Raw genomic sequence first — 72089 nt, 5'->3', positions numbered from 1 at the left:
CCATAATTTATACTGATGGTCCAGCCCAGCCTGCTATTGTGACCAAACACCAATATTCAGCAGTCTGTACCACAGTAAATGGTGTTATGAAGGATGGACAATCGGATCCACCAAAAACATTTACACAGTCCTTAGGGGATTGTACTGCACAACTGGCTGAACTGAAAACTTTAATTCTAGCACTAAAAAATAAGGATCCGAAATTCTCCACACTCATAGTGTGAGATTCTTACTATTGTTTCCAGTCTTTTAATGAAAATGTATATTGCTGGTGCCTGAATGGATTTAGAGACTTAAAAGGGAATACTTTTAAGCACAGACTGCTTTGGGGAAAGGTGACACAACTCAAAGACAGTTTGCACGGACTCTTGTCATAGAGATATTGCGTCGCCAGTGTGTTGGAATACGCATTGTAGGGAATTAATTGGCCGATGAAGCAGATAAATCTGCAGATAAAACTGCAACTGTCACTGTGACTACTTGTTCACATATGAGGGTGGGTGAAGATATTTTGCCTGCTGTCACTGCTTCACGCAACAGCACCCTTTTACCTAAACAAATACCAAGCAAAATATTCCTATAATTTGAGTGCCAAAACATTCCTTTAGCTAGCATTCCTGGGGTGGTTAATTGTACGATACCCAACAGAGACCACAGGCTACAACAATACAATCTGTCCTTGGTTTTGAGATTTGCCAACAAATGAAAAGCTCCACCATTGCGTGCCCACTGCAGACACCCCTCTTAGTTTCAAACAAAATGCTGGTATATTTAGATTTATTCTACTTGCTGTAGACTCTTGTTTCAGATTCCTGATGCTCACACTGTTGTTACAGTTTTGTGAGTCTTCATCAGGACATATGCAGTGGCTGCATTCCACTTGGACCAGGGTCCTGCTTGCAGAGATTCTATGGGAACCCTGGGTGTTGCTGTGCCATTATTCCTTTCCATATCTTCATGAGGGAAGTTTGATTGTGGAGAGGAAGAACTGTGGCTTAAACTACTCCTAAGAGCTAGAGTATTAGGTTTACGTCATAGTTGGATCCATTACTTGCATGCAGTCCAGGGAGCACTAAATAATCTCTCTAGAGGATCTTTTGGTGACCAGACCCCCTATTTGATTATCTTTGGCATTTATGTTACAGATCTCGACAACCCTGGCACATTGGTGGCAGATACACCTGTTTTTACCTAAATTAACGTTTCTCTGCCTTACAAGAACTACAAGACATCCTCAATGAGCGCTCAAATGAACATTTTAAATGTTCTTCCACTGAAGGATTGAAGGAGCAACCAGCACCTTCAGCTGGATTCAGAAAGTTGGGGATCTTGTTCGAGAGAAGATTGCAGTGAAGAAGGAGTTTGGCCCATCATATTGTGCACTAGTGCCAGTCCTCAGCACTCAAGGTATTAGAACCATGATTTTGACACTGCTTGCTGGTAGTAAGGACAAAATATTTGTCTCAAATGATCAAGCAAAATTGCATGGTGTGGCCCATTAGACATAGTAAGCCACGAGGACTCCTGGGTAGTTTCGTAACTCCTCTCACTACCCTACAAGAAATGCCTCTACAAGTATTAAATAATACCAATAATGTTTGTTTATTCCTGTTACCACTGCAAATGCAGGGAGTAAATCAAATTTAAGTCGACAATTTTCTAGTAATACTCAAAGCAACAGAGTTGTTTATGATAAACCACCTTTGCACCAATTGAGGCCCCTGTTTTCACACAGACTGCTTCTGGTTATTTTGTTAATGTTGATTACGTTTTTGCTGATTCTCCACATATGTCACTACATGGTATATGTGTTTTTTTTTGGCTTGTTGAAACACACTTATCTGATCCCTCGATGGTCTTACATGTGGATTGCCATTTTATTGCTTTTCCTGTTTTTGTGTTTTAAATTTGTGACAGTTGTCGTCTTCCTAATAAATGGACATTACTTCCAAGAGTTGATGGAATTGTTTGGGATAAGGTCCCATATAGTAGTTTAGTTTCCAAAGAAACACTGCAGACTCGTTTTATGATATTTAAGGTCGTAATAGATGATGTGATAACACCACTACTTTTTGCTGATGGATCAGATGTAAAAACAGTTACGTCAATGATATCTGAGCTTCAATATTATACTGTATTTGAAAGTGAGGATACGTACATGAATTCTTATAATAATTATGCTGCAATGTTTTGTGACCGTCACTATGCCCAGCACTATTTACATAGAGCTAGAACTTGAAGTGCAGTTTTCAATTATACTCAATCGGAACATTGCCTGACTCCACCAGTGGGCAGCCCCAAAACATATTTGGACAAATTTGCATATTTTCCTGGCCACAGCACCTTAGATCCAGTGTGTCAGGGAACAAAGGCAGGACTGAGTGATTCTAGAGGTAACACTTAGCAAGAAAATATAGCAAGATAATACTAAGGTACTCAAAGTGTAACTGAGGCTGCTATAAAACAGAGTACAAGTGTTAAACAAGAAAAAAGTATGATCAAAGCAAGTGGTGTACTGGTATATGAACAAGAGTTCTCCTGGTAGCTCAGAGAAAGCCCTCTGGAATGTCAGCAGCAGATTTCTCTTAACAGTTATACAGCAAAGGCATAGTGGGACCTTCTGTATAGAGACTGCTCACTGCAAGGTGGACCAAGACTGACAGCAAAACTGAAACATGTAAGATTTCAAAGAACCTGGGCTCAACAACAGAAGTCTTACCGTTACCTAATTGGAAGGGATATGAAGCCAGAGGTCACACTGCAAACTAATAGGGACTGCAACGGACAGTGGGACGAATTTGGAATTGAACAGAAAATCAGAGTGGAACAATAACCAGAATACAGGGTAGAAAAGAGAGCAATCAGACAAAAAGAAAAGCAGGGCAAGGAGTCATGAACAAAGCATCTGAGGAAAAGAACAGGAATATGGGAATCTTTGGCAGGCTGTACCCAACAGCCACTGGAACAAGTAATACCCGATTGGTACTGGGAACTGAAACTAAGATTCGGAGCAAAGATCTTGAGGATGTACCCAACAGGCACAGGAGCAAGTAATGCCCTGCTGGTACATGGGAACTAGAATAAGGACTCAGAACAAGGAATTGTAGAATGTACCCAACAGGCACAGGACAAGTCATGCCTTGCTGGTACATGAGATAAACCCAGATTCATAACAAGGAAATAAATGGAACTGATGCCAGTTCAGCAAATACACTGGTAGAAGCCCAAAAGGAAAAACAGAAATCAGGATATCAGGCTAGAAAGGAAGGTGAGACTGAGAAACAAGGAAATCACATAAACACAAGGCTGCTGAGGGCAACTACGGGAATGAAGGATACTGCAAAAGCAGTAGCAGGAATCACAAACTCCTTTTAGGGTTTTAGGGATTCAGGAGTGCCACCAACTGGAGAGAAAAGCAGGGCAATCCAGCAATAGCAGTTGAAACACAAGTTCTGAAAGCAGAAGCTATGCTTAAATCCCTTCTCACATCCACACAGGGTAAATGGAATTCAGAACAGATGTGAGAAGGCTGCAGCACAGTGCAAATGAGAGGAGTGAAAGTCCCTCGTCCAGCTGTCTGCCTGAGGGAATGCACAGAGGTTCCAAACTCGTGTACAAAGGGAAGTTTTCTCCCTTGACTGTGAATTCTCTACCTCCTTCACTGCTGGATCCTAGGACTGCCATGGAGAACTGGAGGGAAGAACCCCCAGACTCCCACTCCGGACCAGTGGGTCTCTCCAAGGGCCAGTAAGGCTTGCCCCCTTACTCTCACTGAGGACCAGTTAGAGGAAGCTCTGGATTTTGTTTGCACTCACCAACCAACCCAAAAAGGAGAACTGGCACAGGGAACCAGGAGGACCAGCATTTGGAGGACTGCACTGCTTTGGAGGTAAGCATCTGGTGGATAAAGCTCACCACCAGGAGCAAAATGAGCCTCGGATCCTCCAAATCAGCTATGCTGTTTAGTTGATCACTTGTTCCCGGGGGTGAACCAGGGCCCGGGCAAAAGCGCAAAGGGGCTGTGTGCTTTTTTCCTCAGTTGAGGAGAGGGTGTGCATGGGGTCCCCTACCTATTCCTCTAATTCACCTGGGGACCCCATTCCCGGGGCAAATTACTAATCATGGGGCTGGGACCCCATCCCTGACCCCCAGTACTGTACTGGTGCTGGGAAGTGCTGTCACAATTTCTTAGAGTCTCAACAAGGGTGGAGCCCAGGGCCTCATCTTTGGGCCTTGATTGCTCAAAAGTGTGGGGGCAATGCCACTACACCCACCCACGTAGCCCAGTGCTCATGTCTGAGGGCAGTAGGAGGTGGCCACAAAAGGAGAGAGCAGACCCAAATGCAGGCTGCCGGCCCCCACGGCCGTACACGTTTGTGCTGCCAGTGCAGGGAACCATCGAGGGCAGACAAGGGTGAGCTTCCTGAGCTGCCCTCTACCAAGGACAGTCACTGGGGTGTTCTGGTGGGACTGGACACCCCCATGAAAAACGGAAAAGCACGCCTGAGGTGGCGTATGTGGAAAACCACAATGGAAACATCACAGCGGCTCTCCATGGCTCAATGAAAGAGCAGATACCTTCATTTTCACAGCACTACAGAGACTCATCCAATAATGCTTTGCAGGGCCTTTCATCTAAATAGTATTTTTGCCCTTATCTCCCCCTTTGGTCGACCTAGTATGTTGAGACCATCACCAAATTGCTCAGCATGACGTGCTCCTGCTCCTCGGGTTATCTTCTGGCTCCTCAATCTAAGTTGGGAAGGAGAGCAAATCATCACCTTCTCCGCTTTTACATACATTTTTCAAGCTCTTCCTTGGTTGGAACTTTTGCTTTACATCACGGAGTAGTGTACCCTCCAGGGGCTCTGTGTATGGTGATATTTTAGAAGGCCTAAAAATGTGGAATTCACTCTTCATGTGGTTATGTTCTCTAGGGGCTGATTGTATGGGTACACCACAATGCTTTTTCACCATGCTATTTTAATGTGATGCCCTTTAGTGGTTGTTTTGATCACTATAGTTAAATTTTAAATATATAAAAGAATGCACAGACACAAAGTTTATTTCTGATGAACGTTTTTATTGGGTTTTCATGATTATTGTATATGTTTTATTGATACATTATTATCACTATTATAACAATGACTCATGCCCAAGTAGTATCTTGTAATTACAGAATGACTGTTGAAACTCACTTGGTCTGTTTTAGTGACCTATCTAGGGGGCCACCAATGATTGCACAATGCCATCTATGGAACGATCCGTCTGCCAATGCTTGTTAGTAGATTATAGTGTCATATTTAATAATGTGTGCATAATAAGTGTACTTCTCCTTTTTCTAAGGAAAAAGTACTGACTGGACATTCATTTATTCAGTGTTATTATTGTGTGCCAGTTGTTGATGATTATTAGCCCACTCTACCTCCCTTAAGTAAGCCTCAGGCTGCTCTGCCATGCTACCCTGTGAGTATCAAGCACAAAATGGGGTGTGTGGTTCCCGTGAGGACAATTGAGGGACTAATACTTGTGCTGGCCACACAGCTAATAGCCCAATTTCTAACAGCTAGGATTTGGGCCTATAGTTACTGATGATATAGACGGACCCAGCCCTCATGTCTTGAAGTTCTATCATCCTAACAAGCAGTCCTACCTTTTACTGGGAACTGTATATCAATTTTACCATCACCGAGAATATTGACCCAGGAAGCTAGCATGTCTACTCTGACCCAAAAAGCTGTGAGGAATCCTCTAGGTATTTCCTCTTTGAAGCTCTGATTGGCTACTGGGGCAAACTGAAATTAGTAACTACACACATTTCCTCCAGACTATAAGATGAATTACATATAGAAACAGTCCATTGTGTTTTCCTGATTTTAGGCAACAAAGTTAATTTATCCTATTGCCTAGCTATTATTTCATAAATGTCGCTAAATACTATTGAAAAATACTGTGACATGGAGTTGAACAACTATAACCGTGCAAGCAAATGTTTCTAGAATCAGTTAATTGTGCCAATTGTACTGAATTCATTGTTCTAATTCTCAGAGACCACACAGACAGCCACTTATGAGCACTCTTTCAAATACTAGAAACAATAGGCACCAGACCTTTGGCATTGACCGATAGAAATTCAGAAACAGACCAATTGTTTCAGAAACATCATTGCACCAGCTGGCCCTTGATATCGTTCTTCAAAGTATGTCAACCATCAAGATCACATCTCAATTTCTTCTATTCATCAATAGCAACACATAAATGTACTACCTGGAGAATGATTTAGCCTTGCTTAAACATGAGATTTCTAGTAGGATGCATCACTGCAAATTATTAGATGAATTCCCCTTGTTCAGTCAGGAAAATGTTTTTGCATTCTCAGCAGTCTGGATCAGCGCATTTCAAGCCAGCACAATAGCAAGTGAATACAATCATCGTTAGATATTCAGTATAAGAGAATACGTTTCACTGTAGTGACATGACATTATAAAATGCGTATGGTTACTGAATTACAAAGGTACACTGTATCTGAAAATATCCATAACTGAGCTATCAAAACAGGGATGCACGGGAAATAACTTGCCTTAGAAACAACTCCTGTTTAACTGTATTTAAAGTAAATGAATTCACATAGGCTCAAAATCAAAGTTGAATTTTGACAGCACAAACAGTAGACAGTACATGTAGGTGTTTACACGTTTGTGTTCATTTGCACAGAATAGACTTCAAAGAATGAATGATTCCTCCTACCTTTAAAGGTTCCTTGCAAATAATATTGAGTAAAATAGTCAGATCATGGGTTTATACTGCCAGCCTTTTCACATGTATTTCGAAGTGAAGAGTAAATCTTTTACTGACATCCTAGTTCTATCAGTAAGGGGATCAATGTATAGGTGTTGAAGACTAGAGTGAAGTAGATCCATTGAGTGCCCCTTGAGCCTGCCCAGGGAAAGGGTGATTCCTCACAGCAAGCACAGGGCCACTTGGCACAGAATATTATTTGTGAAAAGGGAAAGGTGTTTCCTTTAAGGAGTCATTGGAAGGAGTTAAAACTCACAATGGGGGAACACGTCTTTTGACAATCTATGTACCTCTCAACTGAAGATGAAGGCTGCATTGGTGAAATCAACAAGGAGTAAAAAGGAAAGCAAGAAACAAGTACTGAGTCGAAAGTTCCACAAGGGACTTGAGGCCAGATGTATCAAAGTGTTTTGCGATCACAAACGGCACTCGCAAAAACTGCATTTTGGTATGTAACAAATCAAACTTGCTACCGAATTGCAAATTGGATTTGTGACTACATACCGATGCGGTATTAGGAAGGGGCATGTCAAGGGCGCCCCTTCCTAATACCAAATCGCAGAGGTAAGTCAAATTGGTGGTAACCCATTCACAAAGAGGAAGAGGTCTCCAAGGGACCCCTTCCCCTTTGTGAATGCATGCGAAAATATTTTGGTATGCTAAATTGCTTTGTGACCACAAATGCAGTCGCAAAGCAATTTGCAGTTACCACCAGTGTCACACTTGTGGTAACCCATTCACAAATTGCGACTCTCTAAATAAGAAATCGCAAATAAGGAATCCTTATTTGCGATTTCTTAGCACATGTATGAAGCAATCCCCAAATGCGATTTTGGCATTTAGGAATCGCTAATTACCACCAAGTTGAACTTGGTGGTAACCATGTGCAAAATTTAAAAATACATTTAAAATGCATTTTTAAATTGTACATGTAAAGCACACATGCCCTTTTGGCATGTGTGCACCTTACATGTCCCCCCAAAAAAAATTGGGGTGCAGCAGAGGGGGCCTTAGCCCCCCAGCAACCTGGGGTTTTACATTTCCAAAATTGCGATTTCTGGTTCAGAAATCGCAAATTTGGAAATGCAAAAAATTCACAGATATAGGCCAACAGGCCCATAGCTGCGAATGGGGCCGGTATCGCAATTTGCGATTCGGTAATAGCATTTGCGATTTTTAAGAAATCGGTATTACCGATTCGGAAATGTGATACATGGCACTTTGCGAGTCGGAAATAGCGATTTCTTAAAAATCGCTATTTCCGAATCGCAAAGGGCCGTGATGATACATATGCCCATAGTGAGGCCTAATTAGAGTTTAGTTCTAGGCCATTCATGTTTCCTTAGTTTTAGGTATTATTTCATGTTCCGAGTATCACTGAACTCTAGACTCAGCAGAGTGTTATTTTCATGATTCAAGTATCACTGAACTCTAAACTCAACAGTGTGTTATTTCATGTTCCAAGTATCCCTGAACTCTAGACTCAACAGTGTGTTATTTCATGTTCCAAGTATCACTGAACTCTAGACTCAACAGAGTGCTATTTCATGTTTCAAGTATCACTGAACTCTAGGCTCAACAGAGTGTTATTTCATGTTCCGAGTGTCATAGAACTCTGGACTCAATAGAGTATTATTTCAAGTTCCAAGTATCATTGAACCCTAGATTCTACAGAGAGTTTTTATTAATGTAAATGTGGTTTTGAATCTGATGATGTGTTGTTTAACCTTTTGCTTCCCACAGGTCTCCTTCCCAGCTGTCCCCTTCTTAATCCCCTCTTCCCCTCTTAAACTCTCTTAGCCTCTGTGATTTATCTATTAGAGTCTTGGAGCTGTTCAGTGGTGGACGTGTTGGGAACGTGCGCAGACCCTGAGGATCTGGTGACTCTGACAGAATAGTGAGCCCACAAATAATTATCCTCCTGGTTTGAGTATGTTCTCAACATGGCTGCGCTGGACGAGCTAGTCAAGGTTATTTCGCAGCTCCAAGCAGAGGTAGTGTCATCAAGGGATATAACAGCCAACTTAGCTGAGAGATTGAGTCAGTTGCAGGAAAGAGTGGGAAAGATTGAGCAGGGTCCTTTGGGTGCGGGTTGGCCTGGTCCTCCTCCTCAAGGTACAAGAGGTCACCCTCCAACTAACATTTCTCTCAACGTTCCCTCAGCCATTCCTCTGGCTCCTCCAGAACGGTTCTCAGGTGATCCTTTGAAAGCACAATCCTTTCTGATGCAAGTAGAATTGCACTTTACCTGTCGACCAAGTGTTTTCCCTGATGCCCAATCCAGGGTGGCTTTCTTGTTATCATACCTGACTGGGGACGCAGCCCCCTGGGAAATTCCTCTTGTGCGTAAAGACAGTTCCCTGCTGTACAACTGGAGAAATTTTGTTTGTGAGTTTGAACGAGTATTTGATCACAGAACTGTAACATTGTCGGCAGATCGAGAATTATTAGATTTACGACAAGGTAACCAGGATGTAGTGACATATTTAGACAACTTTAATCGGCTGGTAGCCGAGACATCCTGGCCGGAAGGAAAGCAAGGGGCCTTGTTCTACAAGGGACTCAAAGAGGAGTTAAAAGATATTCTAGCTCAAATACACCCGCAGCCTACAGACTGTCAAGACCTAATAAACCCCTTTTTGAGACTGGATCATCGTTTGGCAGAACGAAAGGGGACACGCAAACAAACTGAGAAATATTCCTGGCGTGTTCATGATAACAGAGAATCACAAGTTCAAGAAGAGAACCAGGAGGAACCAATGGAAATTGGAACTATCAGACGGTCCTTAACGACTGCCGAGAAAGACCTACGTCGGAAAAGGAGACAATGTTTGTATTGTGGCCAGGAAGGTCATTTTGTTAAAGAGTGTCCAGTAAAACCACAGAGCAGATTGGCTGTTGCCAAAAAGGTTGAGACAAAACTAAAGTCCCCAGAGTGCAAGGAAGGTCTAGTCTTGGGAGTCACCTCAGACCTTTCTCAGAAAGAGACACCACCGTTAAGAAAATCACGGTATTTGAAATAGGATCTAGAAATTCAAGTAGAAAGACACACCTACCTAAGAGAAGCTTTAGTGGACTCCGGTGCTACTGAGAATTTCATAGACACTCAATTGGTGGAAGCATGGGGGATCCCGTGTGAGAAAAAGAAAACACCGGGGTTAGTGGAGACCGCAAATGGCAAACTCCTGACTGCAAGTCCAGTGACTCTACAAACCCTGCCCTTGTCAATAACTTGTGATGGACAAACTTATGACACTAAACACGTCGAGTTAGCAACCTTTGATGTTATTCATGCTCCTCAGTATGGAATCATCCTCGGAATGCCCTGGTTGAGTCACCATAATCCTCAGATCGACTGGGAGGATTGAAAGATAATATTTCAGTCATCCCTTTGTAAGACAAGATGTCTTAGAACTTTGAATGTTCTCAATCTGAGGGTATCTCCGTTAGCTATAGTCGCTACCAAGGAAATGACATTGCCTTCACAAAGCGTATCGTGTACTGGTGTGGAGGGGGCAAGGAAGAACGGAGAGCCCTTCTTGCGGCCCCCAGAAGCCGAGAAAGCCTTTTCGATGTCAAAAGAAGTCTTTTCCAGTACTCCTATCCTGACTCATTCAGGGGCTGAAGGTATCATCGTCACAGAAAACTGTCTCAAGACATCCAGTGGTAAAGATCCTCAACAAGTTCACACAACCAAGGATACTGAAAAAGAAGACTTCTCCACAGTCCCAGACTTGACTCATCCTGATCTTGATCATCCAGTTACAAGAGAAACAGGTGCTCCCTATGGAACAAGTGGTGGCATTTTATCGCACCACAATAAAGACAGACAAAAGCATGTAGAACATCACAGCAAGAAACACTGTGAAGGACCTCAATATAAAACTGATGATAGAATGAGGCTTTCTACACGACAAATTGATTTCAAGAAAAGACACGTGTTTAGTCCTAAGTTCACCAGTCCTTACACCGTATTTCAACAAGGCAATCCAATAACCTATGAAATGCAGCTCTCTCAGAAAAATCATGGTCCTAAGAGAGATTCATGGAACTCCGCTTTTGACATTCATGCTCTACGATTAGTAAGGCGTTTTCATCACCTAAAACCAGACAAACCAGGCCCTAGAGCGTGCCTTTGGGAGGGTGGAGTACTGTCAACATCTGGGCAGTGCGCGCTCTACGGGCGACTGGAATGCAAAAACCCAGCACGTATGAGATGACGTAATTCATGCATTATGTTGAGATGCTGTTGTTTAACCTTTTGCATTGCAGAGTTTAATCCTGAAGACTTATATTTAAGGTGCTTGTAAATACTGTTCATTTGCAATGTATTTCTGCAGGCTTTCAGACTGTGTCAGGATGTGGTCCCCTTCCAGGGCCTTCTAGAAGCTTTCCCTGCAGCATGCCTGGGTGTGGTTTGTGGGATGGGCTAAGACTCTATATAAGGGAGCCAGCTCAGCTCCACGTGCTCACTATTCAGAGGTCCCAGAGCAGAGCAGCAGCAACTTCCTGAGCTCCTGTTCCAGCGGCCTACTTTGAAACTCCAGGCCTCGCCCTTTTTTCACTTTATTTGGTGATCCTAGATCAGGGCGGTAAGACGAAGGTCGGGCTGGACCCCCGTCTCCGTTATCCAAGACGCTCGAGTTCTTGGGCCTAATCTTTGCATGATAAGCGATTTGACTCTTGTGCGTGTGAATGTGCGCTTGGTTGTTTCATGGCATTTACATGTGGATACCCGAATCACCAAGATGCGCGATTCTTTTCTCGTGCTTAATTCATGTTATTGATTGTGCGCTACCATTCCTTGGCAGTTACATGGTGGCCTTCGAATCGGCAAGACACACAATTCGTTTTCTTGTGCTTTAACCCTTGATATTCATTGTGTGCAATCATATCTTGGCAGTTACATGGTGGTACTCGAATTGGCAAGACGCGCAATTCATTTCTTGTGTGTAATTGATGATATTCATTGTGCGCAACCATTTTCTGTCATTTACAAGGTTGCTTTTGAATCGGCAAGACGCGCAATTCTTTATTTGTGTACTAATCTAGATGTTCATTGTGCTCAACCATTTTCTGACATTTACAAGGTTGCATTCGAATCGACAAGACGCGCGATTCTTTATTCGTGTTCTAATCTAGATGTTCATTGTGCGCAACCATTTTCTGACATTTACAAGGTTGCATTCGAATCGGCAAGACGCGCGATTCTTTACTCGTGTACAAATCAAGATATTCATTGTGCGCAACCATTTTCTGACATTGACAAGGTTGCATTCGAATCGACAAGACGCGCGATTCTTTACTTGTGTACACATCTAGATATTCATTGCGCGCAACCATTTTCTGGCATTTACAAGGGTGCATTCAAATCGGCAAGACGCGCAATTTGTTTCCTGTGCTTAATTCTTGTGACTCATTGTGCGTGCTATCATTTCTTGGCATTCACATGGTGGCATTCCAATCAGCAAGACGCGCAATTCCTTTTCCTGTGCTTAATTCATGTTATTCATTGTGCGCAACTATTTCATGACATTTACAAAAACTCTTGTGGAAATCCACGATGTGCGCAATTTGTGTCCTGGCATTCTAAAGATCTAAAGTGCTACAATTCTGGATGTTATATTCTATGTGCATGTGAGGTATTCAGTACAATTCCTATTATTCTCCAAGGAATGTTTGGATAGCCTTTATCCTCATGTAATGAGGCATGTTTGTTCTGGGACATCGTTCTGGAAGGTTCTTGTATTCCTAGAACAGTGTGTTTTCAATCCATGAAAATTCCATATGAAATATTGTACTAACCATTTTTTATTCTTTTCCAGGTACCTAGATTTAGTGAGGCCTAATTAGAGTCTAGTTCTAGGCCATTCATGTTTCCTTAGTTTTAGGTATTATTTCATGTTCCGAGTATCACTGAACTCTAGACTCAACAGAGTGTTATTTTCATGATTCAAGTATCACTGAATTCTAGACTCAATAGTGTGTTATTTCATGTTCTGAGTATCACTGAACTCTAGACTCAACAGTGAGTTATTTCATGTTCCGAGTATCACTGAACTCTAGACTCAACAGAGTGTTATTTCATGTTTCAAGTATCACTGAACTCTAGGCTCACCAGAGTGTCATTTCATGTTTCCAGTGCCATAGAACTCTGGACTCAATAGAGTATTATTTCAAGTTCCAAGTATCATTGAACCCTAGATTCTACAGAGAGTTTTTATGAATCTAAAAGTGGTTTTGAATCTGATGTTGTGTTGTTTAACCTTTTGCTTCCCACAGGTCTCCTTCCCAGCTGTCCCCTTCCTAATCCCCTCTTCCCCTCTTGAACTCTCTTAGCCTCTGTGATTCATCTATCAGAGTCTTGGAGCTGTTCAGTGGTGGATGTGTTGGGAACGTGCGCAGACCCCGAGCATCTGGTGACTCTGACATTTAATAAACATGATAACTAAGAAAGTGGAAAGGGGCGAACCAACAGACCTAGTCCCAGTTCCCATGGGGAAAGATTTCCAACGGGGCACAAAGCATCAGTCACTCTTAATTGTTGTAGTTCTAATTTAGTAGGTAGGAAAGAACAGACTCTAGGAGGTAGTATAAGGTGCATGGCTCACGGGAAACAAGAAATTTTAGGGAGGTCCTCCCAGAACAATAAATTAGGAAAACAGTATGATCTGTATCTGTCGAATGTCCTGAAACTATCTGCAGGCAAAAGAGAAACCCAAGATTCACTTATAAAAATACAATTCATTGGATTAGGCAAACTAGGTGTTGCAGATCAGTGATAAGAGAGGACATAAGACACGCTATGAGAATTAAAGGCTCAGATTTGGGTCAGGAATGTATTGGGCTGAAATTATTCGATCAAGAGCTTGTGGATGGCCTCCTATCCCTTGAGCAAAGATTCAGGCCTTATATGATGTCACAAATAAGGGTTACACCATTGATCCCCCCAGGCCCCTACAGATTGTAGAAATGTGCCCCATATCGGAAGCCCCCCCCCCAGTCTTCAACTCATTCTAGTTTGAAATCCATTGGAGATACGTCTGACGTTGATTGACAGGAGGTGTTACAGCAAATCATTGGGGAAACGTACATTGCAAGCAGTAAAACGTTGGCCAACACCAAATCTGTTTGTCCTTTAGCGAATAGAGAGGAAGGTGTGAATTCAACCACAAAGTGCTTACAGATGAAATCAGGGACTTGGAAGTGACATCAGATGGAACCAAATCATGTAAGGGGGTAGGATTTGGAATTTACGATGGTGATCCAGTTAAGCTCCTTTCATGGAATGTGGCATGCCTGAGAATGAAGTTAAGTGATCCAGGGTGGTGTAATTTTATAGATCAGCATCATATTATTTTGATGCAGGAAATCTGGGCTCACTGGTGCTAAATAGAGTAGGATACTTGACTTTTCAAAAGTTAGCAGTCCCTTCACCTTTAGGACATGCCACAGGAGGTCTAGTAGTCTGGCTTAAGCAGGATCTATTCTTAAAAGTAAAAGTAATTCCCTGCAGGAGTATGGACATACTGGCTGTAGAACTCAAGATTGTGACCCGACCCAAAGGGGGATGAACCATATAGCTATTGTAAATGTCTACATTAGACCTGTCCCTCAAAGCGTTCAAATTTCGATGGTGGACCAAATTGTGGATATGCTAACCCAGCTCCCCAGGGACATGCAGGTTATAGTGGCAGGGGATTGTAACACCCAGCTGAGGCCTAATGAAGATCATCTATTAATGATTTATCCCTACGGTGAATCTTTGGGTAGATCAAGGCCAGTACAGGAAGAGATGTGTGGTAGACGGGGGTAGCAGCCTACCTCGAGAATGTAATCACTAGTATGGGGTTAAAAGAGGTAACTGGAAATACAAGATCAGATTCTCTGGCATTGCCTATGTTCAGGACGGGAGCTTACCTGAGTAACCTCCACTATATATTTTTAGACCAAAGGCTTTGGCCATCTCTCATTGACATGATAGTGGTCCCTAGAGTTGATAGTGACCATCAGGCCCTTTGTGTAACCTTCTCAGCATCCCTTTTAAAGACTGCAGCCTGGCTCCGTGGGTAGAGGGTAGTAACATCAAGGTATTAAATAATAGGAGGAATTTAAGGTGGGCAGAGGTGGCAAATGATATGAAGTTCCAGTCCACACTTTACCACAGGGTCATAGAGAGCCTGTCCCCGTTGGTGTTTACTCACTCTACAGTGATCAACTTCGTCCAACTGCATTGTGGTTTGATGGATAAACCAGGGGACAAAGAGGAGATAAAGGTTGCTAGGGGCCTCTATAAAGGAACTCTAAGAGATGCCAAAATTAGTTGGGAAAGAAAATAATGGGATGGCCTAACTGCTGCCCTCCATGATTGGGATTCCAAGTTATTCTGGAAGTTGGTAACAGATAGGAAAGATCCCCAGGCTTCCGAGAGTGAACCATCAATCCAGCCTGCGGGATGGGTGATCCATTTCAAAGGGCTCTATAGAGAAAGACGTAGTGAAAAGATATTAGTGACAGCTCCTAGGGATGTTGCTGGTAACCCATTACATAGTAAGTATAGCCCCTCTAGTCCTGACCTGGCAGGATTTACTCTGGACGAAACCTCCACAGCCTTGCAGTCCCTAAATAAGGGGAAGCACCGGGCCCTGATGGCATCCAGGGTGATTTGTATCTGTCACAACCTGAGGTCTGAATACCATATTTAAATACCCTAAGTAATGCCATTTTGAAGGGAGAAGGTATCCCCCCCACGTGGAGGGAAGCAACAATCATGCCAATCTATAAAAAAGGGGACAGTGACTCTCCAGGAGATTACAGACCAATCAGTTTACTTGGCATCAGCCAAAAGATTTTGCAAACAGATTCTGGCAAGGTTGCATTCATAGATTGTTGACCATCACATCCTTGCTGATTGGCAGGCTGGACTCCAAAAAGAGGTTAGCACAGTGGATCAAGTGTTTAGGTTTAAATAACTTTGTTGGAAGTACCTGACCCTAAAACATGACCATCTCTACTTTGCCTTCATTGACTAGAGGGCGGCTTTTGACTTGGTTCCACAAGAGTCTCTTTGGAGAGTTTTAAATGCCTATGGTATGGTTAGTGACCTCTTGGGGCTAATAAGATATATGCACAAGGGCACACACGCTAGAGTTAGGTGGTCAGTGGGAGGTGGTCTTACAGACCCAATCCCGATTGCAAGAGGGGTGAGACAGGAGTGTGTCTTGGCCCCTACTTTGTTTAGCCTTTATATTAACAGGGCAGTGGACCAGTTGGATCAGTGCAATCATGATGCTCCCAAATTAAAGGGAATACCAGCACCTATTCCTATATTCGCTGACGACATCTTGCTGATATCAAAACCCCAGATGGGACTGCAAAATGAATTTGATTATTTTGCAGTGTTTTGTAAAGTGAGGGGGTTAGAAATTAATCCAGAGAAGTCAAAATGTATGGCCCTAAATCCACATAAATCCTTTAGGGGCAAAATGGTTGTAGGGGGTGTCCCCATTGAGCAGGTTAGGGAATTTAATTATTTGGGTATAAGAATGTCCGACAATCTTTCTTGGACTTCACAACTAGAGAAAATCTCCATTACCTTACAGCAGCGGCCAATGGTTATTGGCAGGAGGATAAAGAACTCTTTGGGAGGGTCACTCTCTCTGGCACTCACGGTATATAAGGCTGCAGCAGTGACAGCTGCAAATTATGGTGCAGAGCTTTGGGGTCATTGTAATTCATATAGATTAACCCTGATTGAAAACAAGTTTCCTCGCTCCATGCTACATTTACCAGTCAGCACTCCACTCATTCCACTGAGATTTGACTTGGCCTTAAACCAAATACATTGTATAATTGTCTTAAAACCCCTTTTATATTGGGTGCATCTGTGGTCTTCGGAGCACTTGGGGCCGTATAGGATAGCCATGCTGGAGTTACTATCTTTTGACAAAGTGGCATCTATTCTGTGGCTTAATTATATTAAGGACCTGTGCCACTGGATCAAAATGTAGGAGCTATGGAGATGTCTGCAGAATATAAAAAGAGGTATGGCACTGCACGTAAAAAGGCTATACTGGGAGGCTGTATTAACCCAGATTTGGCAAGTACAGTTAACAGGCAGTAGAAAATAAAAAATGTTCATTATAAGTGCCTGCCTAAGTTTGAACACTACATGGATAATATATACTCAGCACAGGCAAAGAATATGTTCATTAAATTCAGATTAGGAATTCTGCCATTGAACTCTTTCACCTCTAGATGGGAAAAAGGCAGCTGTGTGAACAGTCCCTGCCCCTACTGCCCAATGGAAGTCGAGTCTTTGGCCCACTTCCTTTTTTTTGTCCAAGGTATTCAAAGCCTTGGAGGAAATGGATCATCCCGCTATGTTGGCTCCTTGAGATCAGGAACTATAGGGAGTCACTACATGTATTATCAAGCGACACTAGTGGAAAGGTAGTGTTTGCAGTCACCAGCATTCTGCTTTCTGCAATGTGCCTGGATTGTGATATCTAAGAGTTGCTCTTCCAATTTGTAGAACACAACCTTTGTATTATAGCCACTGGTTAGTATGCAGTAGTAATAGTGCTTAAGTCTGACCCATTTTTCAATAGGGTAGCCCTTAACCCATAGAATGAATATTATTACAAAGGAGGGTTTTATAAGGACTCGGCCTATGGGCGAATGGCCATTGTCTTTAAGAACTAAAGTATGAATTGCTGTGACAATGTCAATTCCAAATGGGTATTTCCTCACTTTTTGGTGATTTTACAATTGTAATTTATTAATGATTTTATGTATTGTGAAAATATTTGTAATAGATTATGTATTTTTTAGCCATTTGTAGGATGTTGCTTTTATGGCTTACAGCTGAAATAAAGCTGATGATGAGGATGATGGTTGAGTCATGTCAAAGGTTGAAAAATCATAGGTTGATTAAATTATAGAACTATGTTGTGATCTGATGTAATGGGTTCTGAGATTTGATGTATGTGAAAAAATGTCAAAACAATTGAGACAATGACATTTTGATGATCAATTCTGTAGAAATTAATTTGCAATAATGACATTATTCAAACCTCTCATGAATCTAATGAAAAGTGATATAGTGATTTCAAAGAGGAAGGGTGCGGAAGCACCTCCTGGGGGTACACCAGTTCATGTGAAGACCGATGAACGGTTCCGTACACATGTTTGGATTTATCAATGGTGCAAGATCACTGAGATGGAAAGTGCATTGAGCTTTGCTAGATGAGGTATGTTTAATCTAAGAATTCATGACAAATTATGAGAAAATCCTCAAGAAATAAAGCCCCCTCCTAGACCAACACAGTTTGAAGCACTTAGTGATTGGGGAAAAATGGCCCAAAATAAAGAAAGAGAGAGGTACCAAAAATGAACAAAAAAAACAATGAGAAATTATGCGGATGCAATTCCGAAAAGATGGAGAAAGAATATAGTTGAGGGTGTTATATTTAATCCTGTACTTACTAATGAAGAGAGTACAAAGGCCTAAAAAGAAAAAGATTAAAGGGGACAAAGAAACTCAAGATTAAATGAAATCTTAAACTGACTCAGATGATGATATTTTAGATGAGTTATTAGCTGTATGTCCGCCACCTTATGTAGGTCCTGTACCAAATGATGGGCTTCAGTTGGCTAATAATGTGACAATAGCTACGGCTTCAAAAGATCCTAATATTTAACCGGTTACTAGTCCAACACAAACAATACAGCCAATTTTATCTTAACCCGTGTTGACAATGCCGATTGTTCCACAGCCTGTTATTATACAACATGTAACTCAACAAGCAATTCCAAGTATTCCAGCACAAATGGGAACTTCTCAGACTTTAATGCTATTAGATGTTACCGCTTCTATGATTACCACTCCAGCACAAATGACTGAATTCGTCTCAACCTAATCAGTGTCTGCACAGGTTGTTTGCATACCAGCTACAGTTGTTCAAGAAGCTACTGGAGGTATTTCAGTAAATGGGTTTATCCCATTCCAAAATTCTCAGATTTTGGTTTTGAAATCCCCACAATCTATCCAAGCCCTACGAGAAGGGAGATGATTTGTCTTTACAACACAAACAGGACCAGGTGAAAGTAACATGTTAGACAGTGGGATAATTCCCCCTTGGTTTGAGCAAGCTGTCAGAAATTGTGTGAAAGTTGAGGATGCAGAAAGACTGAAGACCAGCTCAAGTCCAAATACTAGTCCAGTGTCAGAAAAAGAGAGACCATTAAATGTTCCAAGATTAAAAATTGAAGTGGAAAAAAAAAAATAGATGATGTTTAGATCTTGATCATGTGAATAATTGCCAAGATTTTTTTTAATGACCGCCATATAATGACCATGGCGGTGATTCTTCCCAGAGACAGCCAATGTACCACCCCAACCGCCAGTGAGGTATGACCACTGAACACAGCGGTCACCACCTACAGGCAGGCGTAAGACAAGGTTCTGCCCACCATATTATGACATAGAACACTGCCACGATTCGGGTGGTAACAAGGCCAACAAAAGCCTTGTGGAAACACATCATATAAAATGAGACACTCACCACCCGGGACACGGAGGAGTTCACTGCCGCCATGGAACCAGAACTGGAAGTCTTCCCAATGCTGTACTACGCCATGGCCGTCCTGGAGCATCAACGCCAATGAAGGTGACGATAGTGAGTACAGCTGCCTTGCACACAAGGGAGGGAGGGAGGGGAGAGTGACACACACATGCACAACACACACCATACACACACACCACACACCCAGAACCAGCTGCAGAGTTAAACAACAGTAACAGAACCCAGGAACAAAGAAAGCCAGGACACATACCTTTGTTCCAACCACTGTAATCCTGTTGGATGAAGAGCCCAAATCAAAATATATACATCAATGTATATTCACATGCAGGGCCAGTGGGCAGTTCAAAGTCTTTAATGCCCCTAGGGCAAAGATCCCAGCACCAACTTCACTCCTGACAACAACGGGACTCCTCTGTGCAGGGGTATCATGTTGGAAATAGACAGACACCTCAAGGGGCAACGGGTGGGGGGAACTTCTTTTTAGGAGGGGGTTCTTGGGCTTGAGTTTGGGAGAGGGCGGCTCTTTAACCTTCAGTTTTAGTGGCAGAGGAGCTAGTGTGGGGTCGGAGTGCCCCTTAGTGGCAGCTGGAGTCTTAGGGGGTGGAACAGAGCTAGACTTGGTGCTGGAGGTACTGGGGGTTGGCTTTGTCTTACAGGCAGGACAGGGTGAGGGGGAGGGAAGAGGTCAAGGCAGGAAAGGAAAAGCTTCTTAGAGCCAGCGGGGCAGGCAGTGGGAGGAGGAACGGGAGTGGAGGTAGAGGAAGTGTTTGTAGGAAGAGGAGGTGTGCTGGACATGGGTGCAGGTGCATGGACAATGTGTGTGTCTAAGGTGGATGGATATTGGGGGTCTGAGTGTGAGTGTTTCTGTGTCTTTGAAGGGGCAGACAGGGTGGGGAAGGTCAAAGAGGATATGTGGATAGGTGTTGTGGTGTCTGAAAGTGAGGTGGGTGTGCTGCATGAGGTGGTGATGGTGGTGACTGTGCATGTGGTGTGTGGGGTGCATGTCTGCTGGTCTGCTGTTGTGATGACTGTGGGCAAGGCTGTGCAGGTGGCAGGCTCTGGGACTGTTGATGCTGTGCATACAGATGTGAGTGCTGATGTGACTGTTGGGGAGGAGGAGGAGGGAGAGACAGTGGAGACAGTGGATGATGTTGTGTGTGCACCCAGGTGTAGGCTGTGTGTGTGCTTGTGGACTAAAATGTGCTGCCTGTGTTTGTCTGTGGAAGTCTTTTCTGTTGTTTTGGGTGCATGGTTGTCATGACGTGTGCGTGGGATGGGTTTGAGGAGAGGAGACTGCGACTGGGAATTTGATAGTTGGAGGGGGGACGGAAGAAACAGAGACACTGGCTGCCATCAGAGGAGAGGCCAGAGCCTGAATTGATCTCTGTAAGGCAGCCAAGCCACCGTGAATGCCCTCCAGGAAGGCATTGCATTGCTGCATCTGGGATGATAGCCCCTGGATGGCATTCACTATGGTTGACTGCCCTACAGAGATGGATCTCAGGAGGTTAATAGCCTCCTCACTGAGGGCAGCAGAGCTCACTGGGGCAGGGCCTCAGGTGCCTGGAGCAAAGGAGACTCCTACCTTCCTGGGTGAGCAGGCAGAGGCAACTCGGTGGGACTACTGCAAGGGTGGGGCTGATATAGGAGGTGGCGGTAGAACCTGTAGCTGGGATGATCCCAAAGGGGTCCACCAGCACCAGGGAGCTCCCATCGGAGGAGGAATCAGAGTCAGTAGTATCAGCGCCTGTCCCCCCGTGGTGCTCCCCTCACCCTCCATCCCACTGGTTCCCTCGGCATTGGTGGACTCTGCCTCCTTGATCCCATGGGCTGCAGCTCCCTCCCTCGTCAGTGCCCCTGCTCCTTTGCCAGATTATGCTAATGCACACATGGACAGGATGACAAAAGGAGAGGGGGAAAAAGAAAGGGAGCACAGGGTCAATCACAGCAACAACAGCACAGATGGAATACACATCACTCTCACACACTGTGACTAAAAATGGGCAGTGAGGACCACATTGGCATACCATTGGCTAGGCACCACAGCAGGTAGGAGTCAAACACTGCCATCTGCATACGAACTGGGACCAACTAAGCCATGTCTGACATGGTTAGCCAGCTACCTAGCTATCAAAAATATGCATTGCACCCAAAATACTAAGCTGGACAATGCAGCAATGTCTGAGCTGGCACTTTGAGGCATCCACTGACTAAAACCCTGCACCCAAATCCCATGCCAGGCAACAAAGATGGTTGTCACACGAACTGTACTCACCCCCTTGTGGCTGTTTTGATGCCCTCAAGCTCCCATCCAGCTCTGGGTAGGCCACCGCCAGTATGCAGGCCATCAGGGGTATCAGGTTCCGATGGGAACCACTCTCTTATTGGGAGGCCATCTCCAGCTGGGCCTCCACGGTCTTCCGGGCCCAGCATCTCAGGTCCTCCAACTGTGTCCTGACCCCCAGGGTCCACACGTCCTTGCCGATGGCAGGCCACAACCTGATGGGCGCTGACCTGCAGAGGAAACACAAACAGAGGGACACCATGAGCCGCAAAGTTCAGTCTGTCAAGCCTGGGTCACCTGTACCTCTAAATGTACACTGCCACCTGCCATGCCCCCAAAATGATACACTGCCAGCAAACACACACATCTACATGAAGCCATGTCGTATGCAACATACCCATCATGTACTCACCTGTTGGTCTGGAGGCCCATATAACGGCCCATACAGGGGTAGGACCCCATCCACGAGCCGCTCCAACTCCTCCGACGTGAAGGCTGGGGTCCTTTACCCTGTTGCATGGCCCCTAGCATGTTCCAGACACAGGTCACAGTATCATACGCAGTGGAGATGAAGTCCTGTGGAAAGTCAGGGATCAAGTGAAGTGATAGACAGAAAATGGCAATTATGTCCGCGGCGGTGAACACCGTCACCGCCGGAGTTGATCATCATTGTTTCCTATACTCCATAGAGCCCCATGTTAGCCAATGTGGATTGGTACGGTGGTGCAGACCGCCTTCCGCCATGACTCCTAACGCCAGTGGAGTGAGGTCACTTCCACCTGTCCCTGCATACAGGCCAGGCGGTTGCCATATTCTATGGCAAGTACACATGTACATATTTGATAGTGCATCATAGGTGTCGTATGTACACACCTAGACAATTCCAGTGTCCAACATACAAACATGTTCTGTGTACACTGACGCTGTGTGTCCATAGTTCCTGTTGTCACTCCCTTCTTACTTTTGGTTCACATAGGTACCAAGCACTGCAGATGAATAGGAGGAGGAGGCATGCACCCGTGTACAGATCCCTTGTGGACTTGGCTGCACTGAGGACAGGCATATCATACTCACCTATCATCTGGACAGGGACATGATCACAGAGCTATGTGCACAATTGCAGCCTGATCTGCTACCTGCTATCCGTTGCACCACAGTAATCCCACCTTTTGTGCAGGGACTATCAGTGCTCCATTTCCTGGCAACAGGCTCTTTCCAGGTGACAGTGGGCTTGGCTGCAGGAATGTCACAGACAATATTCTCTAGTGTGCTTACAAGGGTTTTGTCTGCATTGCTCAAACACATTTGCAGCTACATTGCAGTCCCCCAGGTAGATGAATTGCTCACTGTGAAGGCTGGATTCTATGCAATGGGACACATACCACATGTGTTTGGGGCCACTGACGGGACCCATATTGCCTTAGTCCCCCCACCCCCGGGCCAATGAACACATGTACAGGAATAGGAAGAGTTTCCACTCACTCAATGTCCAGATGATGTGGCTTGCTGACCAGTACATCTCCCACGTTACTGCCAAGTATCCTGGGTCAGTGCATGATGCCTTTGTCGTGAGGAATAGAGCATCCCACAGCTGATGGCACAACTACAGAGGCACAAAGTGAGGCTTATAGGTGAGCCTGAGTCCCCACTCAATGTATGTCAGCGTATACCTTCAGGAGTCATACTCCATGCCATTGTGCAAGGCTAATGTGTGTCCCTCACTTCTTGCAGGAGACTCCAGCTACCCAAACCTATCCCGGCTCTTGACCCCTATGAGGAATCCTAGAACAGGGGCTGGGAATAGGTACAATGATGCTCATGGGCATACGAGGAGGATTGTTGAAAGGACCTTCGGTCTCCTGAAGGCCAGGTTCAGGTGCCTATAAATAGAAAAAGTACACTGTTCCAACGCATGTATATGCAGGGTGGACAGAGTCAGTAGTTTCAGGAGAGCCCTCAAACATCCACTAGGATGCCAAGTTTCATCACTGGGCAATCTCCTCGTCAGACCGGTGCTGCAATGTCTGGCGGACCAGCCCAAAAGATTGTGTAGCAAATATAGTTAGGTCTGAAGTGAATACTGACTGTAAGAAAGAATGTAGGAGAGACAAGTGAGTTAAAATTGGCTCTGAGCCTTAAGCATCATAATTTAATGAAACAGGGAAAGGTTCAGGCCAAGATTAAAAAAGAAACAAGGGGAGTGAATGCATGGAATAATGTCCCACTGCACTCCATACAAAGGAAAAAGGTAGTGTACCTAGTCCTAACGTATTCTGGTCAATATGTTTTGTGTCTCTATGGTCAAAGAATGATCCCATGATGCTTCATCAGGACCGTAACAGCTACTTCTCCTATTTAAATATGCAGTAGTAAGTGCTGGGAAGTCACTTACTGAGTGATGACTATTCGTCAACGTCGATTGGTCAATCAGTCACCCTGCATGGAAGTGAAAACATAGACATTCATCAGAGTTTGAGTAGTGCAAAGGGTGATGCACGCATTAAAACCCTGGTCCAAGGTGTGGCACAGAACGGACATAACAAGAAAGGCTTACAATCCCATACTGGAGAATAGGCATCATAGGAATGCGCAAGCCTCAAACCAAAGAAGAATTAGTAGGTGTAAAAAAATAGTATGTAATGCATGGATAAAATACACATTGGCAGGTTAATTCTCAACAAGAAGAACAGTATGCACAAACAATAACTTAATTTAACTGGCAATTGTGTCTAAAACATACTGATACTTATAAAGCTGATAAAATAATATCATCATGACCCATCAAAAAGAGTTGATCACTGTTAAATCACTCTGTACAACAGATTGTTGATAATTGTGCAGATAAAGGGATTGAATTGAAGATGTCAGCAACTCATAAGAACAGGAAAAAGGTCGTCAGTGTCTCAGAAGTAGTGAAATTATCGAATGGACAGAAAGTATGTCAAGGACTTACTTAAATCTTCCACTGGTCCTTCAGTGAACCTGCCCTGAGCCGCGCGCCTGAAGACCATCACTCTGCGCGTCAGGGGACTTAAAATAGTCAGTAATCAAGGCGCAAAGGCTCGCGTCTGCACCGGAACCACTCAGTAATAGGACTAGTCCGATCCAGGTCATAAAGATCGAGGATGGACTAGTGTCGATTAAGGCAGCGTACATTTTACTAGTAGTGACGTCCTCCCAATGCGTCCACAAGTAAAAAAGTGGCGGCCATATTGGTAGTAGAGGACAATACCGGAGGTGGATCTTTAATAAAAAAACGTTGATGGCAGCCATATTAGGGGTAAAAATATTGAAATAAACCACAGAAAACTGGTGTGGTTGGTATATAGTGAACAAAAGGGAAGTATTCTGCCCTCATAGTAAACAATGAACATACCAGAAGTCCCTGCGAGCTTATAGGGGACAGGTAATAGTGAAAAAAACATATTACTACAAACTGATGCAAATAATAAAAGAGCATAAACTCATCAGTCAACATAGGAGAGGCATAATGTCAGTGGTAGTCAAGTCAGGTTCAGGTGCCTCCATCTGACAGGTGGTTCCCTATGTTACTCCCTTGAGAAGATATGCAAGACAGTTGTTGTGGGCTGCATGTTGCACAATTTGGCCCTTAGACGCCGTATGCCCTATCTGCAGGAGGAGTGGGGTGACCATGCACCTGTGGCAGCAGTGGACAGTGAGGACAGTGAGGAGGAGAAAGAGAAGGAGGACGTGGACAACAGGACACATATGATACTGCAATACTTCCACTGACACTCAGGAAAGACTGTTGAACTATATATTACACCTTTAAGTTTAGTGCTTTGTTGCTGTAGCATAATGCCAGTCATAACTTTGCATCCCACCTGACTGTCACCTATGCCTTCCCTTATTGCAGATGTTGGTGTGGTTTCAACAGTTTAACGCTGTGATATGTACAGACTGTGGAGACACATGTAGCATGGATCAACATTTTACTGGACATTTGTTCAGGATCATGCAGTTCAATACAGTACAATACATTGTACATTTCCTTCAGATAAAACAGTATTACTCAAGTTGTGTCCAAGGGTGTCCATTTGAAAATTTGGTAAACAATGCAAAGTGCAATGGAGTGGGGTGATGGTTGGGAATAGTCCAGTGTAGTAGGCCAGTCTATTTGTAGCACAGGTCCAGTGTCCAAGCGGCCATAGGAAGGGGAGCAATGGCAGTTCAAAGTGGACAAGGTGACACAGTGGAACACAAGGGGGACACTCAGCAGGAGTTTATTTCCTAGTGGTGATCTTGGTCTTGGAAACTGTCTCCGGTGTCTGTCTGGGTCGCAGGGAATGTTTGTGGGTCGTTCACCTTCTGAAGGGGGAGGGGTGCTGGTGGCCTGGGGCTCCTGTGGCAGGGCCTCCTGTCCACTAGCTGCAGCAGATGTGGAGGGCTGCTGGGTGGAGTGGCTTGTGGAAGTGGCCTGCTGGTGTGCTCTGTACTCCCTTCTGGTTTTGGCCATATCACCCAAAACCCCTACAATGGAGGCCATGTTGGCATTTATGCCCTACAACTGCAGCCACTGGTTCTCCTGCACGATGGTGATCACCTGACCCATCCTGTCCAGGGATTGTTGGTGTGCTCCCATGACATTTGTAAGTGCCTCCTGGGCAGTCGGTTCCTGGGGCCTGTCCTCCCTCTGGCACACAGCTGCCCTCCGAGTGTCCCTGGCCCTTGTGCCTGTGTTCCCTGAACGGTGTGCCCACTTCCACTGACACCAGGACCCTCATTGTCTTGCCTGTGTGGTATGGACTCAAGTCCCTGTACAGTTAGGCACACTACTGATTGACGTGTCCTGGGGACAGAGGTGTGGGGGCATTGGCTGGCTGCTGTGGTGTTAGATTCAGAGAGGGGTCCTGTTGTGGACTGGCTGTAGGATGGGATAGCCGCCTGACCAGTGGTCCCAGATGGGCCAGGGAGTTCATCCAGATCCAGAGCTCCTGAGTTGCTGTCATCACTGGGGGCATCTTCTGGTGGGGGACTGGGTAGCCGTGGCACCTCCTCACCACTGACATTGGCTGGGGCACCTGTGGGGATGTAAGTGATATGTTATGGTACATGTCAGTGACATATTTAATATTACTAGCTTTCCCTATGTGATTGCTGTTGTCCTCCCAACTTTGGTTGTATATGGTGATGGATTGTGGGATTGTTAGTTCTCTATGCTGTGCATGCATTGGTGGTGGGTGTGCATGCAGAGCTGGGAGGGATGTGCATGCATTGGGTATGGCATGCAGGGCTTGGCATTTATGTTTGTTAATTGGGGTGGTGCACTGTGTGGGAAGGAGTGGGGTGATGGGAGTCAGGGTGAGGGGTCGAGATGGCATGCAGTCATGGGGGTGATAGGTTGTAAATGTTGACTCACCATTGTCCAGTCCTCCGGCTACTCCAGTGAGTCGCTCAGGATGCAAGATTGCCAAGACTTGCTCCTCCCATGCTGTCACTTGTGGGGGAGGAGGTGGTGGTCCATCGCCAGTCCCCTGGATGGCGAGCTGGTGCCTTGCTGCAATGGGACACACCTTTCCCCGTAGGTCATTCCACCTCTTCTGAATGTCGTCCCTTGTGCGTGGATGTTGTCCCAGGGCATTCACCCTGTCCACGATCCTCCTCCATAGCTTCATCTTCCTGGCAATGGAGATCTGCTGTACCTGTGCTCCAAACAGCTGTCGCTCTACCCTGACTATTTCCTCCACCATGACCCTCAACTCCTCATCAGTGAACCGGGGGTGCATTTGTGGGGACATGGGTGTTGTGTGGAGTACTTTGTGCAGAGAGTGATGTGTGAAGTGGTGGGGTGTGTGGTGCATGAAGGATGCATGCATATTTTTGATCTGTGTGTGCAGTTCTCTCTGGGATTGGCGTGGCAAAGTGTGGGAGTCTTCTCATGTTTGCAAAGGATTGTGGGTGATGTGGGAGTATGTTTGAAGGTGCTGTTGGTGGGTGTGTGGGATGGGTGTATTTGTGTCAGGTGTGAGTTTTAAGCTCTGGCCACTGTTGTTTTGTACTTGGGTGGCCAAATCTGCTGCAGCGGTGTGCACCGCCAATGGTTTTACTGCCATTGAATGTCTCCTGTGGGGATTAGTGGGTCATTATTTTGAGGGTGTTGTTCTGGTGGCGTAATGGTCTAGGTGGTAGTACTGACATTTTATCTTGTTCAGTGGGTCTGGAGGGTTTGTGATTGTGGTGGTTTTCTGTGGACTTTGTGTGTGTGTGTCATAATCTGGTGGACGGATGTTCACCTCTACGGAGGTATGTTGGTGGCAGTCACTGCAGCGGTATTTTTACCGTCAATGTCATAATGAGGGCCATAATGTCTCTCCAAACAAATTGCAGTACTGACAAAAAGCCAATATTTGGGTCACATCATTGAAAAAGGAGCAAGAAAGGTGTCACAAGAGAGAATTCAAGCTTTTTTGCGAATGAATCCAACCAGAACACAAAGAGAAGTCAGGATGTTTTGGGGAATTGTTGGCTACTATAGAGAGTGGATGCCAAACTTTCCTTGGTGGCAAAACCTTTATTGACGTTGACACATAAAGATGTACCAGGTCCAATCCAATGGGAAAAGAAATTCATGAAAGCGTTCCTAGAGCTGAGAGAAAGTGTCTTTCATGCTGTGGCACTGGGAATACCAGAATATTCAATAGATTTCATTTTGTTTTGCAGTGAGAGGGAAGGATGCACTCTCAGTACTAACACAAGCACATGGGATGCCAAAAGATCAGTCACTTGTTCCTAGGTGACTCTTGATCCTGTGGCCGCTGCTTTGACTGGCAGACTGAAAGCAGTAGCTGCAGTGAGTGCAAGTTTTGACAGATGTAAAAACATAATGATGGGACATCCTTTAACAGTTATGATTCCTCTCTCTGTCAAACTTTTGCTTACAAGAACCAAGACTCAGCACATGACTAACACCACTCTAACAAAATATGTGCAACAGATTCTGGCAGGAAGTAACACTGTGCTGAAAACTTGAATCCCAGTGCAACTGTTACCCACTCCTGACAGAGATGAATTGGATGAGTTTGAGCATGATTGCCTTGATATCACAGACTTTTGCACCAAGCCTAGACCAGAAATAAAGGATGAGCCTTTACAAAATCCAGGTTATATCCTATTTGTGGATAGCTCATGCCTCAGAACAAATGAAGGATGTTTGAGAGAAGATTACACTGTTTGGACAATACAAGAAATAATAGAAATTTCATGGCTTCAAAGAATTTCTTCAGCTCAAGTTGCAGAATTGATTGCTTATCAGAGCCTGCAGCTTGACAGTACAGATGAGAGTGACTATACTTACTGATAGCCAGTATGGCTTTGGTGCTGTCCACGATTTAGGACAATTATGGTCACAGCGAAGTTCGATGACCGTGTCTGGTTCACCTATTAGGAATAGTGAACAGGTCAGAAAACAATTGTAAGCGCTACAACTCCATACTGAAATTGCTGCAGTTGAATGCGCCGCACGCAGGAGAGACAATAGTTATATCACAGTTTGCAGCAGATATGCTGATGAAGTGGCACACTATTGCGCAATTTGACCTGTATATTGAATGGAACATTCACAAATAAATCTCAAAACGAAAATAATTTCCCTATGATGCTGAATGTTGCAGCACTCTTGAGGTTAATTGAGACGAATGCAAGAAAGTGTATCTGAAACAGAAAAACAGGGATGAATCAGAGCAGGTTGTGGGAAAGATTAATATAGTGTTTGGGTTTCAGTGGATTGAGTACCACTACTACCAGACAGTCTATTATCTGCCATGACTAGACATTTTCACAGATCAACTCATTTAGGAAGAGATGCTATGGTACAAACCTTAAAGCAATACTGGTTTAATGGCAGATTTAGAGCAGAAGAATTTTGTCAACGATGTGTGACATGTCAACAAATTAATGTAGGCAACTGAACACATGTAACCGTGAGTCATATAGGGAAATCAGGTGGTCCTTTCAATCAGATGCAGATGAATTTTATCAACATGTCTATTTGTAATGGGCTGAGATATGTCCTGGTGACTGTGTGCATTTTTCAAGATGAGTGGAAGCTGAGCCAACAAGAAGAAATGATAGCCTCACTGTTGCAAAGTTACTGTTGAGGGACCTAGTACCTAAGTAATCAGCAACAGTCATTGAGTTTTCAGAATCAATCTTTCTTTCACCATCTGGAGTTGAAGACCGATGAAACCCAGGCCTGAAGCGTGAAGAGTCTCTGGTAAGGGACTTCCCAGGGCATTGGGCAGTCACTATGGTGGTCATTTTGAACGTGGCGGGAAAGCCTGCTCTGCCGGCGGTAATTACCGCTGACGGCATGGTGGTGCACGACCGCCATATAAAGATGACAGTAGTGAACTGGCTGCAAGGCAGCCAGTTCACTACTACCCACTGCCAGCCTTGAATCAACCGCAAAGCCAAAGGTAGCCACCTTCGACCTGGCAGTCTAGCATAGACTGCTGGTAGGATAATGATCCCATTTCCACCACGGATTTCCTGTTGGGATACCCCACCAGGTAATCCCTGGCGGAATGCATACTGGTGACAGGAATGCTAATTCCTGTCACCAGTATGTGACCCGCTTCCCTCCCCCCCCCCACTGCCACAACCTCCAAATACCCCCAAGCCCCTGGAACCCCCACCGCGCATCCCCCAAAATCCTAAACGCTACCCCTCTTCTCCCATATCCCTGTAGACCCTCCCAAACCCCTCCCACCATCCTCCACCTCTGTTTGGGCCCTCCAACCCCCAAATACACATGCACACATATATAGACATACACAAATACATTCATACACGCAGACACACATCCCCCTTCACAAACACACAAGCACACCCCCATGCACGTACTGACTCACTCATTCAACACACACGCCCCTCCCCCCTTCCCTCTCGGGCAGCACTTACCTGTTCCGTGGCGCTGCTCTAGGAGGGAATGGGCTCTGCCAGCATCACTGCATCTCCACACACTGGAACACCTTTGACTTCATCATTATAGGCATGGCAGTGTCTGGCTGACGTGAGGGTGGTGCAGCATCCACCCCCTCCACCGACTGCCAGCATGGTTCCTAGCGGCCCTCACTTCAATCAATGGCGGTGAGGCTGCCGGTGTCATTAAATGGCGGGGTGCCTACCGCCGCCACTGGTGGTCTTCCGTTGACCGTCAGCACGGTTGTCAGCAGTGTATCCCGCCATCCTCAAAATGACTGCCTTTGTGTCCTTTGGTAGACACTTGAAAAGGTTCAGCATCATATTTTCCTGACTGTAACTGTTGAGCGGTTACCAAATCTCATTTACGGAATGAGAGGTCTTTCACATGTCAGCATACATTGTAATGTTCTGTTTTTGAACCAAGTCCCTTATACTAACCATGTTTTTCACTACTATTTCTTTCTGTGATCCATTGGGGTATCTTGCCATTGCTTTCTCGAACATCAAAGTTGCAGGACTTTCACCTGTAGTGGAATAGGGTGTTGAGCGTAAGCTTGTAGAGTTCAGTACTGTTTTTAGACTGAGCTCCTTAACTGCTTTCTTTAGGGTACTTATAAAATGCTCAACAAGCCTGTGGGCATAAGGGTATGAACTTTTGATGCTTTCTGTTAAGGTGTTCCACAAATTCCTTACATTCTTTGTCATTGAAGGGTGGACCATTGTCGGATTTCACAATAGCTGGTAAGCCCCTTGTTGCAAAGATGCCACCACGTTTTTTTGATTACTCTCTCATGTGTCATGGATGAGAGATCTTTGACCAAAGGTAAACATGGCTATTCTACTACAATCACCATTAAATGATGTACATTGTCAAGTGGACCAAAGAAACCGAACGCTGTTCTCTCCCAGGCATGATTAGGAATTTCTACCATGTTGAGTGATTTTAGTTGATAGGCAGTTGAATATGTGAGAGGCTTTGGGTTCCTTTACAACTCTTTCATCTAGGTATGGAAACCACATGGAGAGTTCTCGTCGTAGCAACAATACCCAGATGTTCTCTATGAGCCACTTCTATCACTTTTTATTGTATACTCTCCAGATTCATGATTCTTGATCCTAGCACTATTACTCCTTCGTGATTTCTGGACAATTCATGTTTGACTTTCTTGTACTTTTGATATTCACCATCATTACTGAGAGGTTGAACTTCTTTGTTCCATGACTGATGTGTAATTATGTCTTTTAACTTTGGTAGGTCACTATCATGACTTGTAGCAGTGACAGTCTGGGCTAATGATACAGCAGCTAGTGTACTTGACTTAACAATAAAATTGATGTAGGCCTCAGCCTTTTTGGATTGAGTACCATGACCTTCAATAGACACTCTTGAAAAGTAGTCAACACGACTTTGATCCTTTCCTAGCCGATGCACAACTGTAAGCATAGTCCCCATTGTTCATTTCGAGAGGGCATCTTGGCTTTTGGGTTGCTGAAGATGGTCAGTAAAGCTTGATGATCAGTCACCAGCATAAAAAGCTTTCCATACAGGATTACATACAAATGTTCACAAGCCCATACTACAGCCAAACTTTCCTTTTTAGACAGTGAGTAAGCAAAATCTGTTTGAGACAAACCTTTACTAGCATAGGCCACAATATGTCATCTTGCATTTGGGCATCCACTATGCTGTGTAAGTATAGTGACTAACCCACTTGGCTAGTGTCAACCACATCTTGGTGGGGAAGTTTGGATTGAAATACGCCATTTATGAAGTATTTTCTATGGCATGTTTGATTCTCTTAAAACTCTTTTTGCATTTTTGAGATGATTTAAAGGAAGACATTTGTCTTTCCTTTCAGTGATCCATTACTCCTGTAATGGAGCACTGATAGCGGCAAAGTCCTTTATGTATCATGAACAATAGCTAGCCATTCCAAGACAATAATGCACTATTGACACATCTTGTGAGGTTCAGCATTTATTAAGGCTTGGACTTTTGCAGGGTCAGGTGCCATACCCTCATCAAAAAAGATATGGCCAAAGAATTTCAAAGCCAAACCTGCATCACGTAATTAACATACTTGTGTGAGGGCATTATTGTGCTTCTTCTGTGTAGCTCCAAAGACAAGTATATTTCTGCTACAGATAAATACATTCACAACAGGTTGCATGATGCATCGCATGATTTCTGTAAAAGTTCTGCAGCTGATGAAACACCAACACTAAGGTCCTCATTATGAATGTGGTGGTCTGAAGGCTACCACATTCGCGGTGGTGGTCTTACCGGCAGCGAAGTCTGACGTATTATGACTGCAGCAGTTTGGTGTCAGCAAAACCACCACAGCACCACCGAGCACCTCCGGCCCGGCGGCAGCGGTAAGACCACCGGTGGTATTATGCGTAGGCACACCAACAGGCTTTTCCTAGCGGTTGCAAAGCCACAAAATCCCTGGGGGTAATGCACCAAGTGACAGGAATCTCCATTCCTGTCACCGGCACACGCACCCCCACTCATCCGCACACCTTCATGCATGCACCCCCACTCATCAGCACACTCCCTGACATACAACTCCACTTGCTCGCACGCACCCAAATAAACACCCCTGCTCACATGTATCCCAATACACAAGGCTACTCACTCGCACCCCGACATACACCCTCCCCTCAGCTTCCATTCAGACACACTCATACATACACACACACACTCACGCACAGCCATACTGCTACACATACACACACACACCACACACATGCACACAAACACCCCTCTTTTGACGGTCCACCCTCCTGTCTGGGAGAGGTGGTCATCCAGGAGTGGATGGGTGTCTGCGTTTCCACTGCCAGTGCCACATCACTGTGCAGGAACCACCGTGCCATATCACGTCTGGTAATAAGGCAGGCGGAGCGCTTTTGGCGTGGCAGTCAGTCAGTCCGATGGTGTCGGATTTCCCTTAAATAGGCAGAAATCCTTAGGTGAGTCCTAATATGGAGGTCTTTGAACCACCAACACTGGCAGTCTTTGGGAGCTCGCGGCAACGGCGGTCTTTCCAAAAGACTGCCAAAGTCGTAATGAGGTCCTAAGTCTCTTGTATCTAAACAAACCAACATGTGTACCAAAGCCCATCATATATTTGCAGCTTTCTCCTAATTTTTAAAGGGTGATATCCTTTATTCAAATCAAGTTAAGAGAAGATTTTGGCACCATTCAATTGTGTGATTATGTCAGCATAGTGTGGCCCTGGATCTCATTTTCATTCAATCACTTTGTTCGACTGGCGCATGTCAATGCATGTGGGTACAGCTCCTTCATGGTCCTTTTTAGGCACTAATCTATGGTAGAAACCCATGGTGCTGGACCAGTGGAACGTTCAATAATATCATGCTTAAGTAATGATTCAGGTTCTTTTTCAACAAATTCTTGAAAATGAAATTCAACTCATCTATGTCTCTGAACAACAGGACGGAAATCCTCATTAATATGCAGTTTTCCTTTAACTTTAAAAACAAAGGAAATCAGCTTACTATTATGTGATGAATATTCATGTTGTAGTTCACTGAAATCAGTCCCATGTCAGCAACTGTGTTAAAACATAGCAAGCAGGCACTTGACACTGTATCTTGAAGCACATGGATTAGTACTTGTACATTTGTTTTCTTATGTTTCACTGTCACCATAAACAAACCTTTACTTTTCACATGTGTCAGCGCAGCCCAAATGTGCGCTTTGGTCTTTGACAACGTAAGCCACAGTAATGGCAACAGCTCATTGTACTTTTCTTCAGGCATTATATTAATAAAAGCACCACTATTGATGATGAAAGGTATTGAATTTACTCTCAATGTAATCTTTAAATAGTGTTTGTATGATTTTGTTATTTTGACAATCTAGCCTTTTCTTTGACTGACTTTTCTCCTCAAAATCAACCAGTCTGACATGTGCACATTTTCTTGAGGTAAGTATTGACATGGCAGAATCACTTTCTTCACTTTCACATATTATTGAGGCTGGACTTTGTTTAGTATCTATTTGCCTCAACTGATGTCACTGCTTGACTTTGTGGGTGCCCATTGAGCATTGCTTCTGAAAAGTTCTGGCAGACATTTTGTCTTCACGCCGTGAAGTGCTTACTTTTTTCTTCACCCTGCACATCATAACAAAATGGTTCTCTTTACCATAGCCTTTGCATATCTGAGCAACAGTGGGACACCTTCCTTTGTGTTGAAACGCAAAACCACACCCGAAGCACAGCTTCTTTTTGCATGTGTCCTTCAGTCTTGTGATTGGAATTCCTTTTCACACTCATGACTGACTCGCTTTACAGACCTCCAGCCTATATGTCTGCAGCTTTCTTCTCATCCTGTTCCTCAGCTCTGCCAGATATTAACACTTGCTCCAGACTAGGCCAAGATTTAAGAGGGCCTAGCGCCTCCTTGTGCCACATTAGCATAATTTTTTATATGCTAATGTGGCCCAGCAAGGCAAAAATCGCTGCGCCAGATTTACAAAGTGGCACAATGCGTGCATTGCATTACTTTGTGACCCCCTTGCACCACATTAGGCTTGCTCCAGGCATAATGTATGCAAGGGGGACGTTCCTCATGGGGGGCGGGGAATCAATGGCGCAAATACATTTTATTTGCTGCATTTTTTGCGACATTTTTAACGCCTGCTCTGAGCAGGCGTTAAAAGGGGGCACATCGTCATTGATATTGGACCCCTATGTACTGTTCAGGGTTAGCTCCATAATTTTGGTGCTAACCCTGAACAGTAAATCAATAGCATAAAAAATGTTGACGGTATTACCCCCTACCCTGCACCATTGTGTGCCGTATTTAGGGGGGTGCAAGAAAAGTGTTGCTGCACTGGGTGCAGCACCACTTTTCCTAAATCTGCCCCTAAGAGTTTCTCTCAGCTTTCATCACCTGAATGAATTGGACAATCATCCTTCGATCACCCTAAGCTTCATGGCTTTTTCATCATTAAATTAATTAAACCTACAGTGTTTGATGAGCGTGTGAAGTCTTTCCATGAATTCATCAATTGTTTCATCAACTCTTTGACATTCTTGACTGAAAACATATCGTTCAAAATCAATGTTTGGTACTGGATTACAATTGAGATTCAATGCGTAGTTAATCTAACAGTATGTGACTTCTTTATGAGTTCTTGATATATTCATTGTGACTTCTTTCACACCATCACCAGCAAGATTTTTGAGATATTTGATAATCTTCCTGTTATCGGTCTCTTCAAGTGCATTCTTGAAACCTTCAAATGTCTCTTTTTTTTCTGTTTTTTTGGCAGTGTTGAATGGTGGTAATGGTTTGAGGAAGGGAGTTCCATTCATGTCCATGCCCAGCCCTACGATGGGCCCACCTTGGGATTGTCCTTAATGGGCGTCATCGGCAGAACAGACTTGTTTCTGGCTGCTCTAAGTATGGACCATTTCTTTAACACAACCCCAGGCACTTCTTTTGGGGCCACCATCGACTGGGGTATGATGACTGTCTATTATGCTCTGTAAGTGATTTACTTCAATTGTTTTATACCTCAGTTTGTATTGCCTTACACCTGGTTAGTCTCTGCCTTGTCGCACTATTTGGAATCTGATAACTGTGTTTAACTGCACTTTGTCAACCTGGTGGAATTCGCCTTCAGCCTTAACACTCTATATTGTATCATTTTGTTTTGCATGGTAGCGCAATACCTGTTTGTAGGATCTTGGTTGTAGTTTCTTGACCAAGGATGTGTAGAATTGTCCGTGTAGCTCTCTCACCATTCACATGCTTCTCTCATGCTGGAGTTGCGCTTTGACTCCACATACGGCAACCGCTGACTTGGCACTTCGACAAAAGCACTTGTGGCAAGCACAAACAGTTTGCTTAGACCAAGGCAAACTCTCATGAAATAACTTTCTTCTTCAGGTTACTTATCCCCTATTTCCTCGCCAGTTGTAGCATCTTCCTCAGCCTGGTACCTGCTAAATAACTAAGCCTCACATGGAACTGCAAATCACACATCTTTATTCCTCTGCTTTTACCTGTGGACTCTTACATTCTAAACTAACCTTTCATACATTCTATTCTAGTGATTATATCAGCTAGGAGAGGAGCCAGAAGGTTCCATTCTAAATCAAGTAAGGCACTACAGAATTGAATGATGAGAATAAGAAAGCTTCCAACAGTAGTAGATAGATTGCCAACAAGTACATCTGGAGCATAATTAGTAGAAAACACTAGGCTTGTAGTAATTAGGTCTATCGTTTTTCAGAATCAACATGTATTAGACATCCTAGTGGCAGAGAAAGGTGAAGTTTGCAAGATCTTGAAAATTGGGAATTGTCTCATTTATATTCCTGATGAGAATAGGAAGCTAATAGACTATGCAAAGAATATTTCTGATCTGAAGCTTGATCTTGAACCTTTAGAAAATACTAGCATAGTACAAAGTTTTACAAAAAGGATTTATTCAATAGGTACTTTTTTTAAGGCAGTAGTAGAAGTAGGAAGAATCCTTAAAATATACTAGTTTGTATATTACTATTAATAGCTTGTTTTCTTTCTATTTTAGCAGTATACAAGGCAATACAAATGTTACTGCAAAAGAAGAGAACAAGGATTTTAATAAAATAATAAATAAGTAATCAGAATTGAATGAAAGATCAAATAAAGAATATAAGAGATTAAAAGAAAGCAAAATCTTGAAAAGAAAAAGACGAAATACAGAAGATGAAAGCGAACTTTGGCATACATTTGTGAATGAACTTTTTTGTGATGGTTCCAAACTATTAGATGGGGAGTTACTAGAGATTTTAATAAAATAAAATGTATTAAAATAATGCATGTGAGTGTATTGTAGGCCTAACTAAACGCTGCATTTTAAATGTGGATTTTCCTTTCAAAATTCTTCATGTCCCACATTAGATTCACTTGCCAATACTAGTAAATTCCAAACCGCTATAGCTCAGGTGGAATGTTTCCTTCATGACTATTAGCATAACTTGCATGACACAAATTTCCAATGCTAACAAAGGCTGACACTTTCCTTTTTACAAGTTCTGATAGCTTCAGTGGCTAGAAAGACTCTCAGACACTTGTTCCTTTTTTCTATTTTGTGTTCTATTTCTTGATACCGTCTGACTCAGACGTTCTCTGTTACTGAGCATCGACTGCTCTCTTTAGGAGTAACCCAATGTACTTTTCTGTCTTTTAATTATATAGATTGGGGATCAAATTTATGGGGCACACTTTATGCTATGTTCTGTAACATATGCTTGATTAATAAAGAAAAAGAAAAGATCTAGTAACTAATGATTAATATAACTTTTAAAATATAATTACAACTGCCATTATTGATTTCTGAGATTGAAATCTGACTAAAGTAAAATTAATTTGAGATTTTTTTTTTAACGCAGTCTTATTGCCTTACTTATTTCCAAGATCCACAATTGTGTTTATTAGGAGTTGCAGATGTTTTATACATTTTAGGAATATCTGCTCTCCCAGGTCCACAGCCCTTCCATCACAAAAGATGCCCTCTATGACCACCACAGTATTTAGGCCTAGTTTTTACAAGAAGCTATTAGGGGATACAATCTTCTTTAAAAAATCAGTGCACCTATGTATGACATGGCAGGGGGAATAGACTGCTAATATCACTGAGACAGACTCTCAGAACTTAAGCTTACAGGCAGAAAACCAACACAACACTATATTACAATAGCAAACCCCATTGACTCTTCTCGAAGTGCCACCTCTACTACTATGCCTCTCAACTTGACTACTCAACTGTTTTCCCCTTAATTGCTCCCTCTTTTAAGAAGTAGGTTCATATTTTTCCTCCATAAGCATGACACAAGTAGCTACGATCCCTTTGAATGAGGAATGCTCTGTAAGTGCCTCCTTAGCTGTTACCATAATTGTTACAACTTTACACAGTGTGAAGTCAGGCCAAGATGCACATGCCAGTTCAGAAGCAAACTAAAGCACAAGATATCGGTGGTATCCCTAAGAGAAAAGGTGACTTTTTAAAAATAGTTAAACAAGGGCTGCATTCATATTGCTCTCTTTGGACATCTGTGTGGCTTCTCTTCAATAAGAAATAACATTGAGTGTATCATTTTAGGGTTTATTCATCTTTATTGAACACTATTTTTCTCTGTAGAGGTTACTTTATCAACAATTGCTTTTATATTGTGGTTCGTCCCTAGGTGCTACCTTCCTTACATGGTCTGATTTTCTGTTTTCCAGGTAGAGTGGCTGGTGATCTTTGGGATGCCCTTGTACCCTGGACAAAACAGTACAGGAAGGGATAAGGTAAGTGTTTCATCCTTTAGGGTAGGGTTTGGGATTGGGTATAGTACCTGTGCGGGAGGAGGGATGGTGATGAATGATTCCCAGTGCGCAATATTGGTCTCACTGTGCTCCCCACATCTCAATACCTCTTGGGTGCAGTGCCGTACCTCTGTGCACCTTCTCTGCGGCCCCACTTGGTATCCCTCTCCTCCGCCTCCCCAGTCTCAGAGAATGCCTGTCTCTTTTCTCTAAACAACCTCTAAAAATAAGGACCGTAGCTTGCTGAGCTACGTCCCTTCTGGAACATGGCTGGTAGTGGGAGCTGTTCATCTGTCTCTCTCACTCCAGGATACTTCGCCTCTCTTCTCCCTATGCATTCATCCCTTTGAGCTGTTTCTTCTCTTCTCCGGCATAGTCGCGGGCTTCCCGATGTCGTCTTCTCCACCAGTGTCCTCTGGTCACATCGCCACATTTTCCTCCTCTCCTGCTTTGCCATCTCTCTCTCCTGCGTCTCCCTAGTCAATGCCAACACTGCTTTGTTCAACGCGGAAGTCCTTTGGGCTTCCAAGTGATGGCCTTCCTGTTGTCCCCCGGTAGGACCGGGGAGGTGGCCCGTTCACAGCTGAGGCTCCTTCTTGGCTGCGGCTCACCGCGGCAGCCCTGTAACACTGCCCCCCACCCAGGCATGGCCGTTCGGGCCATGAGGAATTTGGCATACGAGAGAGAAAGTTGGCTATGGTTTGGTGTTTCCCAGGGATGTGCCAGGTCTGAAAAGAGAAGGGTTCAAGAGCCAAAAACCACCATAAGATCCTGGGGTTAGTGTCCTTATTATGAGTGTGATCAGTCAGTAGAGTAAAGGACTGACCCAGTAAGTAATACTGAAGGGCCACAATTGCCCATGTAGTGCACAAACATTCCTTCTCAATAGTGGGGTATTGTGCTTCACGAGGTAGCAGTTTATGACTAACATATACCACTGGGTGTAGACGGTTGGGAGAGGACCGCGTCGAGTCCCTGATTGAAGGCATCAGTCTGCAGTACAAAAGGCTTAGAAAAGTCCAAACATCTCAGAATGGGATTAGTACACAGGATTGTTTTAAGATAATCAAAACTCTTCTGTTCTCATGGAGTTAGGCTTGGTATCTTGTTTTGGTATGTGTCCTTCAATAAATCAGCAAGAGGTGCAGCCCTATCTGCAAACTGTGGGATAAAACACCTATAGTTTCCAATATGTCCCAGAAAGAATCGGATCTCCTTTTTTGTGGTGGGTTAGGGCAGATTCTGTATTGCTCTTAAATTCTCTACTTGGGGACTTATGGTACCATTCATAATGTTATAAACTAAGTAGTGGATGGAGTTTCTTACTAAGTGGCATCTTTTAGGATTCGCTGTCAAACCGGATTCCCTAAGGGTAGCTAGAATCTTCCTTGATGGTCTAGATGGGAATCCCAAGAAGGACTGAAAATCACAATCTCTTCAAGGTATGGAGCTGTGTGACTTTTGTGTTTCTGTAAGAGGACATCCATTAGCCTTTGGAAGGTTGCCGGGGCACCATGTAGCCCGAAGGGCATTACCTTAAACTGACATAGACCAGAACGAGCAGTGAATGCCATTTTTCCCTATCTGTCACTGAAAGTGGTATCTGCCAGTATCCTTTTGGGAGGTCTAATGTGGAGAGGTACTGCGCTGTGCCAAGTTTTCTATAAGTGCATCCATCCGGGGCATGGTATATGCATTGAATTGGAAATAGAATTGAGCTGGCGAAAGTCTATGCAAAACCAAACAGACCCATTAGTCGTAGGTTCCAGTACTATGGGTGAACACCACGGGCTTTTGAAAGGCACAGTTCCTTATACCATTTTGTTTACTTCTTTTTCTACTGCCACCCGGTGAGCTTCAGGTATTCTACATGGTCATACCCTGATGACCTGGCCTGGTTCTGTTTGAATGACATGTTACATGAGGGAAGGCCATCCCGGTACAGGAGAAAAGATACCTCAGTTTTTCTCCACTAAGCCTGTAATCTGGTTCCTTAGATTTTCTGTTAGATTCTTCCCTATAGAGGGTTTGCTTTCTAACCCTTCCTCACTGTGGGGGGTAACTGAATATCCAAGAGCTGTGTATTAGTGAAAAACAAGACGGGTTGTGCCTTGCAGAGGTTCTTTCTGTCTCTTTCCAAATCAAATCAAATCATTAACATTTATAAAGCACGCTACTCACCCGTGCGGGTCTCAAGGCGCTAGGGGAAGGGGGGGTTACTGCTGCTCGAATAGCCAGGTTTTTAGGAGTCTCCGGAAAGCGGAGTGGTCCTGGGTGGTCCTGAGGCTGGTGGGGAGGGAGTTCCAGGTCTTGGCCGCCAGGAAGGAGAAAGATCTCCCACCCGCCGTGGAGCGGCAGATGCGAGGGACGGCAGCGAGCGCGAGGCCAGAGGAACGGAGGAGGCGGATGGGGACGTAGAAGCTGAGGCGTCGGTTGAGGTATTCCGGTCCCTTGTTGTGGAGGGCTTTGTGTGCGTGGGTGAGAAGTCGAAAGGTGATCCTTTTGCTGACTGGGAGCCAATGCAGGTGTCTCAGGTGTGCGGAGATGTGGCTGTTGCGGGGTACGTCGAGGATGAGGCGTGCCGATGCGTTTTGAATGCGTTGCAGTCGATTTTGGAGTTTGGCTGTGGTCCCGGCGTAGAGGGTGTTGCCGTAGTCCAGGCGGCTCGTGACGAGGGCGTGGGTCACGGTTTTTCTAGTGTCGGCGGTGATCCAGCGGAAGATCTTGCGGAGCATGCGGAGGGTGAGGAAGCAGGCGGAGGACACGGCGTTGACTTGCTTGGTCATGGTGAGAAGAGGGTCCAAGAAGAAGCCGAGGTTGCGGGCGTGGTCTGTGGGGGTCGGTGCAGTGCCGAGGGCCGTGGGCCACCAGGAGTCGTCCCAGGCGGATGGGGTGTTGCCGAGGATGACGACTTCCGTTTTTTCAGAGTTCAGCTTTAGGCGGTTGAGCCTCATCCAATCTGCGACATCCTTCATACCTTCTTGTAGGTTGGTCTTGGCGCTGGCGGGGTCCTTGGTGAGGGAGAGTATAAGTTGGGTGTCGTTGGCTTAGGAGGTGATGATGATGTCGTGCTTGCGAACGATGTTGGCGAGGGGGCTCATGTAGACATTGAAGAGTGTCGGGCTGAGCAATGAGCCTTGAGGTACGCCGCAGATGATCTCAGTGGGGTCTGAGCGAAACGGAGGGAGGTAAACTCTTTGGGAACGGTTTGAGAGGAAGGAGGCGATCCAGTCCAGGGCCTGGCCTTGGATCCCGGTGGAGTGGAGGCGGGTGATTAGGGTGCGGTGACAGACGGTGTCGAAGGCAGCCGAGAGGTCGAGGAGAATGAGGGCGACTGTTTCACCGTTGTCCATCAGGGTTCTGATGTCGTCAGTGACTGAGATGAGGGCGGTTTCCGTGCTGTGGTTGGTTCGGAATCCGGTTTGTGAAGGGTCGAGCAGGTTGTTGTTTTCCAGGAAGGTGGTCAGCTGTTTGTTGACGGTCTTCTCTATTACCTTGGCTGGGAAAGGCAGAAGTAAGATGGGGCGGAAGTTTTTCAGGTCGCTCGGGTCAGCCGTAGGTTTCTTTAGTAGGGCGTTGACTTTGGCGTGTTTCCAGCATTCGGGGAAGGTAGCAGAAGAAAAAGAAGAGTTGATGACGGTCTGGAGGTGCGGGGCGATGATGTCGTCGGCTTTGTTAAAGATTAAGTGAGGGCAGGGGTCCAAAGGGGCGCCAGAGTGGATAGAGTTCATGATGGATTTGGTTTCTTCAGTGTTGATGTGGGTCCAATTGTTGAGGGTAATGGCCGGGGGTGCGGGTTCGGTGGTGTTATGTTGGGTCTGGTGTCCGAAGCTGTTGTGGAGGTCGCTGATCTTGCGATGGGAGAAAGTGGCAAGGGATTCACACAAATCCTGTGAGGGCGTGACGGCGTTGGCGTTGGGGTTGGAGAACTCCTTGACGATGCTGAAGAGTTCTTTGCTGTTGTGGCTGTTTTTGTCCAGTCTGTCGGTGAAAAAGGTATTTTTAGCAGCGCGGATCAGGCGGTGGTGTTCGCGGGTAGCGTTCTTGAGGGCGGTCATGATGTCAGTGGTGTGGTCCTTGCGCCAGGCCTTCTCAAAGGCGCGACAAGTTTTCTTTGATTCTTTGAGGGTGTCAGAGAACCAGAGAGGTTTTTTGGTGTTGGTCTGTCGATGCGTGCGTTTGAGGGGAGCAAGGTTGTCTGCGCAGTTGGAGATCCAGTTTGTGAGGCTGAGGGCTGCGTCGTTGGGGTCGGTGGTGAGGGTGGGTTGGTTGGCGGCGAGTGCTGAGAAGAGTTGCTCTTCGGGGATCTTGTTCCACTTTCGACGAGGGATGGGTTCAGTGCGGAGGTGGCGAGTCTCGCGTCGGAATGTGAAGTGGACACAGCTGTGGTCGGTCCAGTGTAGAGCGGAGGTGTGGCTGAAGAAGACGTGTTTGCTGGCAGAGAAGATAGGGTCAAGTGTGTGTCCGGCGATGTGGGTGGCGGTGTTCACCAGTTGTTTGAAGCCGAGGTTGGCGAGGTTGTCGAGCAGGGTGGCGCTATTCAATAGATTGATATGGAATATTTGTTTGTCTCTTTGTGTATGTGGAATTGGCATTCTATAGGTAACAACAGTGACCTGTTCGGATACCCTATAGGACCCTGCCACTTGGCAAGGAGTTTGTTGTCGGATGTGCGGAGGAGTATAAGTACTTTATTGCCTACCGGTAAGATTCTTAACTTGCTGTTTCTATCACAGCACCATTTTTGTAGGTCTTGAATTTTTCCCATGTGTTTGTGAACTTCTCCACATAGTGTGTGTAGCTTGTCTTTCAAGTCTCAGGTACATTCTAGCAGATCTTTCCCCTCATCCTCTTCCTCCTCCCACTGTTCCGCTGCCATGTCCAGCAGTGTTCTCGGTTGTCTACCGAGCACTAATTAAAAAAGGACTATGGCCAGTCGAGGATTGTACATGAGTGCCTATAGCATAGAGGACCAGGGGAAGTTTTCTATCCCAATCCCACCCAGCATCCGAAAGGCTTTTTTTGAATAGGGTTTTGATTATTCTATTATATCTCTCTACCATGCCATTGGTCTGTGGATGGTAGGGTGAAGTGTGTAGCTGTTTTATATTCAGTAGGTGGCAGATTTGTTCCATGAGTTTAGACATAAATGGAGTGCCTTGGTTGGCTAGCAGTTCCTTAGGGAACCCGACCATTGAAAAGAACTCAGACATAGTCTGAGCCACCATTCTAGTGGTCATGATTTTTAGGGGAATTGCCTCGGGGTACTGTGTGTCATAGTCGACACGTACTAAGGTATACTTGTACCCTTTTGAGGAGGTTACCAAGGGTCCAACTAAATCCATGCCTACTTGTGAAAAGGGTACATCCTTAAGAGGAAGGGGTAGTAATGGTGCTTTAGATACTTGACACCGGGTACAAGAGGCACAATATTTCTGTGTGTCAGAATACACCCCGGGCCGCTAAAAACAGGTCATGAGGTACTCGTCAGTCTTCTCCCTCTCATAATGTTCCCCTCCTGTCTGACTGTAAGTCAAGTGCAGGACCTGAGTCCAGTAGGAACCGGGGACCACCAGTTGGGTGTGTATGATATCCTGTGATTTGGTGCTTCTATAGAGTCCTCCCCTGTGTACCTTATTGGAATGGTCAGGAACAACCTGGGTCCTCACATGTTCTAATGTTGGGTCTTCCCTGTGACATGCTGGAAAACGTCCAGGGTTTTCCTAGTCAAGGGTTGCTATGGGAGAGAGAGAAAAAACATTAGCTTGACCTATCATGGAGATCTGTGTTTTTTTCTCATTTTTTTTTTTTTATGGTGACCAAGTTTTGGTTTCAACTTATCTCCCTCAACTGTTTCAGTCTGGAAAGGGCCTTTTAACAGCCGTCCTTAAGTACCTTCCAATGAAGACAACTTTTGTAGTAGTAAGGAAAAAACAAAATAGTCAGTACCCAGGACCAATTCTTCAATGAGGTGAGGAATGCCACCCACTGTGAGGCGATGTTTATATCCCATCTAATTAATTTCAACATGAGCAACAGGATATACCCTGGTTTCTCCATGCATGCAGGTTATGGCTGCTTTTTCGCCCTCCCTCTATTGTTCTGGGGTTACCATCTCAGCTTTTATGACAGAGGGGGTCATTCTGACCTCGGCGGTAAAAGGCCCTTACCGCCGGTCAGAAGTCCGCCATTCTACCGCCGCGGCCACGGTAAACCGCCACGGTCATTCTGACCACCAACTGTGAAACCGCCAAAAATCCGACATCCAAGGAAGGCCGCCACATCAGCGGGCCGCGGAAAACTGGAGATGACCAAACCTCCACCGTCACGCCAACACAAACACGCCCATGCCATTCTGACCCACGAATCCACGCGGCGGTCTTTCAACCGCGGTATTCCATTGGCGGTACACACCGCCGCGGTCAAAATACACACCCAGCTCCAAAACACTGCCACATTGGACATTTTGAAATACGCACACCTGAGACACATACAAACAACACACCCACACATCCAATCAACTATAAAACACACACCCACATCACCCACAAACCCCCTCTAGTTGGAAATCGGAGCGAAGGCGAGAGCGAGAGAGATAGAGATAGAGAGAGCGAGCACAGCAATAGAAAACCCCAACACACACAGGAACCCAACTTCATCACCCACACCACATCTACGCACACATCACCACATATCACCACGCACATCACCACAAACACCACCCCACACCTCATCCACCCCACCCCATGGCACCCCAAAGACACCCAAGGTTTTCGGACCAAGAACTCCGGGTCATGGTGGAGGAAATCATGAGGGTTGAGCCCCAGCTCTTCGGCACACAGGTTCAGCACACCACCATAGCAAGAAAGGCTGAGCTATGGCAAAGGATCGTAGACAGGGTCAACGCTGTGGGACAGCATCCCAGAAATCGGGAAGATATCAGAAAGCGATGGAACGACCTACGGGGGAAGGTGCGCTCGATGATCTCCAGGCACAACATCGCTGTGCAGAAGACTGGCGGCGGACCCCCATCCACTCCACCCCAATTCACAGTATGGGAGCAAGAGGTGGTAAACATCCTGCATCTTGATGGCCTCGCTGGAGTACACGGAGGAATGGACTCTGGTAAGTCGAATCTCAACTACTTCACCCCCCCCAACCACCAGCATGCCAACCCCCCCCCCGCACCCTCAATCTCAACCCCCCAGCACACAACCTCCCTGCCAATGTCTCACCAGCACAACCCACCCTAAACACCCACCCTGAATGCCAACACAAACCATAGACAGCCACCACCAAAGCATGACCATTGCACATACCCATACACCCCCCCCCCAAACCCTCACAACACCTCCCACAAGGGAATGCCAGCACTGGGGGACAAGGGCACTGAAAATGCACGCCATGGCACACACAGAAACCATAACCATACTCCTTTACCCCTGCAGGGCCTGAACGCCAACACACCGCCACGGAGGGTCCAGATTTGTCCATCCCACCCCCAGAACAGGCCCCCAGCGAGGACAGCAGCTCTGTCGACCTAGAACCTGACGACCAGCCCGGACCATCGGTGACCTCTGGACAGTCGGTTCCCCACACACAGACACAGGCCACAGCAGACCCAAACCCCTCTGGGAACACCAGCACAGCTCCCACCCAGCGGGCCCATGCCTCTGTCTCGCGGACGCGTCAATCAGCGGTGTGTCCGCCACTACAGGGCACCCAGGCTGACCCAACACCCCAACAACAACAGGGACCTGGGGGCAGTGGTAGTGGGCACACCGTCCAGGGGACAGAGGCCCGGGGAAACAGGGCAACTGGGAGGGCTGCTGTGCGACAGGGGGGGAGGACAGGCCCAGGGAACCGACTCTCCAAGAGGCCCTCACCACCATCATGGGAGCATATCATCACTCCCAGGAGACGATGGCGACGGTACTGGCCAGGTTCACCGAGATCCAGGCACAGCAGGAGGAATGGTACATGGGGTTCAGCAATGAACTCCGGAACATCGCTACCACTATGGGGACCATAGTCCAGGCCCTCAACCGGATAGAAACCACATTGCGGGACCATGTGGCACCGGAAAGGGCCCCTGTCACTAGCCAGGAACAGCCTACCACCTCCGCCGGCGCTAGTGGTCAGGAGGCCCCCACAGAACGACGGGCCACCAGAACCCCACCTCCTGCTGAAGAACAACCACCCCGCAAGAGGAACCTGAGATCTCAAAGGAAGACAGAGTAGGATGCCAAGACCCCCGCCAGCCTAAGATCCTCCCCGATGTCATTCCACTGTCCCACAGTGTCACCCTGTCCAACCTTGAACTGCCCCTGCTCCATCCTTCCACAGCCATATGAACAATGCACCTGTGTGACCGAGAACTGGACTCTGCCATGGACATAACTCCACACTCACCCATCACCGTTTTAATATCATGTACCAATATATAGCACTAAAAATAAATCACTCATTGCACAGAAATCATTCTGGAGTCAGCCTGTATTATTTACAAATGTATAACACATTACTTATCAATAATGTTCTGTTATTTATGTGTGGACAACATACCGATGTCAATAAGCATTAGTCCATGGGCTAACCAAGCAGAAGTCACGCAGTGGGTCATACAGGACTGAAAAGGGAAGGGAAAAGCAAACTTCAGTTTAAAAGAACTGGGGGGAAATACACAAAGTAAAGATGCAGGGGGCATTCAGTAAATGTTAAATGGCGTGGGTGATTCCTACCTGTGTGCTACTGAAAATACTGTTGGATAACTCTGTCCCTGTTGTCTGGGTCGTCGTCTTCGTCTTCCTCCTCTTCACTCTCCGCAGGCTCCACAGCTGCTTCAACACCACCATCTGGACCATCCTCCTGAAGGAAGGGCACCTGACGTCGCAATGCCAGATTGTGAAGCATACAGCAGGCCACGATGATCTGGCACACCTTCTTTGGTGAGTACATCAGGGATCCCCCTGTCATATGCAGGCACCTAAACCTGGCCTTCAGGAGGCCAAAGGTTCTTTCAATGATCCTCCTAGTTCGCCCATGGGCCTCATTGTACCGTTCCTCTGCCCTGGTCCGGGGATTCCTCACTGGGGTCAATAGCCAAGGCAGGTTGGGGTAACCAGAGTCACCAATTAGCCACACACGTTGTCTCTGTAGCTGTTCCATCACATAAGGGATGCTGCTATTTCGCATCACATACGCGTCATGCACTGACCCAGGGAACATGGCATTCACATGGGAGATGTACTGGTCAGCCAAACAGACCACCTGGACGTTCATCGAATGGTAACTTTTCCTGTGTCTGTACACCTGCTCATCGTCTTTTGGGGGTACTAAAGCCACATAGGTCCCATCAATGGCACCAATTATGTTGGGGATATGTCCAAGGGCATAAAAATCACCCTTCACAGTGGCCAAATCAACCTCCTCAGGGAATACAATGTAGCGCCGCATGTGTTTCGTCTGGGCAGACAACACTCTAGACAAGATTTTTGAAAACATAGGCTGAGACATTCCAGATGACGTGGCCACTGTTGTCTGGAATGAGCCACTTGCCAAAAAATGGAGGACTGACAGAACCTGCACTAGAGGGGGAATTCCTGTGGGTTGGCGGATGGGGGACATCAGGGCTGGCTCCAGCTGGGCACACAGTTCATGTATAGTGGCTCGGTCAAATCAGTATCGTAGTATGATGTGGCGTTCTTCCATTGTCGACAGGTCCACCAGCGGTCGGTACACGCGAGGATTCATCCTTCTCCTCGCAAGTCCCAGCGGACGGTACCTAGGAAGGACAACATGGCGCACAGAGTCAAGCAAATCACAGGTACGTTCACCACTGCATGCATAGCACACGATTATCTATGTATTGAAAGGCGTGTATGTGTGGCAATGCAAGGCCTAGGCCTGTGTGACGCAGTACAAATAATGCCATGTGGGCCCTTGAAATGGCGGCTGCCTGACCTGTGAAGTGGGACAATGGGATGTGAGGTCAATGCGCTGGCGTGGCACACCGTGGCGGTAGGCGGTCGAAGACCGCTATACGAAGCCGCATTGGCTAACATTGAGGCCTATGGGTTTCAGGAGCCAATGACGAGGTGCGCCGGCGGTCGCTGTACGCACCGCCGCGGTACGCACCGCCGCGGGCGTAACCGCCATTTTCTATCTGCTTAATCACTCGAGACCTGATCATCCACAGGAGAGGACCTATACTGCAAGTGCTGCAGTGACCTCGGTCTGGAAGTGACAATGGCTGCTGCGATTGGGGAAAGGGCCCCTGCCTTCACATCTGAGGAGTTGGAGAAACTTGTGGATGGGGTCCTCCCCCAGTATGCGTTACTCTACGGTCCTCCAGACCAACAGGTAAGTACACTGGTTGCACATTGAATGGGCTATGCCTGTGTGGAGTGGGGTGGATGCTAAGTTGGTGGGGTGGGGGGCGAATGAGGAGTGCAACGCACGACAGATGAGAGCATGTGCCATATGGCAAGGTTGGGGAGGGGGGGCCAATCGCATCTAACATGCAGAAAATTTATGATTTTTCCTTCCCACCCTGAACATGTCAAATAGGTCAGCGCCCATCAGAAAGTGGACATTTGGCGTGCCATCGCCAAGGAAGTCCGGGCCCTGGGCGTCCACGTCAGACGGGGCACCCACTGCCGCAAGAGGTGGGAGGACATCCGCCGCGGGACCAGGAAGACCGCCGAGTCACTGCTGGGGATGGCCTCCCAACCTAGGAGGGGTGCCAGTCGTACCCTGACCCCCCTGATGTCCCGGATCCTGGCGGTGGCCTACCCTGATTTGGATGGGCGCTTGAGGACATCACAGCAGACACAAGGGGGTGAGTATCAGCACATTCTGCTATCTCTCTGTGCAGTGGAGGCGTCTGGGTGGGGGAGGAGGGTTGGGGGTGACATTAGGCCAGGGCGCTTTCTGTAGTGTAGTCCTCTCCTTTAGGCATGGCCCTGTGCTCCCGGCCCCCACCTCTGTAGGGTGACAAGTACAGCTATCGATGGTCCAGCATCACACATGTGCGCCTTTGTCGTCTCTAGACCTGTTGTCCTAGTCCGAAGTACTGAGTAGTGTACCCCGAATGTGCGGCTTAGTGCATGAGGCTCCTGTGTCTGTCCTCTCCGCCAACGGTGTTGACATTGCATGCACTCAACCTGGTCTTCGTTTTTCTCCCCCCACCCTTCTTCTTCGTCTTCTTGTGCATCTGTGCATTAGCATCATCAGGCGGAGGAGAATTGGCATCGGAGCACGAGGGAGCTGCAAGTCACAAGGCCCCGGTGGGACCAGGAACAGACACCGAGGGCATCAGTTTTCCGGAGGGCGAGGGGAGCACCACAACGGGGACCGGTGGTGACACCAGCGACAGCGACACGTCCTCGGATGGGAGCTCCCTAGCGGTGGCGGCAACATCCGGGCCCCCGCCTCTACAGGTACAGCTGCCACCCAGCGCACCAGCCCCGCCCTCCCAGCAGCCCCTCAGCCTACGCTCCGTGCCCGCTCGCCCAGGAAGGCAGGCATCTCCTTCGCCCCAGGCACCTCAGCCCCTGCCCCTGTTACCCCTGCTGCCCTCAGTGAGGAGGTCATTGACCTCCTGCGGACCATCATTGTTGGGCAGACTACCCTTTTGAATGCCATCCAGGGGGTAGAAAGGGAGGTGCATCAGAGCAATGCCTACCTGGAGGGCATTCATTCGGGTCAGGCTGCTTATCAACGATCGTTCAATGCTCTGGCCTCAGCACTGACGGCAGCCATTGTCCCTGTTTCCAGCCTCCCTCTTCTGACTGCCTCCAGCCTGTCTCTGTCTCCTGTTCCTCAGCCTATCCCATCCACACCATCAGACCAGCCTGCACACACCTCAACACCCAAGGGCAGCTCATCCAGACACAAGCACCACAGAACCCACAAGCATTCACGCAAGCAACACCCAGATGCAGACATTCCAACAGTCACTACCACCTCTGTGTCCCCCTCCTCCTCGTCTCCCTCCTCCCTCCCTGTGACGTCTACACTCACACCTGCATGCACACCACCATCAGCCAGTGCTTCCATCACCATCACACCCTCCAGTCCAGTCCGCACACGTGCAGTCACCACCCCCACTACCATTTACACGTCCCCTGTGTCCTCTCCCACTGTGTCTGTCACCCCCTCTTCCAAGACACACAAACGCAGGCAGACACCCACCCAACAGCCATCCACCTCACGACAGCCTCCAGCACAAGCACCTGCACCCAAAGACAGCACACCTGACTCTCCTACAACCACATCCTCTTCCTCTACTTCCATCACCACTTCTCCTACCTTTTACCTTGGTCCTAAGAAAGTTTTCATTGCTAATCTTGACCTCTTTCCCTCCACTGACCCACCCCCTCCATCTGCAAAGAGTCCCAAGAGCACCTCAGCCACCACCAGCCCAGCTTCGAGTGTCACTGTGGTGCATGGGTTCTGGAGCCCACCCTTTGCCAGCAGTGACACTTCAATCAGCAGCAAGGGGACAGCCAGCCCCCCACCATGCAAGAAGACCAGGAAGCTAAAGGGCCGCCGTGAGAGGACTGACACGGCTGCCCCCAAGGAGCAAAGTTCGCCCACTTCACCAGCCACAACATCTAGGGGAGGCAAGGGCCCGAGAGCCCCATCTAAGGAGCGAAAGGGCAGCAGGGCGGAAAAGTCAGCCAGCAGGAGCGCGGAGCAGGAGGGGCCCACAAGCCCCATCCCGGGTGTTAGGAAGGACACCAAAGGGCCCAGGACTCCGTCACCGAAGGGTCCAGCAACAGCACGGTCGGAGGGCGACTGAGCAGGGAGTCCAGGCCAGGTCTGGCTCCCTTGACCTACTGGACGAGCACCGCTGAACACGGCCCCGCCGTGGAGAAGAGCACCGCTGAACAGGGCCCCGCCGTGGAGAGGAGCACCGCTGAACAGGGCCCCGCCGTGGAGAGGAGCACCGCTGAACAGGGCCCCGCCGTGCAGAAGAGCACCGCTGAACAGGGCCCCGCCGTGGAGAAGAGCACCGCTGAACAGGGCCCCGCCGTGGAGAGGAGCACCGCTGAACAGGGCCCCGCCGTGGAGAGGAGCACCGCTGAACAGGGCCCTGCCGTGCAGAAGAGCACCGCTGAACAGGGCCCCGCCGTGCAGAAGAGCACCGCTGAACAGGGCCCCGCCGTGGAGAGGAGCACCACTGAACAGGGCCCCGTCGTGCAGAAGAGCACCGCTGAACAGAGCCCCGCCGTCTCAAGCACCGCTCCGCTGGGCCCTTCATCTCAAGCACCGCTCCGCTGGGCCCCGCCGTCTCAAGCACCGCTCCGCTGGGCCCCGCCGTCTCAAGCACCGCTCCGCTGGGCCCTTCATCTCAAGCACCGCTCCGCTGGGCCCCGCCGTCTCAAGCACCGCTCCGCTAGGCCCCGCAGTCGCAAGCACCGCTCCGCTGGGCCCCGCCGTCTCAAGCACCGCTCCGCTGGGCCCCGCCGTCTCAAGCACCGCTCCGCTGGGCCCCACCGTCTCAAGCACCGCTCCGCTGGGCCCTTCATCTCAAGCACCGCTCCGCTGGGCCCCGCCGTCTCAAGCACCGCTCCGCTGGGCCCCACCGTCTCAAGCACCGCTCCGCTGGGCCCTTCATCTCAAGCACCGCTCCGCTGGGCCCCGCCGTCTCAAGCACCGCTCCGCTGGGCCCCGCCGTCTCAAGCACCACTGGCACAATGACAGTGCCGGATCTGTCTCGAGCTACTGTTCACGGTTCACTGTGCCCACCATGCCTCCTCCTTGACCGGTGGAGACTGTTATCCACCTGATGGACTGTGGCTTTGCAATTCCCAGGATGGCCGAGTGGGCAAGCCACCCACTGTAGAGACTTGAGAGACTGTGGCTTTGCACTCCCCAGGATGGCCGAGTGGGCAAGCCACCCACTGTAGAGACTTGAGAGACTGTGGCTTTGCACTCCCCAGGATGGCACAGTGGGCATGGTGGCCCCTTCGTGGATCTGGCGTCGTGGACTCATGTGGCTGTGGTGCCCCCCCCTTCCCTTCCCCCTGAGGTGATAGTGGTTTTTTCATCAGATGCCCCTGCAGTGTTCTCTCCAAAGGACTCAGGTCTCCTGTGTGGGCTTTGCCCTTGTGTTGCTACACTTTGGCCCACGGACACTTGGAATCTCGTTAGATGTGCAGGACTTATTGCCTCGGTTTATCGTATGCACTGGATATTGAATTGGTATTTTTGAATTGTTATTGCTATTTGACCGTGACTTATCAGTGGTTTTTATTTCCCATAAATTTCGAGTCACAATTTAATTATGTCCTTGCTTTTTTAAGGGGGTTTGGGTGGTTTCACTGTGACTTGTTGCTCTGCATTGGTGTGTACATGGTTTGGGGGGGTGGGTGTATCGCGTATGTGTGTGCATGTAACCTTTCGTCCTCCCCCCTCCCGTATGTCGTAGGTGCAGTACTCACCGTTGTCGTCTGCGCCGGCGTTCGTACTCGTGGTAGATGAGCAGGTAGACGAGAGCAGGTAGGATGTTTAATTCGGGTTCCATGCTGTCCTCCTTCCTCGTGGAGTGCGTAGAGGTGCGCGTTTTCCCGTTCGTAGTCTGTTTCCGCCGTGTTTTTATCGGCGGTGCTCCCGCCCCGGAAAAGGTGGCGGATTGGCCGGTCATGATAGTGTGGGCGGTACATTGTCTGCCGCCTGTCTGTTGGCGGTGACCGCCGCGCTGTTTGTCGGTTCCGCCGTGGTGGTCGGAGTGTTAATGTGGCGGCCTGTGTTGGCGGTTCCCGCCAGGGTCAGAATTCCATTTTTTGGACCGCCAGAGTGTTGGCGGGTTGGCCGCCGCTTTATCACCGACCGCCAGGGTTAGAATCACCCCCAGAATGTCTACATCCTGAGTTCGCTAGTGCCTAACCCACTTATTATTTACTTGCATCTTTGTAAAATAATGAGGCCTTTAGTCAAATGGACAACAGACCCTCCCTTTTGAAAGACCCACTTACATAGGTTTGGGAGTTTGTACTTCTTGAGGGCAATTCCGAGCTATGTTACCCCACTCTGTGCAGTTGTAACACTGTAGAACTTGTCCCAGCTCTCTCCCTGAAGGTCAGGGACTTTTTGGGAGGGCTGAAAAGCTTCTATGTGTGGGTTTTGTCATTATATTGTTTTTTACACTTGGTAGGGGTAAATGTGACCCTCGAGGGGTAACCTTATGAGACTTGTTCGAGCGATTATAGGCACAAGCTCACTCAATGGCTTTTGAGAAGGTTACATCTTGGTGTTGTTGTATCCACGTTCTGTTAGCCCCTGGAAGTGCTTCTAAGAACTGCTCTAACAATATCTGGTTGACAATTTCTACCTTAGCAGAGTCACTGGGTTTTAACCATTTCAAATCAAGATCCTGTATTATACAGGACACAGCTCTGGGATTATCATGGGAGCCCCATTCCTCTTTTCTAAATTTCAAATGGTAATGTTCACTATCACACCCAATACTTTATAGAACAGCTTTCTTTATCTCTGTATAGGGTGTTTCGCCTCCCAGATTAGGGGTTCAATAAGCTTTCTGCAACTCTACAGACAGTGAGGGGGGCATGTACTGACCGCACCTTTCTTTTGGCCAGGTGGCGGAAGTGGCCATTCTCTCAAAGTTAACAAAAAAAGAGTCTGGGTCTTCATCCATTGGGTACTTTTGGAGTACCTTACTGGGTACATTTGGATGACCTTGGAGTTTGCAATAGTCTCCATTAATTTTTTAATTTCTGTCTTGTGTGCTAGTTGGTTATTGGCAATCAGCGTGGAATGCGACTTCAGTGTTTCTTGCAATTGTTCTCTATCCCTCTGAGAGATACGGACCTGCTCCTCCATCACCAGTTGTAAATGTCTTTGTCATTCTGCCAACTGGCGTACCACATCATTTAAGGTAATTGGGTTTTCCATGGTCTATTTGATATAGTTCTATCCCACTTCTGACCCCATCTTAGATGACCATGTGGCTATGGGACTTCTCTCCATTAGGAAATAACTTGCAGCGTATTGTTTTAGGGTTCACACTCATCTTTATTGAACACTGTTTTCCTTCATAGAGGTTACTTTATCCACAATTGCTTTTGTCTTGTGGTTTGTCTTGTTGTGTAGCCATTTTAGCTATAGTTATAGGCACGTTGTTTTAGAAAACTAGACCTGCCGCTGTGCACTTTAACCTACAAATGTTTTATTCTAGCTGCGTTATATTATTTTAACAATAGCCACATTTGCGGTCTTTTTTATTTTCTCTATCTAGCTGTTCTTTGCCTAAGTCAGCACTGCGTTCTTAAAAAAGACATTTCTTTCACTCTGCTTTTTTCAAGGCTGCAGTAAGATAGGTTGCCAGCAAAAGTGGTACGCTTTGTCTTCAATGTTTCTTGGAAAATCAGCTGTTTTATTATAAAAACACTACTTTGACCCATGTACATTAGAGGGAGATTCCAGCGAGATAACCACAACTGTATGCTGAGTGCTAATTGCTTTGCTGCAGCTGCTTATGCAGACTACAGGCCTCTTTCTCAGGTATGAGCGATGATGTCTTCCAGGGGGAATCTGAAGGGCAGAATTAAAGCTTAACATGCTGTGCCCCAACATAGGCTAGGTAGGAACTATCCTTAATAATCTTAGTGACACAATGGTAACGTTATTTTTGTGTTTTACTCTCCTTGTCACAATTTTAATCCTGTTGTGCTTCATCATCCTAGGTATTGCAATACATGCTTTATTATCTAAGATGCAGATGCTTCAATAAAACCTTATTGAAGCTTACTCTGCCTCTGATTGCTCTTACATACGGGAGACTAATGTAAGTGAGAAAAACGGATGAGATCTGAGTGACCATGATTTCCCTGAGGAGTCATTTGTGTCAATCACCTGGTTGCCCAATCATCCCAGCTCTTGGGTGGAGATGAGGCACTGCTTGTTAGCTGGAACAAACCCGGATTAGGCTGACAGGCGTCACCTGGAGCAGGTTTAGACTCAGTCCCCCGCAGTCCAGGCGATCCTGCCACCCAAGTCCAGTAATCCTACAGGATAATGAGAACCTACGTGACATAGCACCACCAACATTTGGTCAGGCACTAATTTCAGGGACCTCCTGAGTATCTCTGTCTCACTGCATGCAAAGACACCTCAGTACTATTTACAGAAACGTCCGTGGTATTGAGGATTTTCTTCCTCAGCTAAGTACCAAACTAACGCTGTAGGTTGTTCAAGCTTGAACTATAAAAGAATAATCCCCATTTGGTGGGCTTATCTCTGAACTAAATCTACCATTCATCATGGCGAACCCTCAACGGGTAGCAATTGCAGTCAATATGCGACCACCCCTTACTGCACATTTACTGGCACATGGCCTAACGGCCCAGGGGGGTCCAGTTACATTTGCTGTTGAGGCTAATCCAGCCTATAGAACAGAAATTGTCTATTCCTGGGTCACATTTCCAGCAGTCGATGGGAACACAAATACATTTCATCACTGTACAGCTGCAAACATACCTGCACAATATAGAGCATATGCATATCAGGAAATACCTCTATCTTATCAAGAACATAAGAATTGGCTTGATGGCGCCCTACCACATACAATCCTATATTTTAGGTTAGGTCCTCTAAGTAATGATAGTCCTACATGGCCTTTATTGTTGACATATACACCGTACCCTGATGCAGCAACCTTGACGGTAGCTGAAGTCATCTACTTATATGCTGAACTTACGGAAATATATAGACGGTTAGTACAATTTGCAATGCAAACATTAAATACAAACCAGCACGTGCTGCCCCGGCGCAACCACATGCAGTAACGCCAGACATTAATCCTGCGACTGAACATTCGATCATGGGTAAAGTACCTGACAAACGTTTTGGTTTGCTAAAAAAATAAATGCACTGGAAGCAGTAATTTCCCCATACAGGACCTCAGGATTAGCATAGACTATTAACTATGTGCTTGCCATTTGGGATGGTTCCCACAGTAGATAACTGCTATACTTGGAGCACGGTATTTGCCACACTCTATGCTACCGCACATGGTACACCAACAGTTGTCAATTTACCGGAAGTGTTAAAACAAATTCAAGATGAATATGGGGCTGCCCCGGCCCTAGACTTTGGGATGCAACTTATGGGCAATATTGCCACTGTATCTTCCATCATATTAAGTAACCTTAAAGGGGAAGCAGTTGCACTAGCAGTGCACATGCAGCTCCGGGACGTTCCTCCACAGGATCAAGAACGTGAGCTGCCAAAGATTATCACAGAGACCTACTCTAATATTGGTCGAGATAGTCTGGGGGTAGACCCACAAAACCACAGTTTTAGGGTAAATCTAATAAAGATACTACCAAGCAAGCCCCTGAGGGTTCTACAAAATGCTGGGATAAAAAACAACAAACACCTAAAAAAGAAAGGGGAGAATCTCTGCATATGGAGACCCCACAGAATAGATATAATCTCAGAATATTGAAGAACAAGAAGTGGACACTAGCTCTGCTAGACAGTGCAGCAGAGGTCACAGTAGTTCACTGGAATCTTCAAGATCATCCGAAGGTGAACGCAACTGATGACTTCTTACAAGTTGAAACTGCAGACATGCGTGTCTCCATGCCTGATAGGATGTACAAAGTAACATTACAGTTAGAAGGAGACATTGAACGCACAATCAACGCAATCTTTTGGGACCGCGTCGTAAACATTTATGATATTCTACTGGCCGAAAGGGACTGGCCACCTGAATTTGTCCATACCTGCCCATATGGGGAAGAGGTTATCAAACTTTCTTTCTCGCCTCTTGTTCCCGATGAGCTCGCAGAGTCCTCCGCCATTGATTAGGCATTGGCGCAGGCACCCGCGTTATAACGCAACCACATAGGGTGGGATAAAGATTCCCCCTATCATGTAATTCCAATTGAAAATCAACCCCAGCCTCAACCCCAATACCAAATAAAACATGATGCTAAATCACCAGTGAAGGAAATCCTCACACAACTAGAGTACCAGGGGGTAATCGAACTCTGTGTCTCATCAATGAATAATCCTTTATTCCCTGTAGCTCAACCGGACCATTCATACAGAATAGTCTTAGACTATAGACATTTAAACAGTCACACATATGCTATGCAAAAGTCTCACAGCACATAGTGCGCAGAAAATACAAAACAACATTGGATATTTCCAATGCTTTCTTCTGCCAAAATATAGCACCTGAGAGTAGAGACCTAACAAGTTTCAGCGCACTGGGCTCTCAGAAACAATTTTGTCATTTACAACAGGGGTACAAGAACAGTCCAGGACTGTTTGCGGCTCGTGTAACTTTATTATTGCACAACATTGACCCTGAAGCATTGATATATCTACCTCATGGACGCCGAATTACTAAAACATCTAAAATGGGTAGCCCGCATTGTTGTGGGATTTGCCAAATTCGGTTATAAATTCAATTAAAAAAAAAATAAAAATAGCCCTCCTTAGCGTCCTGTTTCTGGGATACGAGCTATCAAGTGAAGGAAACATCCTAGTGCCACAATTCTTTGAAAAATGCGCACAGTTACAACCTCCAAATACCATTAAAACACTCCAATCCCTTTTGGGTTTTGGAATAAAAACCCTTATATAACTTAATACGTCCTGACTTTTCCAGTAAATTCTTGATAGCTGAACACACACGCATTCTCAGAGCATTGCAACAAGACATGCTTGCAGCACAACACCTACATACTCAGGACAATAAAAAACATCAGAGTAATTCCTGGTTGCATTGGTTTCACCTATGTAACATTCGATGAGGGTGAGACAGTCCTGATTGCATACAAATCACATCTGTACTCTTCAGCAGAACAAAGATTTGCTCCCACTGAGAAAATTCTCACTGCTGTTTAGATGGCTGTCATTAAAGAAAGACCACTAGCCAAGAGGAAACACATCATTGTCATATCTCCAATACCGGCCCTTGAGGCTGTTACCAAATCCAGCTTTCCAAACGTTAAAGCATTACATCCACGGTGGATCCAATGGGCAACGTCTCCGACAGCCACTGATGTTGACTATATTTGTGACCCAAAGTTACAAACTTAAAGAATTTTTGCAATATGAACTAGAATACCCAGTTCCGGCAAATACATTGCCTGTTAATCATTATCAGAGTCATATACACCGGTGGCTCAGTGCACCCTGCAATAGGCACAAAGCATCAATACTCTTCTGCTTGCGCAGTCTTAAGCGGCTATATGGAGGATAGTAAGTTCTATCCACAACACATTTTCACACAACCCCTAGGGGATTGCACTGCACAACTAGCTGAGCTAAAGGCTCTGGTGATGGTAGTGGAACATACGGATCCTGCACAGCCAACACTGATTGTCTGTGATTAGTACTATTGTGTCCAGTCCTTCAATGAATATCTGCATTACTGGCACCAGAATGGGGTCAGAGAGTCCCAAGGTAACACAATCAAACACAGACTTCTGTGGGGGAAAATAGTGGATCTGAAGGAAAAGCTACCTAATGCCCATGTTGTACATACACTTGGACACCAGCGCATTTGAATGTACATTGCTGGGAATACACTGGCTGATAAAGCAGCTAAATCAGCAGTAGCTACGGCTTCTGTTGCTGCAGTAACTCGTTCTAGAACAAAACCGAACAATGACATATGGGCTGCCGTAAAAGCCACGGCTGAAGGCACCCCCTTACCAAAACCATTTCCTGTTAAATATTCCTACCAGATGGGAGGCTTCCTAGATGCTGAAATACAAATACCAGGCGTGGGATTTTGAGTAATTCCTAATAAAAACCTAAGACCAGAGTTGATTAAAGCAGCGCACGAGGGGGTTGTCTCTGCCCATGCAGGTGTGGTGGCTACATTATCATTATTGCAAGCTCATTATTGGTGGCCAGGTTTATGCAAACAGACCAAGCAGTATGTCCTTTGTTATGATACCTGTCAACAAATTAAGGAGCCACCGTCAAACACCCACTGCAGACACCCCTCCTAATTTCTAACAAACCACTACAATGTGTGTACTTGGACCATTGTGGTCCCCTGACTCCTGACAGTGCATACAAATACATCTTAGTTGCTGGTACATATAAAACCACGGCACATCCTGATTTTCATGTTGGTGTCATTTAATTTTACTGGCTGTCGATGTTTTAATGCTACGAATGGTCTCAACTTGGCGACGTCTTTCCCGACAATAAACTTGCTGATGCTACATCTCTTTGACCGTGTATATTGACTTACCATGGAGAATTAAAAGACATCAATATGAAAATCAGGATGTGCCGTGGTTTTATATGTACTGTCTAAATAACTGTGTGTGGACCACTCTGGCTTATAGTTACAACACCTTGTGGCTGGGTGTTAAACCGCCTGGGCACTCTCTTGAACACTATATGGACTTTGGATACCAATCACCTTTGGACCCAGCATTGTAGCGCATACGTTGGAAGTGCGCACCACTTGTACACAGCCACAGTCTGTGATCCTGTGAACATCTTAGTTGCTGTTGACTCCTGCTCCAGATTTCCATGGGTGTGGCCACAACGCTCGGCTGAAGCCCGGACTGTTATTTGCAAGTCTTTATCAGCACATATGTAGTTGCGGCTTTCCATTCGGACCAAGGCCCTGCTTTTGCCTCAAGGGCATTCAGGGATGCCATGGCTTCGATAAGGGTGCAACTCCATTACTCGCCTCCATTTCATCCCGAGGGAAATAGTGTTGTGGAACGACAAAATCGACATTTGAAGCAATCCTTAACAGCCACAGTTTTAGGTACGGGTAGTAGTTGGCTTAATCACCTATATGTAGTCCAGAGAGCACTTAATAATCTACCTAGAAGATCCCTGGGGGGTCATACTTCATATGAGTGCCTGTTTGGAACTCAAATGTATGTTCCAGATTTTGATGGTCCTGGCATGGAGGCGGCAGAAACACCTTTCGACTTAAATGAACGTGTCACTGTCTTGCAGGAATTACAACAGTTCCATGACGACAACGCTTCTGCCAGTGCTGCTTCCGTAGGAATGAGGATGTTCCAATAACACCTACCGACTGGATTCCAAAGGTTGGGGATCTAGCACTTGAAAAGGTTGCTGTGAAAAAGGAGTTTGGTCCTTCCTACCAAGCACCGGTTCTAGTCCTTTGAATACACAGTACCAGAACTGATATTCTACCACAGCTGCCTGGTTCTAAAGAAAACCGCTTTTTCTCCATCGACAATGTCAAGTGACACCATGTGGCCGATCCTGCACAGCAGACCAAGAGGAACAACCAGTGGTACCCGAATCCCTCTCACTACTGGTCAAGATGTCCATCTACAAGTTTTGAGCAGCAACGCTGACACCTCTCCAAGCTTGGGGAGGGTGGAAAATGATCTTGCATTATTTCCACTAACATCTATTACAACAAGCAACTCGGAAATTGCTGATCGATTGGACTCAACTTTTATACAAATGGATGGAGTCATTTACAGTGAACCACCGCAGGAGACCCTACCAGTTCTCCTCCTTTAAATACGGCTCCAGTTTTTGCACAAACTGCTTCTGGATACTTTGCTGATATCAATTACACCTTTTCAGACTCATTTGCCTCTTCTACACTGAACTGCCAAAAACAGGTAAGTTGGTAAATTGGCTTAAAACAAATTACTTTATTTTCCCATGGAACTTTCTTTTGGTTTCCTGGACTGTATTAGCTTTCCTTCTTTGGACTGGCTTCGTTATTGCCTTTTTTCTATTAATACATGGTCAAAACCTTCCTGAACGATCAACAGTTGAACTGGTGGATGAGATCCTAAAACCCCATTTTTCTTCTCACAAGGTCCGCACAGACTTGTCTTTCGTGAACATTTCCGCTATACCAATTCCTGATGGAATATTTGGGATAAAGTCACCTTTGATATATAAGGCCTGACGGTGGTCATTCAAATACCATATATGTTTAAACTTTATACGAATTATGTAATAATACCCAGAGTTGTTTCTGATGACTGGGATGTGAAAACAGTTGATTCTATGATGAATGAGTTGCAGCATTTAACTATATTTGAAAGTGAGGATGTTTATCAATCCATAGAGAATTATAGTGACATGTTTTTCTATATTTAGTATGGACACCATTTCATTCACAGATCACGTACTGCAAAGATTATTTTTAATTACACACAATGGTAACAGTGTCCACCTCCACCACAAGGGAGTTCTAAAACATATTGTGAAAAGTGTGCATATTTTTCTGGGCACAGTGTTAAAAATGCTGAGTCAAATTATTTCAAATTGCCATTTATGGAAAATATACACATATTATTGACAAACACAAAATGTATTTATTTGGATTCCTTTGTTTCCTGGTTGGCTATAGAAGGCTATGACGATTGGTTGAAGTTGATTGACTAAAAAAGTGTGTGGGAAACAAAAAATTGGCAAATAAGTGGAAAGGAGGCTTTGTTCAGAGCATGCCTGATACCTTTTCAAATTATATTTTTAAATGAAACTGTACAACAGACAAGTTGTTTAGGCTTAGCAAAAATTAAGGATTTTAATGTGCCCTGTATTCCTGTCCCTGCAAAAATGTACAAATGGCAGAAGTAGATAAATTCTACTGAAGATCAGCTCGATGAATTGGTAAAAAAAGGCACATTTAATGCCTCACTTTCACATACTGGTGGGTGGTTATTGTGGTCAATAAATACCAATGGGTGTCATTAACGTTTTATAAACTCCACAGGGGTTTTAGAACAAGTAGGCCTGACCCTCGCTATGTGTCATCTGAACATACGGGTATAGTAACAACATACAGTGTAGGGAAACTATGCCAGCAATGGTTGAAGAATTCCTTAGTAGATGCTGTTAGACAACACCTCAGTCTCCTGTCTAACACTGACTTTCAGGAATTCCTGTTAGGCCCCAGAAAACAATGCAGAAAGTGCTTCTTATATGCAGTCTATAATTAAATTTGGAAGCTTTCTCAAAAAGAAGCTGCTGGCCAGTTAAGGCAAATAGATGAGGAAAACTTACAGAAGGTATTAGCTGTTGTAGATAATGGGATTATTACGCTGTCCGACTGGATATACACCTTAAACAGCGTTGTTTCTTCTGCAATAGACATAATACAAAGTGGCATGTCCTCTTTACACCACGGACAGAATCAACTAAGGTCCATTATGCAGTTAGGTTGGACATACAAACACTGAAGGCAGGTCGCGTTCCCTGGCAACACGTTAACGCAAGGGAAATATTTTCCACATTTAATTGAACACAATCACAACAACTAATGGCTAAAAAAGAAGTGATTTACATCATGTTAAATATTATGAAATTAGAAAAGTTGCCTTTTACTGTGGCTGAAATACCATCTGCTGAGTGGCTAATACACAGAGGCGGGCATTCTGACCCTGGCGGTCGGTCATAAAGCGGCGGCCAACCCGCCAACAGGCAGGCGGTCCAAAAAAAGGAATTCTGACCCTGGCGGGAACCGCCAACACAGCCCGCCACTTTAACACTCTGACCGCCACGGCGGGACCGACAAACAGCGCGGCGGTCACCGCCAACAGGCAGGCGGCAGACAATGTACCGCCCACCCTATCACAACTCACCAATCCGCCACCTTTTCCGGGGCGGGAGCCCCGCCGATAAAAACACGGCGGAAACAGACTACGAACGGGAAAACGCTCACCTATACACACTCCACGAGGAAAGAGGACAGCATGGAGCCCGAATTACACATCCTACCAGCTATTGTCTACCTGCTCATCTACCAGGAGTACGAACGCCGGCGCAGACGACAACGGTGAGTACTGCACCTACGACACAGGGGAGGGGGGAGGAGGAAAGCTTACGGGCACACACATGCGCCCCACCACAAAAACCTACACCCCAATGCCGAGCAACAAGTCAGAGTGACACCACACAAACCCCCCGGAATAATGCAAAGACACAATTTAAATGTTCGATAAAATATATGTATAAATAGCTCCATTGAAGGAATGGCAAATATGCCATATAAAAGATACAAAAATAAGGAATGAACATAGTCAACAAGATATCCATAGGCAAAAAGTCCGGCACATTCCGTCAAAGTTCCATAATCCGTGGGCCAATGTGCACAAACACATGGGCAAAGCCCACACAGGAGACCAGATACCATTGGAGAGAACACTGCAGGGGCATCAGATGATAAAACTACAGGCACCTCAGGGGGAAGGGAAGGGGGGGCACCTCAGCCACATGAGTCCACGACGCCAGATCCACGAGGGGCCTCCATGACCACTGTCCCATCCTGGGGGGTGCAAAGCCACAGTCCATCAGATGGGTTACCGACTCCACTGTGATTGGAGGAGGCATGGTGCCCCGAGTGCTCCCTGAAGCCCTGCTCGACACAGAACCGGCACTGTCAATGGGCCAGCGGTGCTTGACAGGAAGGGCCCAGCGGAGCGGTGCTTGAGATGAAGGGCCCAGCGGAGCGGTGGTTGACAGGAAGGGCCCAGCGGAGCGGTGCTTGACAGGAAGGGCCCAGCGGAGCGGTGCTTGACAGGAAGGGCCCAGCGGAGCGGTGCTTGAGATGAAGGGCCCAGCGGAGCGGTGCTTGAGATGAAGGGCCCAGCAGAGCGGTGCTTGAGATGAAGGGCCCAGCGGAGCGGTGCTTGACAGGAAGGGCCCAGCGGAGCGGTGCTTGACAGGAAGGGCCCAGCGGAGCGGTGCTTGAGATGAAGGGCCCAGCGGAGCGGTGCTTGAGATAAAGGGCCCAGCGGAGCTGTGCTTGACAGGAAGGGCCCAGCGGAGCGGTGCTTGAGATGAAGGGCTCAGCGGAGCGGTGCTTGACAGGAAGGGCCCAGCGGAGCGGTGCAGAGACGGCGGGGCCCAGCGGAGCGGTGCTTGAGATGAAGGGCCCAGCGGAGCGGTGCTTGACAGGAAGGGCCAGCGGAGCGGTGCTTGAGATGAAGGGCCCAGCGGAGCGGTGCTTGACAGGAAGGGCCCAGCGGAGCGGTGCTTGAGATGAAGGGCCCAGCGGAGCGGTGCTTGAGATGAAGGGCCCAGCGGAGCGGTGCTTGACAGGAAGGGCCCAGCGGAGCGGTGCTTGAGATGAAGGGCCCAGCGGAGAGGTGCTTGACAGGAAGGGCCCAGCGGAGCGGTGCTTGACAGGAAGGGCCCAGCGGAGCAATGCTTGAGATGAAGGGCCCAGCGGAGCGGTGCTTGACAGGAAGGGCGGAGCGGTGCAGAGACGGCGGGGCCCAGCGGAGCGGTGCTTGAGATGAAGGGCCCAGCGGAGCGGTGCTTGACAGGAAGGGCCCAGCGGAACGGTGCTTGACAGGAAGGGCCCAGCGGAGCGGTGCTTGAGATGAAGGGCCCAGCGGAGCGGTGCTTGAGATGAAGGGCCCAGCGGAGCGGTGCTTGTGATGAAGGGCCCAGCGGAGCGGTGCTTGACAGGAAGGGCCCAGCGGAGCGCTGCTTGAGATGAAGGGCCCAGCGGAGCGGTGCTTGACAGGAAGGGCCCAGCGGAGCGGTGCTTGAGATGAAGGGCCCAGCGGAGCGGTGCTTGACAGAAAGGGCCCAGCAGAGCGGTGCAGAGACGGCGGGGCCCAGCGGAGCGGTGCTTGAGATGAAGGGCCCAGCGGAGCGGTGCTTGACAGGAAGGGCCCAGCGGAGCGGTGCTTGAGATGAAGGGGCCAGCGGAGCGGTGCTTGACAGGAAGGGCCCAGCGGAGCGGTGCTTGACAGGAAGGGCCCAGCGGAGCGGTGCTTGAGATGAAGGGCCCAGCGGAGCGGTGCTTGACAGGAAGGGCCCTGTTCAGCGGTTGTTGCCCCGGCGGGGCCCTGTTCAGCGGGTCTTACCCCGGCGGGCCCTGTTCAGCGATTCTTGCCCCGGCGGGGCCCTGTTCAGCGGTTCTTGCCCCGGCGGGGCCCTGTTCAGCGGTGCTCCTCCCGGCGGGCCCTGTTCAGCGGTTCTTGCCCCGGCGGGGCCCTGTTCAGCGGTTGTTGCCCCGGCGGGGCCCTGTTCAGTGGTTCTTGCCCCGGCGGGGCCCTGTTCAGCGGTTCTTGCCCCGGCGGGGCTCTGTTCAGCGGAGCTCCTCCCGGTGGGGCCCTGTTCAGCGGTGCTCCTCCCAGTGGGGCCCTGTTCAGCGGTGCTCCTCCCGGCGGGGCCCTGTTCAGCGGTTCTTGCCCCGGCGGGGCCCTGTTCAGCGGTTGTTGCCCCGGCGGGGCCCTGTTCAGCGGGTCTTGCCCCGGCGGGGCCCTGTTCAGCGATTCTTGCCCCGGTGGGGCCCTGTTCAGCGGTTCTTGCCCCGGCGGGGCCCTGTTCAGCTGTTCTTGCCCCGGCGGGGCCCTGTTCAGCGGTTCTTGCCCCGGCGGGGCCCTGTTCAGCGGTGCTTGTCCTGTGTGTCTGGGGGGCCAGACCTGGGCAAGACTTCCCGCTCATTCACCATCCGAACTTGCGGTCGCGGCGCCCTCCTGTGATGGAGTCCTGGGCCCGTGGGTGTCGTCCGTCACACCCGGGATGGGTCTGGTGGGGCTCTCCTGGGCAGCTCGCCTGCTGCCTGACTTCTCCGCCCTGCTGCCCTTGCCCTCCTTCGCTGGAGCTCTGTGGCCCTTGCCTCCCTTGGATGATGTGGCAGGTGACGGGGCAAGGCTACTGTCCTTGGTGGCAGCCGTCTCAGGCTTGTCGCGCCGGGCCTTTTTCTTCTTTGTCCTCTTCCCAGGGGGGGGCTGGCTGTCCCCTTGCTGCTGGCCGATGTTCCTTCCCTAGGATCTGGTGGACTCCAATAGCCCTGCACTATGGTCACAGTAGATGCAGGGCTGGTGGTGGCTGAGGTGCTTTTTTTGGTCTTACCAGATGGAGGGGGTGGGTCAGTGATTGGAACGAGTTCAAGGTTGGAAAGGAAAAGGACTTGGGGAAGACAGGGACGGGTAGGTGTAGTGGGTTTGGGAGTGGAGGAAGAGGATGTGGTTGTAGGAGAGTCAAGTGTGCTGTCTTTGGGTGCAGGTGCTTGTGACAGAGGCTGTTGTGAGGTGGATGGCTGTTGGGTGGGTGGCTGCCTGAGTTTGTGTGCTTTGGAAGAGGGGGTGACAGACACTGGGAGAGGACACAGGGGACGTGTAAATGGCAGTGGGGGTGGTGACTGCACGTGTGCGGACTGTAATGGAGGGTGTGCTGGTGATGGAAGTACTGGCTGATGGTGGTGTGCATGCAGGTGTGAGTGGAGACGTCACAGGGAGGGAGGGGGGAGATGAGGAGGTGGGGGACACAGAGGTGGTAGTGACTGTTGGCATGTCTGCATCTGGATGTTGCTTGGGTGAATGCTTGTGGGATCTGTGGTGCTTATGTCTGGATGAGCTGCCCTTGGGTGTAGAGGTGTGTGCAGGCTGGTCTGATGGTGTGGATGGGATAGGCAGAGGAACAGGAGACTGGGACTGGGTGGAGGGAGTCAGAAGAGGGAGGCTGGAGACAGGGACAATGGCTGCCGTCAGTGCTGAGGGCAGAGCGTTGAACGATCGCTGATGGGCAGCCTGACCCGAATGAATGCCCTCCAGGTATGCATTGCTCCGATGCACCTCCCTTTCTACACCCTGGATGGCATTCAAGAGGGTAGACTGCCCAACAATGAGTGTCCTGAGGAGGTCAATGACCTCCTCACTGTGGGCAGCAGGGGTAACTGGGGCAGGGCCTGAGGTGCCTGGGGCGAAGGAGATGCCCGCCTTCCTGGGTGAGCGGGCACGGAGCGAAGGCTGAGGGGCTGCTGGGAGGGCGGGGCTGGTGCGCTGGGTGGCGGCTGTACCTGTTGTGGCGGTGGGCACGGATGTTGCCGCCACCGCTAGGAAGCTCCCTTCCGAGGACGTGTCGGTGTCGCTGACGTCTCCATGGGTCCCCGTTGTAGAGCTCCACTCGCCCTCCGTCTCCCTGGTGTACTCGGAGTCTGTCGTATGGCCCTCCGGGGCCATGTGAGATGCAGCTCCCCCGTGCTCCAATGCCACTTCTCCTCCGCCAGATGATGCTAATGCACAAATGAACAGGAAGACAAAGAAAATGGGGGGGAGTGGAGAAATGAAGACAGGTTGAATGCATGCATTGGCAACACCGTTGTCAGAGAGGACAGACACAGAAGCCCTCTGAACTAGGCCGCGCAATGGGGGTACACTACTCAGTTATTGTGACTAGTCCTACGGGTCTATGGACGACAAATGCACACATGGGTGAGGCCGGACCATGGATAGCTGTACTTGGCACCCTACAGAGGTGGGGGGCGGGGGCACAGGGCCATGTCTAACGGAGGGGCCTAGCCTACAGAAAGCGCCCTGGCCTGGAGATAGCCACAGCCCTCCTCCCCCACCCAGACACCTTCCCTGCGCGCAAAGATAGCAGAATGTGCTGATACTCACCCTCTTGTGTCTGCTGTGATGTCTTCACGCGCCCATCCAAATCGGGGTAGGCCACCGCCAGGATCCGGGACATCAGGGGGGTCAATTGGCGGCTGGCACCCCTCCTACGTTGGGAGGCCATTCCCAGCAGAGACTCGGCGGTCTTTCTGGTCCCGCGGCGGATGTCCTCCCACTTCTTTCGGCAGTGGGTTCCCCGTCTGTTGTGGACCCCCAGGGCCCGGACGTCCTTGGCGATGGCACGCCAAATGTCGATCTTCTGATGGGCGCTGACCTATGTGACATGTACAGGGTGGTAAAAGAAATTGCATCAGTTTTCTGCCTGGTCAATGTGAGTGGCCCCTCCCTCCCCAACCTTGCCATGTGGCACATGCTCTCATCTTTTGTGCGTTGCAGTCCTCATTCGCTCCCCTCCCCACCATCTTACATACACCCCACTCAACACAGGCATAGCCCATTCAACGTGCACCCTGTGTACTAACCTGTTGGTCTGGAGGACCGTAGAGTAGCGCATACTGGGGGAGGACCCCATCAACAAGTTCCTCCAATTCTTCGGCAGTGAAGGCAGGGGCCCTTTCCCCAGTCGCAGCAGCCATTGTATCTCCCAGACCGAGGTCACAGCAGCACTTGCAGTATAGGTCCTCTCCTGTGGATGATCAGGTCTCGAGTGATTAATCAGATAGAAAATGGCGGTCACGCCCGCGGCGGTGCATACCGCAGCGGTGCGTACCCCCACCGCCAGCTTACATCGTCATTGGCTCCTGAGACCCATAGGGTTCAATGTTAACCAATGCTGCGTTGCGCCGCGGTCTTCGACCGCCTACCGCCACGGTGTGCCACGCCAGCGCAGGTAGGGCAGCCGCCATTTCAAGGGCCCACATGGCATGATTTCTACTGCGTCACACAGGCCTGGGCCTTGCATAGCCACTCATACAAGCCGTTCCATGCATAGCGATTCGTGTACTGTGCAAGCTGTGTGAACGTACCTGTGGGTTGCTTGACTCTGTGCTCAATGTTGTCCTTCCTAGGCACTGTCCGCTGGGACTTGCGAGGAGAAGGATGAATACTCCTGTGTACCGCCCGCTGTTGGACCTGTCGACAATGGAAGAACGACATATCATACTTACATACCGGCTTGACAGAGCAACCATACATGAACTATGTGCCCAGCTGGAGCCAGACCTGATGTCCCCCATCCGCCAACCCACGGGGATTCCCCCTCTGGTGCAGGTTCTGTCAGTACTCCATTTTTTGGCAAGTGGGTCTTTTCAGACAACAGTGGCCATGTCATCTGGGATGTCTCAGCCTATGTTTTCTAAGGTTTTGTCCAGAGTGTTGTCTGCCCTGATGAAATACATGCGGAGCTACATTATTTTCCCTGAGGTGGGCGAATTGGCTACTGTGAAGGGTGATTTCTATGCCCTTGGACATATCCCCAACATCATTGGTGCCATTGATGGGACCCATGTGGCTTTGGTTCCCCCCAAAGACAGTGAGCAGGTGTAGAGAAACAGAAAAAGTTATCATTCGATGAATGTCCAGGTGGTCTGTTTGGCTGACCAGTACATCTCCCATGTAAATGCCAAGTTCCCTGGGTCAGTGCATGACGCGTATGTCATGCGAAATAGCAGCATCCCTTATGTGATGGAACAGCTACAGAGACACCGTGTGTGGCTAATTGGTGACTCTGGTTACCCCAACCTGTCGTGGCTACTGACCCCAGTGAGGAATCCCCGGACCAGGGCAGAGGAACGGTACAATGAGGCCCATGGCCAATCTAGGAGGATCATAGAAAGGACCTTCGGGGTCCTGAAGGCCAGGTTTAGGTGCCTGCATATGACAGGGGGATCCCTCATGTACTCACCAAAGAAGGTGTGCCAGATCATCGTGGCCTGCTGTATGCTTCACAATCTTGCATTGCGACGCCAGGTGCCTTTTCTGCAGGAGGATGGTCCAGATGGTGGTGTTGTTGCAGCTGTGGAGCCTGTGGAGAGTGAAGAGGAGGAAGACGACGGGGACGACACGGACAACAGGGATACAGTCATACAACAATACTTTCAGTAGCACACAGGTAAGGTACAGCCACCCCAATTTACATTTACTTGAGGCCTCATGCGTCTCCACTGTCTGTGTTTCCCCCCAGTTCCTGTTAACTGATTTGTGACTTTCCCTTCCCTTTTCAGAGCTGTATGACCCACTGCCTGACTTCTGCTTTGTTTGCCCATGAACTAACGCTTATTGAAATTGGTATGTTGTCATCACAAAGTAACTGGCCATTATTGCACCGTTATGTGTAATATATTTGTTAAGAATACAAGCAGACTCCTGTTTTTTTAAGTGGAATAAGTGATTTATTTTAAGTGCTACATATAGGTAAATGATTGGGAAGCGGGGATGGGTGGGGGTGGAGTAATGTCCATGGCAGAGTCCAGTTCTCAGTCGCACAGGTGCATTGTCCATATGCCTGTGGAAGGATGGAGCAAGGGCAGTTCAAGGTTGGACAGGGTGACAATGTGGGACAGTGGGATGACATCAGGGGGTATCTTAGGCTGGCGGGGGTCTTGCAATCCTACTCTGTCTTCTTGTGGGATCTCAGGTTCCGCTTGCGGGGTGGTTCATCTTCTGCAGGAGGTGGGGTTCTGGTAGCCTGTCGTTGTGTGGGGGCCTCCAGTCCACTAGCGCCGGCAGAGGTGGTAAGCTGTTCCTGGCCTGGGCTAGTGACAGGGGCCCTTTGGGGTGCCACATGGTCCCGCAATGTGGTGACGATCTGGGTAAGGGCCAGGACGATGGTCCCCATTGCGGAACCGATGTTCCTCAGTTCCTCCCTGAACCCCATGTACCGTTCCTCCTGCTGTTCCTGGATCTCCTGGAACCGGGCCAGTACCGTCGCCATCGTCTCCTGGGAGCGGTGGTATGCTCCCATGATGGTGGAGAGGGCCTCTTGGAGAGTCGGTTCCCCGGGCCTGTCCCCCCCCTGTCGCAGAGCAGCCCTCCCAGTTCCCCTGTGTTCCTGGGCCTCTGTCCCCTGGACGGTGTGCCCACTACCACTGCCCCCAGGTCCCTGTTGTTGTTGGGGTGGTGGGTCAACCTGGGTGCCCTGTAGTGGTGGACACACCGCTGATTTACGTGCCCTGGAGACTGAGGCATGGGCCAGCTGGGTGGGAGCTGTGCTGGTGTTCACAGAGGGTCTGGTGTAGCCTGTGGCTGTCTGTGGGGAACCAACTGTCCAGAGGACCCCGATGGGCTGGGCTGGTCATCTGGCTCCAGGGAGACAGAGCTGCTGTCATCGCTGGGGGCCTCTTCTGGGGGTGGGATGGACATCTCTGGACCCTCCGTGGCGGTGTGGTGGCGTTCGGGTCCTGCAGGGGTATAAAGGTATGGTTATTGCTTCTGTGTATGGCATTTCGTGTGGTGGGTGGGTGTCCGTGTACCCATGTGCAGGCATTTCCTTGTGGGGGCTTTTGTGAGTTTGGCTTGTGGGGGTGATGTTTGTGTGCAGTGGGCATGCTTTGGTGATGGGTGTCCATGCTTTGTGGTCATGCAGGGCTTGGTGTTGGGATGGGTGGGTTGTGATGGTGAGCCTTATGCTAGGGGTTGGTGTGATGGGGGAGGGGGTGAGGGTGGGGGTATGATTTGGCATGCAGGTGGGGTGGGAAGCAGTAGTGAAGATTTGCCTTACCAGAGTCCATTCCTTCGGCTACTCCTGCGAGGCCCTCAGGATGCAGGATGTGCAAGACTTCCTCCTCCCACGCAGTAAATTCTGGGGGA

The sequence above is a fragment of the Pleurodeles waltl genome, chromosome 1_1, assembly GCF_031143425.1.
Source record: "Pleurodeles waltl isolate 20211129_DDA chromosome 1_1, aPleWal1.hap1.20221129, whole genome shotgun sequence".
Taxonomy (NCBI): Eukaryota; Metazoa; Chordata; class Amphibia; order Caudata; family Salamandridae; genus Pleurodeles; species Pleurodeles waltl.
The sequence above is the reverse complement of the archived record's forward strand: the minus strand, read 5'-3'. Positions refer to the sequence as shown.